Here is a 72,089-nt window from a genome sequence, read left to right as displayed (position 1 = left end):
TAGAAGTCGAATCAATCGTCAAACCTTACTAGCCAGATAATTGTCACAGAATTAAGGTTTTTGACCCAACTATAATGGATATGGTGTAATCTCTGTCACCAATATCCAAAGAGAGCAAACCCAAGACACTTCGTCCTTTTTGACCTTTTCTCTCTTTCTCTTTATTCAAATATGTTTACAAGTTGCCAAATTCCTTATACTAGATTTAAAAAAAAAATGTTATTATCCAATTAAAAAATTGGCTATTTTTATATAACCTCCATTATGTCTGTGGTTGAGAATGTCAAAACGGCCCTTTAAGGATAATTTAAGGATAAAAACTCCATGAAAAAAAAAGCCACATACGGATTACTTTATAAACATCACAACATGCCATAGATATCGATATTCTTAGTGGCATTGAGTAAAAACAACACAACGTTTCAAAATCATTCTTTTAACAAAACTGGGAAAATATAATCTTTTTGTAAAATATTATATAATTTCCGTAAGGAAGGTCTAATTCTTACAATCTAAAATTAATAAGAAAGCTGAAAGTACATAGATCTAAACACAATAATGACCAATAGAAATTATATTCATAGTTTAAAAAAAAAGGCAAATAATGGGTATTTATCGACATTAATCATTTTAGTTTACCCTATATTTAACTTTAGTTGCACCCAACTTTAGTTTCACTTTTGCGCCATAATTATTAACATGAGGTTATCCAAAAACATTGCAACCACAATCACGGTCAGAGGAGTCACCGTTACACCTTGTAGTAGTAGTAACTTTCCAATCGCACGAAAAACATTCCCTTGTCCTTGTCCGTACTGTAGCTGAAAACGAACACACAGCTGCATAGCATAACCCCCACTGTGACCAAGTTCCCCATGCTGTAAAAAGACAGATAAATAAAGGTGTGAATGTACCAGTGAAAGTGCATTGACCTCACCCGCATGTTATTGTATATTTTATTCACATCTCTGAAAAAAGTAGTGGCTGGCAATATAATTAATGTTTTTTTTTTTTAACATGGCATTGTGGTTCATCTCAAAAGACCATATATGGCGGTGGTGATGAAGGATTAGAGACTCAGATGAAAGTTAAGATTTGACTCAATATTTTCGTTCCCGGCTCAGGTTTCTGGTGTATTATTCAGTCTCGGCCTTCTAAAGATTTGCACTTAAACTCGATAAAATTATCTGAAAAAGCGCTCTCAATATCATAGGTTATGAAATAAAATCATCAGAATAAAGACGACATCAATCGGTCAAGAAACGCATTGTTCAGTATAGTCATTTCTTTCTTTGTTACATGCAGTTGTATTGTAACTCTTTATCACAGCTAAATTTGATACAATTGTCATTGGCAAATTATTTCTCAAGTAAGTTTCCAGAGAGTTTACTTTCTGTTAAAAAATATCAAACCCCAGTCTAATGGTGCGTCCCTTTATTATAGATAGTAGAGCAGAAACTGATAAGTCGTGCACTTTTGTTAAAACTGAATAAATTTAGGATGGGAATTTTCTTTTTCATCCCTATTTCAGATTACCATTATAAATCATACCATACCTGGACATCCCTTTGTATTGCATGCCCGGGTGCCACTTTCTGAACCTTCACAACCTTTAGACGAGTTACCACATGAAATACATGTTCTGGTGCGAGATTGTTCACCACAGCATGATGCAGAACAAGAACCCCATGATCCCCATGATGTCCACGCTGTAAGGAAATATAAACTATTAAAAGACAACAAAAACAAAAACAATAACAACAACAAAACAATATCGATCATCCTCATAATATTCCATTTGTTTTGTCATATCTACCTGGACATCCACGGCATATTACAAGTTTGTGTGTAATTTCCTGAACCCGGACAATCATTTGATGAGTCATTACAGTTGCACTGTTACCTATTTCTTACATACAGGGTGTCCCAAAAAAGAGGCCCCACATTGCGCCCTCTTTTTCTCCTATTTTTGAAACGTTGATCAAATATATTGTGGTATGTAAAAATACCCTAAATCGTTAGCTTTAATAAACCAAAACAATTCTTTCAATCGGCTCACAAATTTTGAAGATATGCCCTCTTTAAGAAATGTACCTGTTTTTCACTCTGTCCACGGATGAGGTTTGGCTACATCAAAGATTTAAACGAAACACACGGTTAATGACATGGATAGATAATAGCATTAGTCTTGGGAAATCATTCACTATAAGCGAGGATCACCAGCTAGCTTCAAACATCTTCGCAACCCAGTATTACTGCTGCATTCGCAAGTATCCAGCGCACAAGGCCTTAAGGATGGTACGCAACGCAATTAATGCAATGAGAACTAGGGCTGAAACCTGTATTCGTCACGGAGGCAACCAGGTAGAGGGTAGATCACCACAGTAAACTCACTTCAAAAGAACCAAAGACAAACTAAACAGCCTTTTTCAGGGCTACTTTTTATTCCAAAAAGAGAAATGACTTATGTTGTCAATAAAAATAAAGCAAGAAACGAGAAAAACAAGTAATTGCAAGTATAGCAAAAGAAGTCCCATCCCACATCAATTTCGCCCAAATTAATGACACTTAACAAAATCCATAACCCATAAGCCCACCGGTAAAGCCCATTCCTTAAATAAAGTTGTTATTTTATAAAGTTATCATCGAGGAATGTTTTATATTCATGCATGGTATATGCACTTTCCAATCTTTGAAGTAGCCAAACCTCCTCCGTGGACAGAGTGAAAAACGGATACATTTCTTTAAAAGGACATATCTTCAAAGGTTATGAGCCGATTGAAATAATTGTTTTGGTTTATTAAAGCTAACGATTGAAGGTTTCTTTACATACCACAATATATTTGATCAACTTTTCAGAAATAGAAGAAACAGAGGGCGCAATGTGGGCCTCTTTATTTGGGACACCCTGTATATAACAAGTCCCCTCTGATATATTATCATGATTAAAGCTAGATTTGTTCAGTTTTTTTTTAATTCAAAGAACGCTACATTTTTATACGAATCTTTATATTTAAACCCATTTTGGACCATTATAATACCTGGACATCCATGTGTATTGCATGTCTGTGTGCCATTTTCTGCACCTACACACTCAGTTGACGGGTCACCACACGAAAGACATGTTCTGGTGCGAGATTGTTCACCACCACAACATGATGTAGAACAGGTGCTCCAAGCTTCCCATGTTGTCCAAGCTATAAGAATATGAAAATATTTCAGAAGACAGTTCATGTAGCCTATGTCCGAAGTTAACTCGCAAACACGGGTTAAAATTAAGTTTTCAACATTACAGTTTACAATTGCTACCAAAGGTTTAATTTGAAAATTAAGTTTTCGTAATCACCTCGATTTGCGTCCCCAAATAAAAATAAGTAACACTATTGATCATATTCAATTCATATTCTCTCCTGTGTCTACATCTATCATACCTGGACATCCCTGTGTATTGCATATCTGTGTGTCATTTTCTGCACCTACACAGTCAGTTAACGGGTCACCGCATGAAAGGCATGTTCTGGTGCGAGATTGTTCACCACCACAACATGAAGCAGAACAGGTACCCCATGCTCCCCATAATGTCCAAGCTGTATATAAGAATACAAAAATATAAATATTATTATTTTAGAAGAAAGATTTGCTTTTTGAAGTTCATGTATGTCTGAATAAACATGTAAGCACATTTTTGACGGAATTTCTTAATATAATAAATTAAATTACTACCAGAGGATAGAGTAAAGGACCATCGACTATTTTTGATGTCTCGAAAACGGACAAATCTCGAAGAGAAAAAAAGTTGCGTTTAATATTTCTAATACATTCCTTTTTTACCAACATTTTCCACAGAACTACATATGATGGCACAAGAGTATGGACTATTTATCAAGGTCTATCAAGCACGATTTTCTGACAAAGCCTCAGCAGAAAATTGCCTTTATCCGCACCATAATTGGCAGACTCTATCATACCTGGACATCCATTAGCATGATTAGTATTACATGGATGTGTGTCATGTGCTGCACCTACACAATCAGTTGACGAATCATCACTTGAAAGACATGTTCTGGTGCGAATTTGTTCACCGCCACAGCATGATGAAGAGCAGGTGCCCCATGCTCCCCATGATGTCCAATCTGGAAATAGAAATACACTAATAATTTCAGACGACAATGATTTGCTCATAAAAGTGATTGCTTGCACTTTTAGCTCAAGTCAAAAAAAAATTGCAGAGTTTGAAAAAGTATGCAGAAGGAAAGTTAAGTGTAAAAATGGTTTCCTTAAAAATATATACAGTGATACTATACTATTGTTAAGGTGTTGTTTGAAAATACAAATATAACAATGTATCTATTAATGATAAATGTTTAGTGATATTTCAATTTGGTTGCCAAATCCGAAATGGCCTCCATTTAAACAACAACAAGAATAACATATCACAATTTTACAAGTGCCCTATTTGTCGCAGATAAATTATACCTCAAAACATGTTATTATGATTGGAATGGCACCAAATAGTATTATAAACATTATTATTATTATTTCAAAGAACTTATAAAGCGCATTTCCCATGGATCAATGCGCTGTACAAAGAAAATAAAAATACATCAAAAATACACAGTATGGCATTAAGAACAACAATATATCACAGCATGGTAAAATATACTCATAATTACATCAAAATTTGAATAAAACAGATATGCGCAGCAATCTGAACCACAATTAAAATAATTAAAAATACACTTGAACCCAAATAGGGACATTATATCATTATAAAATACATATTATCAAATAGCAATGTTTAAAAACTACACATGGGAGTGAATACCTGCAAACAGGTCTATGAAAATACATAAAAAGACCTAATATTTTGGAAACAGATAGGTTTTTAAAAGTTTCTTAAAGGATTGCACATTAGGAGCCTCGCGCAAATTGGAAGGCAAATTGTTCCATAACCTAGGTCCTTGAACAGAAAAAGATTTATCCCCATAAGATCTTTTAGTTTTGGGGATTGCAAGACGGGTGACATCTTGCATGGACCTAAGCCCACCACGGTTACAACTGTACTTGTGAAGAAGGTCCTGCAAATATTTATTTATTTATTTATTATTCATTTATTTATTATTCATTAGGCATATATTCATCGCAAACCCTGTAATACCAAACTCCCTCTGCATTCGAGGTCTAAAAGAACCAACATGATTGCATTACCTTTATCCAACTCATTAAGCATATCATCTTTTACTCTAAGGAGGGCTGTCTCCGTGCTATGAGATGATTTGTAAGCACTCTGAAAGGTTTCAGTAAGATTGTTTTCATGAAGATGTTTATTAAACCTTGACACAGCTGGATACTCTAATATCTTACCAAGGGTGGGAAGGTTTGATACAGGGCGGTAGTTTTAAGTAAGTCCGGGTTGAGAGTGGGTTTCTTGAGCAACGGGAAGATAACAGCCTCACGGAGAACAGATGGAAAAGACCCAACTCTGAATGAATTGTTGATAATAGACATAATAATCGGTAACAAAATATCAATACACTGTTTTAACAACCATGTGGGGATCGGGTCCAGAGGAGATGTTTTGTTTGGAAGTTTTGAGATAACCCTTTTGACCTCCTCCTCACTAACATCAGTAAACATATCAAGTGTTGGAACATGAACTTGCGTGTCATCACAAACATTGGCACTAACATTAGCAGTACAGTTATCTTTGACATTAATGATGGAAGTTTGCTTATCAAGTTCAGACCTAATATTAGAGACCTTGTCACAGAAATAATCTGAAAATTGCTCACTAAGAGCAGTATGTGTACTACACGCAGGTAGTTTCTGAACAGAAGTATTAAGAAGTGAGTTTAGAGTACTGTACATGGATTTGGCATTGGAATTAGCCAAAGTTTCATTGAAATACTCAGTCTTGCTTTTCAGAACTAATTGATTCACATTTTCATTTTGTGCAAGATAGTTCTCGCGATCTTCAACCGAACGTGTCTTTCTCCATTTGCGTTCGAGCTTTCTACGCTCCCGGTGCGCAACCCTAACATCCTCAGAATACCATTTAGGGTTTCGTATCAGTTTTTGTGATCGCGTCTTCTCTGGGCAATGTTTATCTAATACCTCGCGAACACTCTTGTTGTACAATTCTGCCTGCAAAGTAGGGTCATTAGTAGCAAGAACACACTGCGTAGCTTGACAAAGATCCGAAGCAAACGTCGCCTTGTCCAGATTCTTGAAAGATCTTGTTGTAATAATCCTTCTTTCCGGAGGGGGTTTCAACTTGTTGACTGTGCACTGAACCATGTGATGGTCTGAACCATATCTGAATGGCGACACAACGCAGCTATACAATAGATCATCTTCTGGCCGACAAATAACATGGTCTAAGATATTGCCAGACTTGTGTGTTGCAGAAGTAACAAACTGTTGTAAGTCATGCTCAGCAAGAGATGTGAGATATTGAGAAACGTCAGATTTCCACGGCTTATTTACGTGCACATTCAGATCACCAAGTAGAAGGGGTTTGCCGGGGAGCGTTGAAATAAAACTGAGAAAGTCGTCGAACTCTTCAAGGAATTGAGGAATTGTGAAACCATTCTCCCTGGAAGGCGGAGGACGGTAGATTACGATCAGACGGAATGTCTTTGCTTGATCAGTAACGCAAGCATGTTCAAAATGAGTCACAGTATCAATACCAATTGGAGAAATAGACAACTTCAAATTGGATTTACTAATTATAGCGATACCTCCATGACTATCACCAGGTCTATTGACATTAAGAAATGAGTACCCTGATGGAGTGCATTCGCCAATAATGACGGGGTCTTCCTTCTTAAGCCAGCTTTCTGTGATGACCAAAATATCAATGTCCTTGTCAAGGATATAGTCATAAACAGTGGTAGTCTTGTTACCTATAGACTGAGCATTCCAACAATGTATATCTAAGTTTCTCTTAGAGGTAAATGTGACATGTTTTAGATTATCATGATTCACGCCACACGATGTGTTACATGAAGTACCATTGTTCCTATTAGGTGTTACAAGAGTGCGAATCCTCCTTTCTTTTCCTCCACGACTACCACGCTTGCGCCATTGTTTGCGGCCAGCTTTTTTGTTACTTAATGCATGCATAGACGTAGACGGAGGGCAATAAAGTTCGTGTCCATGACAGGTATCCGAAAGAATATTTAATGTTTTAAGTGTATTTCTTAGTTCAGGCGATATACCACAAGTATGAGATGGTACGCATCCAGTTCTATTGAGGAGAACAGTGTTTATTGACATTTTCACACTTGGTTGATCAGCAGACAGATCACTGACAATACACATATTGACTGCGCTGGTATTGGTGTCGAACCTACGGTCGAACGAATACTGTACGGGGCACAGTATGGAGTCTCTGTGTGCACAACAGTGGCCAACAAATATGGTAGACAGTGGCAAAATAAATATCAAAATATAGCAAATGTACAGTTTGAACAGTCTAACCTTATCAGTCATCATCACTGACAATCAAACATCAATCGTATGTAGAAATTGGAAGTCCATAGTAATTCAAAATGCGATAAAATCAAGCATAAAAACAGAGCGGAAAGCTGGCCGAGCTGGCGCTACCGGTGTTTATAGTGTTATATGGTTGGTTGACATTCTGTTCCCCTTAGAGAAGATCCAATTGACTGCCTTATTCACCTTACGAGTAAAAGCTTCAAATATGTATATCTCGTAACATATGATTGTCAATTTCTGATGTAATTGAAAGACGATTTATACATATACCATGCTTGCATATCAGTTGAATACAAAAGGGGTAAAATATTACATGGTTTATTTTTACTCTCCCTTTCTGAAAATAACTTATTGTGATAAAATTGCGCGAAACGCGCACAAATTTGTAAGTAACTTTTACACTTGGTCATTTGTCTCAGTTGTCTTAATTGCGTCAATGCTACGGCATTTTATGTTTTGCTCCCAAAACCCGTTAGCCCCTACCCCCCCCTTCAAGAGGTCAAAACAATGTTTAGCCTTTCTGTACTTTTCCCACCCTCATATAGGTATTTCTGACATCTCACTAATCTAAATAATCTACATTTTCAAAATAAGACATTGTGTGTATAATGTTCCGCACTCAAATATCCATTAACATACAGAAATCTTCTGAAAAAGGAAAATACATGAATACCCTTCAATGAAAGTGTACTCTTATTTGTGAAAATGTACGCACAATCTTTTGCAACAGTAAGTCATTTTGTCATAAACTCATAGTTTTACCAGTAGTTTATACTAAGTTCACATGAACACTTAACCTGTTTTTTTTGTCAGGACTAATCATATTAAATACAATTTGCAGTAGAACGAGATAAAAAGTTAAAACTAACAATGACTTAAGTATGACTTAAACAGATTAATAAATTATATTCTCATTCATCCAGTTATAATTAAAAACTTTCAGATTACCAGGTTATTAACTAGATTCTTACCACTGCAAGTCAAATTGTAATGATCCCAGATCTTCTGTACATCGTTACCAACCCATGGTTTGTCAACGTACGTGGGCTCAAATATTCGTGCAGGTGTTCGGAGATTCGACCCACCAAACCTGACACTTTTACATCGGCATGGATCTTCAGAAGACAGAACCCATCGCCAAATATCATCTTGGTCTTTTTCATGACCTACTTCACATACGTGTGCTCGAACATGACTCATGTGGTCTGAAACTAACGGAGAGAAAAATGACATGTCTAGTAATCTATAACGGTAAAACAATAGTGATTTCTAGTGCTAGCACAGGTAAAAACCCACAAGCCTCAGCTTTCCACTGCAATATCTTTAGCTATTTTGACCCACGCTCATCGGTAGAGTACCAGATAACACTACCAATATCTTATGCACAACAGCGCGCCGCATGCCAAAGTAACCGAGCTTGAACCATAACTTCATTGTGGCTCAAGACAAACGAAATTATTCGGGAACTACAGGGATTTGCAGCTTAGAAGCCTAAACGAAACACTTGAGTTATAAGAAAAGATATAAATTTTTACCTGATGCAAATATCTGTATTTTTATGAGATAGGGATAAAGCTGTCAATCGGATCATCCGTGTAATGTTGATTATTAGCTTAGTAAGTAAACCCAGTAAGAATAATCAAAATTACAAAACATTTCTATGCATAACTTTACATACATTTGGTTGGTTTGAAAAATTTTAAATTTTGAATAGAGGAATCTTTTTGCTACCCACCCAATGTTCTTCTTTTTGAAAATCATTTTTTTTGGTTACAAATTATGATGATGCCAATATCATGCCCACTTACATTCTACCTCAGACTTATGCTTTCTCTATTTAAAAAATCAGATGACCCAGGCAAAAAATGTAGGCATGAGTCATGCCCATGAAAATGCCAAGATCTTGCCAATGAACATGCCAAGAACACGCCCTATTTTCGCTAGCAACGGGTATGAATGTTCGTAAATTTGGGACTTTTTGATGGGTTGTTCATGCTCACACATGAATATTCATGCCCTTGAATGCTTTTTTATGTCTTTTATGTTTAGTCAGAGCCTTTACATGTTCAGGGCATGTGCATGGGTAACTCATGGCATGAATTGCGGTCAATGTCAAAATTTCTCTACTTCCATGCCCATAAATTCCTTATTCATGGGTAATTCATTGCATGAATCTCGGTCAATGTCATATTTTATCTACTTCCATGCCTATAATTCTTTACTTAAGGGCGTCAATTACAATTTTAATGGGTTCGAAATTAACCACCCATGAATCCTTGATAGAGGATTTTCATGTCATATACAAAACAAAAGAATCAGAATGTATTTCCATGTTCATGGAATGAACTTGCCATAGCAACCGGTGGCGAATTTTGGGAATATCCATGATTTTTTTTGCCTGATACACCAAATGTTTACTAGCCTGTTGATTATACCTCAGAGAGGGTAGGTCATGGTTTTAAGAAAACAATTTAGCGATGAGAACCTAACATATAATTGCTCAAATAAGACCTCACTGTTGTTTATTCTTTGTATGGTGGATGTTTAAAACCACTTACATCTTTCTCATTTTCTGCGTATTATATATCGTCGGCCGCATCACATATGACGTATTCGACATTTTAAACATTTTTGAGAAAATTGGTATGTTAGTTTGTTATGTTCTACTCTATATTAAAAAACCTTGAAATGTCTGCATCACATAACTACGTATTTGCCGATCACCTATACTGCGCAACCGCAGTATATCGTATCTGCAATTTGAAGAATTTGCCGTTTCACATACTGACGTATTTGCGCGACTCTGTCAATGCACGGCAAAATTGCTGTTTTGTCCTTTTCACATACTGACGTATTTGCGCGACGTATTTGTCATTTGAACGGCGAAATTGACATTAGTCCTTTTCACATAGTGACGCATTTTATTTAATATTGATTGTTTGCAGAATAAGTTATGCTCTGATAGTGATAAATGAATTATATTGAAAATATGGTATATTTGTATTACTATTAAACTGGTTTTAATCGGCAATAATATCTTAATCAAGATTATGCAACAAATGAAAATCGCTAGATTTTCAAGTTCGATTTTCTCGAAATGCGTATTTTGCAAATACGTTAGTATGTGATACGGCCGACGATATGTGACCTAATCAAGTAAAATGATGGCAACGATATTCACATTATAGTTGAAACATGGGTGATTTATGCAATAAAGATCAAAGGGATTTGAAAAGTAGAAAAATAATTATAATAAAGAAATCCGTAAAAGAAATACTCGGTATGAGGGACGTTTCATTAATTTAATGCGTCTGCTTAAAACGTTTAAAATTGCTTCAAATAGAGTTATAAGTACTGTCTATATGTTGTTTCTTTTCTTCTTATGGATATTATATGAATGATTAAATAGAAATATATTGTATGATCGGTTTTATTATTGCTTCAATTAAATGTTGCCATTTCGGTTGCCATTACCAACGGCTCTCTTTTGTTATAATTCTTGAAAGATCCTAGCGACGAGCAGAGTAATTATTTACAGTTCTATGCAAACATAAGAAAATACAATAAAATGCAGAAAGTGAATCTCAATTAGAAAACTAATTAAAAAATATCCCTTACATTTCAACCACGTGAGAACTAAAAATACAAAATGCATGAAAAATACAATAAAATAAAAGCAATAGCGCATTTCACAAACCCAAGATAGAAAAACACAATTTTGAAGAACATCATTATTTTGTAAAAAGTTTGAATTTCAAACGCTGTTTTACAAGTGATCTGGCACATGGTTCTGGTGGAGCAATCACAATATGAGGGGCAAGGAAATAAATAAAATTTGGACGACTGGTAAAGTCTGGAATTTGGTCTTGTCTTTTGGACAAATAAATGAATGGGTTAAATCAATGAAACACAAAGTAAAAATAAAGCAAAGTCGACGGTCACCAAGGGTGGTCGATCATATTGATTTTTTTTTGCAAAATGCTAGAAAAGCCAGGCCATTTTGGCTTGTCATCCTAGGAGTAAAAAAATGGACTTTTTCAAAAAAATTTTGCGTAAAATAATGCTATCTCCGTTACATCAGAAGATAGAAACACGACTGGGTCTCAAAATAATATTTTGGCCCTCTAGGTCGTTAGACGGGCACTTTTTTTTTCAATATGTGGCAATGCAGACCACGACCAAGCTACAACTTTTCCCACAGAAATCATTATTTCGGTCCATTTCAGCATTGCAATTGCATATTTTTGCGCGCACATGGTCCGGCAAAGTCATTTTGGTAGCGGGTCAGCTGGACGGTTTTTGTAATTGTGCCTAGTTTGGGAAATTGTGTCCACTGATAACTACACAATAAAACAGCGCGGGTTAGCGCCCCAACACCGATATAGACAGGTTACTTTCAGGAGCGGCCTGTCCTGCGAACTAGCTGGTTTTTACTCAGTGATGGAATAAACTTTAAAACGCACTGAAAACGGAAAAATAATGTCACAAATCATGTAATATTAATAAATAGCAAAAAAATAAAACCTGACTGCTAAGTTCTCAGAAAATGCAGCTGCATTTTGAACATTTTCCTTCCTTGAAATATCACCAACAATATTAAATCAGTAACGTGCGCAGGTTTTCGAAAGTGCGGTGCGACGGGTCTCGATTCCTCCAGAATGACATTGTTAGCTGAAGTTCCACCGACTGACTGTCAAAAATGGGAGGTTGTGTAACTTTAACCGACTAGGTGCGTTTCCCCTCAACTTTTCACCAATTTGGGGAAAAACGGCCAAATATTGAAAACAAACATTAACCTTTTTGAAATAAAAAAATAAAACGCTCGGTGTTCGGGCATTGCCTAGGACAGTGATTTGGGATAGGTCGTGTCTTCCCTTTCCAGTAATTGTACTTCTAAATTGATTCTATAACTAGACATGTCCACTAAAAATTGAAGAACTTTTAAATTTATTCAGACCTAACTTCATGACCTTATTGGCTGGGACTTAATGAAAGAAACATTTTGGCTTTTATATAATCTTAATCGGACATTCCATTCCAGAGATATGGCCTTTCGAGTGTCACGGTTTTATATAGAACTGTTAGAACTGCTAGAACATGCTATTATTCCAATAAAAATTCCTTTAAAATGAATAGGGGGGGGGGGCAATGTAAAATTGTCAAGAGAAATGAAAGAATGAGTAACCCTTCACAATTAAAAACAGGGAAAATATGACACAATATCGATTTCCAATGGGGATAATAACACAAAGTGTAACTTTAAGGTACTTTTTCTTAATGTATTTATTAACTAGAGTTATCTGGAACATTATATTTGCTTATAACAACATGAAATAAGATCATGCTGAAAATTTAAGCGATTTTATTGACATACAACAAAAAATATAACACCTCAAAACACATGGTTTGTTTGGTGGAACCTTATGCATGATCCTAGATGCCTGCCATGCAAAATATCTCCAAAAAGGAGTTGAAGAATAAGTGCATTATTTTAAATGAATAGTGGTAGTCTTAAACATTGTTCAATCTTTTAAGGTCAGCTCATTTTATCTTCAAAGATGATTATACTACACTGAGCAATAGACTGTATGTGCATGGAAGCCATGATGGGTAGCAAATCTGAAATGGACATGCATAATTTGAGATGGGATTTAGTAGGCTTAAACATTCTTCAATTTCTTAACATCTGCGCATTTTGCCTTCAAAAATAGTTAAAAATGTATTAGTATGTAAGTTTGCTTGTTTGAATCAATCCCCATTCGGAGATAATTGCATTTCAACACCTGCCGCACAGAATACTGTCACTTCAACCTGTTGTTGTTCTCATGGGTGATGTTGTCTTTAAAAAAAGTTAATCCATTGATCAATGAAGGTCATCTCTATTTACTGAACAATCAGGAAAGAGTATGGCTAGTGTTTTCTGGTGGAATAAGAAATTTCTTGAAACACCCTGTTTTAGGCATAAATTTTACCACAACATGTAACTGTGCGCCATTTATCAGCTATGGGACTTTAGTGCATGGGGGTGTGTTTGCATAGACAATACATGGGTGATTGCTCACACACAATGAGTGGGAAACTGTTCTAGCAGCAAATGTGTTGACAGTGGACATCCCTACTATTACACTTTTTAAACACGGGTTTGGAGCTAAGCTCTTAATGATTATTTGTACTTGAGACTGTATTTGTTTATGTCTGTGTGTGTTACGTGTTGTATTTTCCAATTTTTATAATAGTAAATAGCCGCATTGTCCTGAAAATATTGTGTTTAGATGCTATTTCGTATAATGTACAATGTATAGTTACGGCAACAACTGCAATTCTAACGGTTGAATGTTGGCAACCCAGTTGCCAGATATTTGATCGTAAAACATATGGCTTTCTATTATTTTATACCGGATTATGTGCATTTCTACCATACCTTTATATATCAAGGGCTTAGAGCCATAACTAAATATTTATGTCCATTTGTTTTCTCAATTACATGTTACTCATCTCGGTAACAAATGGACGGTTAATTCTGCCCTCCATAAGAAAATGTAAGTGACTTTTGGTATATATGCATGGTCACTTGCGTTTAACTAACTGTTCAAGTACCCATGCATATACCCCAAAGTCACTTGCATTTATTATAGAGGGCATAATTTACCGTACATTTGTTGCCGAAATGAGTAACATGTAATTGAGAAAACAAATGGACATAGTTAGTTCTGGCACTAAACCCTCGATATAGTATACCGTATAATTATACTTGTAAAATCGTCCTTTTACAGTAGATTATATTACTCTTATGACACATTATTCAAAATCGCACACTGTGATTTGTTAAAAGACGTCACGTGAGAGCCCATTATTCTGCAATAATGAGTCAAGCGCCGTAACACATTCTACGCACAGCATTACGTTTGGTTACGCGGGCAATATTTCCGCGATACGCGCTGTCACTTACGCATACTCGCTCCACCTTGAAATAAACAACTTATTTGTGCCAAAAATGACATTTTCTCTTTAAATCGCACTATTTCTGGTAATATAATTCGCCTCACCCATTATTTACGTTTTTACTGCATCGGACACATTATTTGGGTGTGCTGCACTCTTTATTTCTTAAATGCTGCCAGGTATTCTACAGTAAAAATTACGGTCAATTTTTTACAGTGCATGTTTTTGTAGGCTATGCTTACTTACCTGTCAGAATACACAGCAGTTGAATCATCAGTAAGGTGGTATGCCGGTTGAACACCAACATGATGAACGAGCTGAAAGGACAAGAATCAGTGAGGATGTGTTATTACTTCTCTATGAAACGGTTTGCTTGTACGCAAATAAGGGTTCGCATATTCGAAAAATAAGAAGGGTTTGCTAGTCAGGGTTAGGGTCAGGGTACTTGCGAAATGCCGGACTAGTGATCCTTAGGACTATAGTGACTAGTGATACTTATTACTATAGCGACCCTCATGACTATAGTGACCCTTTCGCCTATAGCAACCATTGGGACTATAGTGACCGTTAGGGCTATAGTGACCCTTAGGACTATAGCGACCCTTGGGACTATAATGACCTATATGACTATAGCGACCCTTAGGACTATAATAATGACCCATAGGACTATAGCGACCCTTGGGACTATATCGACCCTTAGGACTATAGCGACTCTAAGGTCTATATTGACCCTTAGGACTATAGTAACCCTTAGGACTATAGTGACCCTTAAGACTATAGCGACCCTCAGGACTATAGTGTCCCTTAGAACTAGAACTACCTTTAGGACTATAGTGACCTTTAGGACTATAGCGACCCTTAGAACTATAACTACCCTTTGGACTATATTGACCCTTGGGACAATAATGACCCTTAGAAGTTACTATAACTACCCTTAGGACTATAGTGACCCTTACGACTATAGTGACTCTTGGGACTATAGTGACTCTTAGGACTCTAGCGACCCTTAGGACTATAGCGACTCTTAGGTCTATATTGACCCTTATGACTAGGACTATAGTAACCATTAGGAATAGAGTGACCCTTAGGACTATAGCGACCCTCAGGACTATAGTGACTCTTATGACTATAGTGACCCTTAGGACTATAGTGTCCCTTAGAACTAGAACTACCCTTAGGACTATAGTGACCCTTAGAAGTTACTATAACTACCCTTAGGACTATAGTGACCCTTACGACTATAGTGACTTTTGGGACTATAGTGATCCTTAGGACTATGGCGACCCTTAGGACTATTGTGACCATTGGAGTCGAGCACTGCTCTGTATGGTCTGCCCACTATGCTCATGTATTCATCATTTATCAAATCATTTTATTATATAGGCCCCTATGAACGTTCATGTAATGGTGAAACTGAAACAATCAAAATAAAAAGAAAACAAGACAAAAAAACAACAACAAGAATAAGGATGGTACTATCCAAAAAAGTTAACTACAAAGGCATCATCACAAAACCCACAATTATAATTCAGAAACAGCAAAAGCATGAGGATGGACCTTTTTTTTATTTGACTAGGCCGAGACTTTGGATTTGATTCCTTGACCCAATGGTTCGTTTGTAGATTGGATTTCGGTTCAAAGAACAAAATAAACTTTTCACGAAATGACGTAAAGCCCCAGACTAGGTTTATTATAGAGGAATTTAAGCAAAAAAGAAGCGCCTTGCTAAAATGGATTGTTTTGGTCATACATGACGGTACGTATCTAACGTCGTTGTTATGATAACATGCGTTAGCCTCTTTTGTTATAAAATTGTGTTATTCTTTGCCAAAAGGTGTATTAAAAATAATACAACTGCCAGAATGGGGTTTAGTCCATTTAAGCCGCAATACAGTTAGCAGCCTGGACAACCGATTCTTTTGTTTAGCAAGGCTCACTCAGTCATTTAATGTGGCAATACAAACGATCGAATTTCGTGTTGAAACGAGCTAAATTTTGAGTTACACCTTTTCAATGTAAAATTAATTATCTCGGCCAAATGAAATGCAATCATTTTCATTTTTTCAGTAAATGTCAGGTCAAATTGTAGTGCTTGATACTTATTTTTTTTTTCAAATCCTAGTGTTAAACTTAGGCGTGAAATTCAGTCATTTCGTGTAAGATTTTCGATTTTGATAGGCTTAAACTCTGCCCGCGAGCCTTTTCTTGGATCAACCTTTTAGCTTTTCAAAGTAATAATTATAGTACGCTAATGAAGGATTTTTCCCAACTTTCTAACGCACATCACCGTGAGCGATATATAATAGTTTTGTCAGAATTTACGTTTTGATTTCACCATTTTTTCACCGGCTGAAATTTTTTCAAAATCAACGCGTGAAATATAAGGCTAATAATACTAGCATTGTGGATCGATATCCCTGGGTTTAATAGGAATACCGGCATGATACAGTGTTGCCAGAACTTCAATATAGCAACGAAATTCCCAGGCCTAATAGCGCTCCTATACTGATCATGTTTATAGCACGATGAGGATATTTCATCATCACGTGAGTGATTCGGACCAATGTGTTGAAATTTGCTTCTCCTCAAAACAACTTTGCCCGAAGGCTTACATGCAATTGGGCAATATTTAAAAAAAAACTTTCTTTTACAAAACATTATATTACGCTGTATGTTTTATGATCACGCAAACTGTTTGGAACACACTTCCAAAGAAATAACCTTCGTAACGCCCCAGACTTTCGTTATTTAAACGCCAGAAATAGATTGTCCTTATAAGAACCATCAGAGATTGTGGCTTATAAGAACCGTTCATTATCATTGTTAACTTAAACAGGTTTTTGATTTTAAACATCTTTATAAACTGATTGTTTTTATGTTTGTTTGTAAATTTCGTGCTTTACGCGCTTTGAGTTCCTCATCAGAGATTGTGCCTTATAAGAACCATTCATTTTCATTGTTAACTTAAACAGGTTTTTGTTTTAAACAAAACCTGTTCAAGCAATTATTTAAAATTGCTTGCCTAAAAACAGAATAACTTGGATGTTAATACTTGACGTAGTGTTTCAATTGTCATGAAGGTGACTGGGTATGGTGCCTTTTGTTTGTGTTTGTTTGAAACTGCTTTTGGAAACCCACCGAAAGTCATAGGCCCTAATGAAGCAGCCAAAACAATACCAGGTTAAACATGGAAGTTTATAAAAACTTATTAAATAACCGTACGGAAAAAAAAACATTTGTGGCAACAATAAGCCTTGCATTGAAAGTCATGGTTAAAGTGTGTTGATTACCACACCAAAGTTTCCCTACATACACCCCCACTACCCACCTTACACACCTCTGCACCCACCCCACCCTATAGGCCTACATGTACATGATATTACATAATAATATATAGCATAGCTATACATTTAGGTATAGCGCTTAATTATGACAAATATGGTTAGGCCTATATATAGGCCTACATGTCAAATTAAAAACAAACCCGAACACTGATGGATCGCTACAGAAACCCGAACACAAGTCTGAAGGGTGTAATGAAAATGGCAACCCGCGATGGGGGGGGGGGGGCGGGGGTAGGTCATACAAAATTCACATGGAGATAGGAGGGACAGAAGATTAAAATCCCCTATAATAACACGCTAATTTTTCTAGGTTTGGACCGTGGATTTTCATGAACCTCAAGCGTGCGTCTCTTAATACGGACTAACCTAGGTAAACAAACACACAGACAGACAAAATGGTTTTCATAATCATGGAATGCATATAAATTGAAATTGCAGGCTATCACGGGAGCAATTTTTAAAATTCACCTCATTTACCAATTGGGGATTTGGGCTACCAAATCGCTAGTCGGGCAATCTTCATGATCTTTGCTTTTCAATGGAAAATTGCCCTGGATGACAACAATTAAAATATCGACTATTTCTGCTGGTTGCGCACGAGATAAAAGCACCGAGTTTGACATTTTCAGAGTATGAAGGGAAAAAGCGTAAAATAAAAACGGAAATTCTGACAAAACTATAATATATAGACCCACACGATGTGCTTTACAGAGGTGGGAAATATCTTTCTTTAGCAAACTATATTAGTTTGAGACGCTAAAAATCAATTCCGTAAAAAGGTCGCAGGCGAACTCAAGGCCTATAAAAATCAAAAATATCACACTAAAAGATACAATTTGATGCTTAATTTTAACACCAGGATTTAAAAAAAAATGTATATCCAAGCACCAAGTTTTTAACTGACATTACTGAAGAAAAAAAATATTGCTTTATATTTGACCGAGAAAATTGATTTCATAGCAAAAAGGTGTATCTCTAAATGGTGCTGATTTTAACAGGTATGGATCGACTTTTAGCGCGACTAAGCATATCTAAAGAATTGGTTGTCCAGGTAGGTGACTGAATAATGAGTTAAAACGAAACCACTTTCCATCTTGATCGCTTTACAACCGTGGAGCTCTATGGGTGATTGAATGCTGTAATTCCGACATTAATTCAAAATTACTCTGTTGGCCGATTCCAATTAAGTGTAAACTGGGACATTATGTAAACGTTACAAATATCATGAATATGCCCAAACTTTTTGACCAAATTCATTTAAAAGGAATTGGGCTTTTAGTAAATAAAAATATAAGCAATTGCATTACTTACTTTTTGTATAATCTACTCCATTTGTCTACTCTCCTCCAGTCCTCCTTCATCCGAATTGAGACAAAACAGGTTTGTTGTGAATTGACAGAAAATGTATGTACGACCTAAACGGCTCTGTTAACAAAATAATCCGTTGCTATGAACACCAACGCATGCGTACAGTATTTTATGATCACAATTTGTACAGTATGTTAAGAGATATGAGAACTTATAACTACGGCTAGTATTAACGGAAAACAGGAGTACACAAAATATGTATTCAACATGTACAAAATGTACAAATGTAAAAATAAACCAACGAATAAAAATGATCAGAATGAAAATGACTCTTTTGTTTCTTGCTTTGTTACAGTTAACTTTTTACACTCTTTATCAACGCTGAGAAATATCATTCTCTTGGGAAGTTGTTATTGTTATTATATCATTTTCAAAATTCTAACCCCTAATAACAACTCTATTAGTAATTCAAATTCGAGTCAGATGAATTGATCATCAATAGTGGTACTTCAATGTTTCCCCCATCGATATGAAGGAAAATCTCAATTCATTCAACCTAGTTCCACCCGTCAGTAGACTGCCTCGCAGCCAGATTTTTTTCTTTTCTTTTTTCCTCTCAATCTCAATCTACATTTGATTTGAACTACGAATGAGAAACAAAATGAAGTTGGCGCTATAACCATCCATATAGCGGCAACTCCCCGTCGATAACCGCGACATTCGAGTGAGAAAACCATTTACTAGTATCGAGTTTCGCGCTAGATGAATCGTTATAGCGCCGTCATCATGTTTTCACTCATTCGCAGATGACGACAAATCTGAGGAGGGCACTATACATGTACATATGCATGTGGCGGGTATGTGCCTGTTATATGCCTTTTGTTAGAAACCAGCTTATACCTAAACCTAAAAAGACCCCCATTTTTAAGTTATAGTGTTTTGCTAAAAATGTCAAATTTGTACAAAACAGACAATTTTATGTGACACACAAATTGTAAAATCGATCCAAGGCAGATCAGTATAGCGTCAGAAAACGAAAGTGTAGCCAGCAGAACAAGATAAAAATATGGTATATATGTATTCTCAGATGAATTCAGATGCTATGTTGCAACGAAAAATGACACCGGATACAAAGGATGAGAGTGCGCAACCAGATGAAACACCAAAGTGTGTTTATGAAAGTGACCCAACACTTCGTGATATGTTAGCAAAAAAAGAAATTTGGTAAGCCAATTGGTGATAGAAATTACTATAAGTACATGTATGACACAATGAACCAACCAAGCCAACTAGACAAGCCAATACCAACAAAGGAAGAAAGGTCAGACACAGGAAGAAAGTGTACACCGTGCACAGTAGAGACAGAAACAGAAATATGAAGTAAACCCAGATGACAGTGTTTCCAACGTTTCATTAAAGTCATCTTCATCCACATCATCTGTGCAGAAAGCAAAGGTGAAAGAAATTGAGTTAGCAGCAAAAATGGCAAATATTAGAATAAGTAATGAAATCAAAGAAAGTAAGCGTCAACTACAGTGAAGACTTCAAGAGGCTTTGATGCAACAGGAACTCAAAGCCGCAGCTTGAAGAACAAGGGAAATAGAGGCTGCAAAGAAATTGAGGAGGAAGAAGAACGTTTAAGCTGTATAGAACAAGAAATGGCTGTAAAAATTGAATATGAAGCGGCTAAAGCAGCTTCGCATGCACTTGGATATCTTGACTGCTCATCTGATGTTGCCAGCATTGAATACAGTAGTTGTATAAAGGTTGATGGCATGAAGATAAATTCACCAACTAGAGATAACAGTAGCGGTGAATCAGCATGAATCGTACATCAGTAGTCATAAAAACTGAAAAATACCGGTAATGGATGCAAGTAGACCAGTAGTATATGGAAACCGGCAGCAGCATGAACCATACATCAGTAGTCATGAGATCAGAAGAGTACCGGTAATGGATGCAAGGAGAGCAGTAGTATATGGAAAAGAGCATCAGCATGAACCCTATTAATTGATCAATGGCCAAGAAACTAGAATGGGCCATGATCATTGCCATCCACAAGAAGATCATGTTACATCCATTTTGTGTAAGTTAGTGAATTTTGTACATCCATATCAAAAGGATGCACTTGTCGGCTGCTACATGTGTCTCATTTCACATAATAACTGGGAATAAATACCAGATTCATTTCAAGTGGAGGTCACTTCAAATCATCCCCAAGTCACATGGCTTAATACAGAGAACATTCCATAATCATGTCACTCATTTGGGATGATTTGAAGTGACCTCCACTGGAGATGAGTCTGGTATTTATTCCTAGCTATTATGTGAAATAAGGCACATGTAGCAGCCGACAAGTGCATCGTTTTGATATGGATGTACACCAATGTCAATCAGCTCTGGCACTTTCGATGGACACGATGTCACAGCATTTCCTGTTTTCCTGAAAACTTTCAAGGTGGTTGTTGAAAGCATTACTTTATACTATTCAAGGCGACTGGAGGCATTAATGAAACACACACAAGGGTGAAACCAAGTAATTAATAAAGGACTGCATATTGATAGACATCCCAAGGGAAGCATATGAAAGGGCAGTAGAGTTACTAAAGGCCAACTATGTTAATACAGTACTGCTAGCCACTGCATATCAGAAGAAAGCTGAAACATGGCCACAAATACGTGCAGGTGACAACGGAGCACTGAAACGGTTTTCTATATTTCTAACAGGATTTATCATAGCAACAGAAGAAGGATCACTAGCACTAGAGTTGCAAGACTCCCAATACCACTTCAACACCAATGGATCAAAGTGGCAGGAAAATGCCGTGACAAGAAAAAACAAGCTCCAGCACTCAGGGACTTTGTTGAATTTGTAAATCAAACGGCAAGGGATGCCAATGACCCCATAATCCTAGAATTGAGTTACCAGAAACGTAAAGGAGAGAAAAATACATACTGTGTACAATTGTACACATGAACTTCTATTGCTCCCTGTAAACCAGGGGAAGCCTATTACTGCAATCAAACACCATTGTGCACAATTGTGTATTCATATGCTATCCTCCAGTGCAGAGCGCCCTCGCCTAACTGAATGTTACCTTTCATAATCTAAGAGGGCATCACCCACTACAGCACGTTGCCAGAAGACAGATACTTTCCCCTTTTTGATTTATATGAAATATCATTGTGGACAAGCTAAATTCTAGTCAGGGGGTTAGTGTAAGACCTGTAGAAAACCTTCAACGGCAAAAGGACGGAAGAGGAGGACTACATCCCCCAACGGCCAATAGACAACTGATGGTAGGAGTTGCGACCACCATCACTATCTAGCAATTGAAAGACAAATTTGATGGCAAAAACTATTAAGACCAGGGTTGAAGTCCCTGCTAATTGTCCTGAAGAAGAAGCCCGAAGAAACAGATGACGTTGCTACCTCAAAGCCGTACGGAAGGGTACCAATTGATGGTAGTGGAAGTGGAGGGAAAACAAGCTTATCAAGCTTTCTGAAATGCAAGAGAGCTGTGAACATTGCTACTATGAATACTAGGACACTACGAAGCCCACATAAACAAATCGAATTATGTGCACTGGCCCAGGACCTACAAAATAGATGTTATTGGCATCCAAGAGCACAGAACAGTCCATGATAACCAACTTCAATACGAAAATCTCATTGAAGGGTACCATCTTATAACTAGCTCTGCTTGGAGAAACAGCATGGGTGCAACGGTCGGTGGAGTTGGAGTTCTACTGAGTAACTTTGCCAGAAAGGTTTTAGTATCTGTATGCTACATATCACCAAGAATACTTAAAGTCACACTTAATGGCAACCCACAGACTACAATCATAGTGACATACTCTCCAACAAATGTCGCTGATGAAGATGATGTTACAGACTTTTACAATCAGCTGACTAAAGCAACCAGTGAAGTACCTGCACACAACTTTCTTGTAGTAATTGGAGATTTCAATGCAATAGTTGGACAGGACATAGCAAAGTTTTCTTATCACGAAAATACAAACAGAAATGGTGAACTTATGCTAGATTATACTCTAGAAAACAACATAATTTATGATTTTAAACTTTTGATCTCAACACAAGATTAGACATACCTCAAATGTTCGGTCGTAACTTCGACCTTCATCGGGAGACTGGCAACTCAAGTTTGGGATCAATGACCTTTCGGACACTTGACTCCAACACTTGGTCGTAGACTCTTGGTAGCTGGTATCGGCCCCCGTTACGGTTAAGTGAAGGTTGGTTGACTCTAATGTAGATGGCCTCCTTGACACCCCTTTCGAAATACTTAGGTTCCCGGTCGAGGATCTTAACTTGCTCCAAGTCGACTTGGTGCCCCGGGGATTCGATGTAAATGGGTTTGGAGACTTCTGACAAGCTGGAACTTGGACGACGGTGCTCCAGGAATCTGGCTTTCAAGGATCGTTCTATTTCGCCAATATATGATTCCGAGCACTGGCCTTTAAGTGTTGTCCCTGACAAGGGATAAAATACATTGGTCCCGCTATGTCCTCTTTTTCAGTCTTGTCTTTTGGTGACACGTAACTGTCTAAGGGTTTGAGTTGGTTTGAAACACACCCTGACACCGTAATTACTGAAAGTTCTTCTGAGGGCCTCAGATAAGGTTGCACTATTTGCCCTTTATATACATTTGTATTGTCCTTGTTATTGTCAGATCTCGCTTTCTTAGGATTGTTTGCACGATCAAAAGCCCATTTGGGATAGTTACACTTCTCCAATGCTTTATTTACGTGTAATTTCTCCTCTTCCTTATCCTCGTGGTCAGTGATGATGCTGTCTGCCCTTTGATGTATGGTCTGGATGACGCCTAATTTATGTTGAACTGGATGATTTGATTCGAAATTGAGATATTGATCTGTGTGCGTTGGTTTGCGATAGATCTTGATCCTCAGGCTACCATCCGCTTGGATAACCGTGTGTGTATCCAGGAACGCGAGCGCTCTATCCTCTTCTCCTTCTGTGGTGAACTTTATGTCCGGGTCAATGGAATTAGTGGATGATTAGTGAACTCCTCCGAGTACTGTTCCTTAAGCTTCGTGTGCGTGTCATCCACGTAACGATACCACCACAACGGGGGTGGGCGCTGATTTCATGGCCTCCTGCTCTAAATGTTCCATGTACAGATTGCAAACACTCGGAGAGACGGGTGAACCCATTGCGGCTCCATGGATTTGCTGGTAGAAAGTTCCATTGTAAACGAAATAAGTACACTTAATACACACTTCAAGAAGGTTGGAAATTTGAATCGCAGACAAGCGGGTTCTCTCGCTAAGTGTGTCGTCAAGTTCCAATCGAGCTAAGATAATCTTTAGCGCTTTGTCAACTGGCACTGATGTAAAATTAGCTGTGACGACGTATGATCTTAATTCCTCATCCTCTACAACTGCCTGTATTCAACACGATTAAAACCACCTTCTTTCTCAAAAGTTCTTATAAGTGTTGGTGTCGGAAAGAAGTTGTTCACACTTACGATGGTAATCCTCTGAGTTCAGAATAACAACAAGTCTACCTTTATCCGCTGGTAGTATTTGAATCGTGGTGTCCTTTTGAAGTTGTTGTAAAGCTTCACGTTCCTCTTTAGACAGATTAGAATCGACTTTATTGCAATTCGGGCGACTAATCAGATTGACAACTTTGGCTCTGAGTTCGCTAGCCTCACCTGCCGGTAGCTTACGGCAAGCTGATTCAGTCGATGTGATAATGTCAACAACCGGTAATTTTGCGGGTGTAACAGCAAAATTAAGTCCTTTCACCAGGACTGACAGTTCCGAGTCGTTGAGCAGTCGATCAGAGTAGTTTTTAACCCACTTGCTTATACATTCCGAAGCGATGTTATTCTCTCCTTTTGGTGTATTTTCCTTCCTATTCCGTTCCGCGAGGTTTCCGAATGTAGCCTTCTGTCGTTGTTTTGACAGCTCGTGTTCCTTCAATTGCGACCGCTCGCACCTTGACGTCACTTCCGCTATGATATTACTAGGCAACACATTCGCGGTATTTATATCATTTTCAATACGATGTTTTTCGCTGTTTAAATCACGATGAAGGTCGAAGTTACGACCGAAAATTTGAGGTATGTCTAATCTTGTGTTGAGATCAAAAGTTTAAAATCATAAATTATGATGTCTACCAACACAGATGAACTTTCATGCTAGTATAGAAAACAACATTGTTGTTACCAATACCACATTTAAGAAGAGGGCAACAAAATTATGGACATGTGAGCTGCCAAGTGGGTATAGAGCACAGATTGACTTATGTACTAGTCAGGAAGAAATGGGGGAATAGCGTGATCAAATGGTCAAAATACTCAAGGCATATATATGGACTACCCATCATAATTGTGAAAGCCATAGAAGACACCTACCAGAACACAAGAGCAGAAGTTGTGACTCCTGATGGAGAAACAGGGGTATTCAACATCCTTGCAGGAGTTCTTTAAGGGGACACTCTTGCTCCTTATCTTTTTATAACTGTGTTAGACTATTGCATGAGATCTGCTATAGATGGTAGAGAAGAGAATCTAGGCTTTACAGTAAATCCCAGACGCAGTAGAAGGGTTGGACCACTATGTGTTACTGACTTGGACTTTGCTGACGATATAGCATTAATATCTGATACTGCCAGTCAAGCTCAGGAGCTACTGGAAATGACGAGAAAGCTGCTTTACGAGTAGGTCTGCACATGAATACCAAAAAGACTAAATGCATGGTATTCAATCAACAGACTGAAGTGGATGTAAGAACTGCAGATGGAACCAGTTTGGAAGTTGTAAAAGACTTCAAATATCTTGGAGCTTGGATCAAAAGCAGCGAGCAGGACATCAAAACAAGGAAAGCACTGGCATGGAGGGCATGTAATAAGCTCACTAAAATCTGGAAATCCCATCTTCCAAGGCAGATTAAAGTCAAGCTATTCCAAGCAACAGTAGAAAGCATCCTGCTCTATGGTTCAGAAACATGGACATTGACAACAAAGATCCGCAAGTTGTTGGATGGCTGTTACACCAGGCTACTTAGATAAGCTCTTGATATAAGCTGGAAGACACATACCACAAATAAAGAACTGTATGGAGAACTCCCAAAGGTAAGTGATAAAATCAGGAAAAGGAGACTACAATTTGCTGGTCACTGTTTAAGAAGTACAGGGCAGGTGGTGTCAGACCTAGTGTTGTGGAGACCCAGTCACGGCAAAAGAAATGTGGGGCGGCCGAGCAGGACCTATGTAGATCTTCTGTGTGAGGACACTGGACAGGAACCAAACGAAATCCGGAGCTGCATGCAGGGCAGACACATCTGGAGAGCCATCGTAGGAGTCCGACAGAAGTCGACCAAGTGTGAGTGTGAGTGAGTGTGTACTCCTTTCGGCCTTTGGCCTTGTCAGATCCACCTTTTGTTGGTTGACAGCGCTTCTGTCATTTGTATGATATATGGCATGCTTAAGGTTTCATTAGCTCTACTACTGCACCGCTCGCACCACCACCACAACCAGAGATATCATCTACTAGTACTACTAAAAATTTGGGCAAATCGTCATACTCACTGAGATCAGAGATATTTTTCAGCAGTTAAGTTCAACAAGCTTTTGTTTTTGTTTAAACTTGGCCACATAATTTTACAGATAATGCGGGATCCGTAATTAGTTACTCTCTGACCGACTGACAAATAAAACACAAATTCCAGTCACGTATGATCCATACTTGTCATTTTAATTCAAATAATGCTAGTTGCTATCAGTAGAGTGACCTGAAAATGATAATCAAAAACCATGCATTGTATAGCCTGTCCTCAATTGTGCTAAAAATTAACTCATAGATATTAAAACATAAGTTTGACGTTCAACCTTCTACAATGTAGCCAATGACAGGTACCTTGGAGTTCGCATTTTAAAACCCTTTACTCTTTTCCAATTACCTCCTATCATATAAGCAGTGCCAGAAGTGCATTTCCTAGACCCAAATTAGTACAAAATGATATGTCACACAAGTTTGTAGCTCAAATGGTTCAAAAGTTGTAAAAAACGATATTTTAAAGATCGCGACCATCGGCCATCTTGGATTTGAAGGTCAAAATGGCCACGGATTCTCAAAACGACCCAAAAATCAATTCCTTAATTTTCCAAATGCATTATGGAAAAGCTTGGAAATGTGCATTAGGCTTCTATTCCCCATTATGTAAAGGATGGTGCAGTAAGAGTAAGTTTTAAGATTTAATGGGTATCGATTTTGGTGGTCAAGTTTGGTGGTTTGGTGGTCATAGCATGCAATTTAAAGGAGGAGTAGCATTGTGAAAGATTTTCACAAAATCATCTCGAATAAACCCCTATATAACACTTGGCCCTTATCTGTGTGTAACTTATATTAAGCTTGGGTCCGTGCTTCTTGTGCCCAAGTTTTGTAATAAAATTGAATCGATTATTGGTCGAGCTATGAGTTTTAAAATATTGTCGAGATGAAGTCGAGTCCAATATGTGACTGGACACTACGAATCAGCCGTAAAGTCGGCCCCTGGTCGTGTTTAGAAAATATATATCACAAGCTTTAAAATAGTATATCATTTGACTTCAAACGATATCCAGAAGCGGGGTTATGGCTTGTTGAACTCTGTTCCTTCAACAAAAGGGTACATTTTTCGGTTCTACATGTGTCTCTTTTTCCACATTGCTTAGTAATAGTCATAATTGGTGGTCATTTCAAATCATCTCCAAGTCAACAAGGTTCAGGAAGGTTCTCTCATTGTTAATTGTTGGTTATATATACGTACCTAGACAAAAAGCAATGCGTTGTAACCCACCACTTGAACAGGATTTAGCCAAAGCAAACAGAGACTAGGGCTACTTAAAGAATCTATAGAAATAGGTAGAAGATTATTATCCTCTTCAGGAATAGGATTATTGATTGGTTTAAACGCTATCAAAATACAATGCGTTGTAACCCACCACTTCAACAGGATTTAGCCAAAGCAAACAAAGACTAGGGCTACTTAAAGAATCTATAGAAATAGGAATAGGATTATTGATTGGTTTAAACGCTATCAAATCAGTGTACGGGCACATATTTCAAAACTCATAGCGAGACCAATACCTGTTCAAAATTATCAACGACGATTCAGAAGGTAACAAGCGTCTGGGTGCATTGATTAAACCCAAACGTTGAATGTTTCCTTCGTTTTTAAAAAATATGGGTCAAAACGGATTAGAATTTGACCTTTTTTTTTAAATTTTGACCAAAATCGTGGATATTTTAAGGTATATTTACAAAACTGGCATGGAAGATCAATTTTGGCGTTTTTCTCAAAACGTGCTCAATCTGCCGTGCTCGTTGGATTCCTTGCATCATTTCATTTTTGAAAATGTGTACTTTTATGTACTTATCATCATTACCTTTAAAGATACAATACAAGATAATGTCTGAAATTTCCCACTTTGAGTGATCCTGCGTGTCACCTTAATGAAAAAGTTATATCCGTGACGGTGTCGCATGATATAAATAATGACTTATAAGCGACACACCATGAGTAATTACCAAATTAAAATATGCTAAATTGAGATCTGAAGTAAAATTAATAATCTGTACACAAACTCTGAAATTGATAATGTGATCGCGCAGCATAAAGACGGTAAGACCCGATCAGTATACCATCAACATGTCTCCTGACAGTATCGTAATATTTTTTATCTATGGTATGTATAAATTATTTTGTGTAATATCAGTATGGCTGGTCATTTACAACTTAAATTGTTGATAGCTACATAAATTTTATTTTATATTATACTAATGGAATTATGTAGTAATTGTGTGTTTCTTTATTATATTATATTATATTATATTATATTATATTATATTATATTATATTATATTATATTATATTATATTGTATTGTATTATATTGTATTATATTATATTATATTGTATTGTATTATATTGTATTGTATTACAGTCATGGACAAAAGTTTGGAATATTTTTATTTTTGTATCAAATGCAGTTTTCAACCATGTTAGGAACAGGTTTATTGTTCTGGAGTAGTGTTCAGTTGAATTTTATTGAAAGATGCAAATGTCCTTTGATGTTTACATCACACAATAAACAAAAAATACCTGAAGAAGCGCATTACAATGGAAGGATCACATAATTGCAACACTTTTTGGCGGTCTTATACACTAGTAAACTTTATTCTTTAAACAAAAAGTTAAACACTCACTGTGACATGTTCCGATAAGTATCTTGCTTGAGAAACCACAACTCAATATTTGGTGTGTCCACCACTTGCCAGCTCAAGGTCATGTACGCGACGTGACATTCCCTCGACCAGGTTTTCCAAGGTTCCTTGTGGAACATCTCGTGAGCAAGCAATGAGGGCGTGTTTAAGTTCCTGAAGGGTGATTGTTTGGTTGGCCATGTTACCTAGCCTGCGGGATATATCTGCCTATAAGGATTCATATCCGGGCTGAAAGCCGACCAGTTCGGGTAATCTACATTCAAAGGAATTCTCTCGCGCGTACGCGTAAGACTCTGTGCGCCGTGGTGTTGTCATTTTGGATCACGAAATAGTTCCCGAAGTCTCTTCTTTCAAACGGAAACATTATCGTATCAAGAACATGCAGGTAATGGTCCTGGTTCATGTGCCCTTCTAGCAGGTAGAGATGCAATTTCGACCTACTGTGAAATGCTCCCTATACTGAGTAGTAGTAAAGTAAGGGTTGAAAAGACTCATTCGCGAATATTCGCGAATGCTCGCACGTTCATGTTGACAGAGCTATGTCTATGAACGGTCCTTCATTGAGCAAAAATTTTTTTTGTGCATTCGCGAATGCCGCACGTCCATGTTGACAGAGCTATGTTTATGAACGGTCCTTCATTGAGCAAAATTTTTTTTACAAAATTCATGAAATTTTTGAGCAAATAAATTGGCTTATGGCCAGCTCAATAGAAAAAAAATGATTAAAAAAATTACGAAGAAGAGGGGTATTCAGTATACTTTACATGTTGGTATAAAAATGGATGTAAAAAAAAAGCAGAAGGACACTATACAACATATAATCCAAGAGGCCCGTGGACAACTTATACGATTACAACCTCTGAAGTTGGTTAAATCTCCAATAAATTTTGAAAAAAAAAAGAAATCTTATGGATCGATCCATAAGATTTTTTTTTTATTGTTTTGCGGGCTGGGAGGCAAAAAAAGCTTTTTGCTTCAACTCCCTGTAATCTGCTCACATGTGCAAGATGAAATTATCGTAAATTAAGACAGCTGTCGTGCCACACACCCCGACCATGCACGCTCCAATGATTGTTTTAAGAGTATGAATGTCTTTTTCAATCCTTAGAATTCTTGTCGTATACCATCTCATGTCGGCTTCCAGCATACTTACTACTTCGGCCAGATCTTTATCCGGGTTTTGCATTTTTTAGATCTTCGTCTGATTTTTTATTTTTATTCGCCATTTCCTTGATTTTCACAAGATGAAATTACCGTGAATTACGATAGCTGTCATGCCACACACCCCGAGCATACACGCTCCAATGATTGTATTAAGAGTACGAATGTCTTTTCAGTTGTCAATTCGATGAGATCGGCACGCGTTCTGTGTTTTATACCAGCCTTGTGACTCCTGTAGTTCTCCATCTCCCGCAGGATATGGTGGAATTCTTCGTTGCTCACCTGACCATCTCGGAGAGCGTTTGAAACAAGATCATTTATAGTATTTAAACTACTTTCGGCAGTCCGTTTGACGCTCTCGTGCTTCTCAACCTTTTTATGGTCGCCTTTCCGAGGGCCACGCAAACTCCGCTGACCAGACCTCCAGCAATTGCGATTCCGCCGAGGGGAATGCTCACGACGACGCCGACCCCCGTAGCCAGAGTTCCGACGGCTACTGTTCCAGATCCGACCGCGACGAGCCCGGAAACTTGCGCAGCGCTGTAGAAGACATTCCATGCGGTTTTGTACTTTCTTCGCAGCTTGTCTCGTTCGTTAAATTCATTTTCCAGAAAATTTCTGATCTCAGAAATCTTGTTCAATCGAAATTGGACTCCCTGCTCACTCTTCGGTTGCTCTTCGATTGCTGGTTGCTGATCTTCAGGAAGATCGGGGTACAGTTTTGGCGCACTAGGCATAGTATTATGCTTCATCTTTTATTATATTAAAACTTCGTCGTTCGTGAAGTTTTGAACATGATTGTCGACGAAGTGTTGGACGATTTCTTGCTTATTTAGATTTCTGTTGTAAAGGCTTAGTATACCAAGCTCGTCTACACTCAATCTCCAAGAAGCAAGATTGCCCAAATCCAAATTGTACGAGCCTTTTTGCTCGGCTTTTATCCAAAAGCAGAGTTTGTTTCTAATGTGTTCGATCGTGAAGTGATTGAGATGTGTAGTATCCACCTGATACGACACGGGGTCTAATAAATTGGTTATTGAGTAAGTAACTCTTCCATTATTCCACCTAATCGTGAAATAGGAATATTTATTTGTGGTAGGATGTAGAAATGTAAAGAGATATTCCATATTTGCGAGCATTCCAGGTTTTGCCGAAAATAAAAGGACCCATGGTGCTTGTAGATTTGGAGTGAAAAAACCCATGAGATCAGCGCTTAGCTGTATAATACCCAAATCTTTATCGGAAAGAGGGTTGGCTACTCTTGATAAAACTCTAGATGTTATTGCAATATCCCTAGTATTTGCGTTGAATGTGTGCATACCATCTTTTGCATCGTTCTTTAGTTCTACCAATTTATTATCATCCAAATCGACATTTTTTTTTGCTCTTACAGAAAAGTACGTTTTGGTTCCGTCTTCTTCGTTGGGTAGGACTATGTACCTACCAACGGCGTGGAGGCTGACCTCGTGCTCGTGCTGCACGAGGCTGTCTACGTACTCTTTTGTCACAGCGTCCTTGCTGTCCGTGGGAGTTCCGAGACCCGTGACTTTATTGTCGCCCATAGCGAGTTTGCCGGTCATCGAGTCGCCATCCTTCGAAACTTTTCTGTCGTTTAACCATGAGGTTAGGCTGGTCACGGACCCCATAGTAACTGCATCTTGTGAATCGGTTGGATTAGCCAAACCCGTTATTTTTTTACCTCCCATGTAAATCCTTCCGGTCATTCTCGTACCAGTTTTTTTGACGTACACGGAAAGATCCAGATCTTCGCCAGCTGTTGGCGTCGATTCCGTTTCGATTGTTGGTCCCCAAATTCAAAATCCAGCGGTTGATCGTGATTATCGAGTTTTCTCGAAGAATTTTTCCACTCTACTTTGAAGTCGAAGTCTAGCTCGTGGATGGTTCCATTTTGCAGTTTTTTGAAACTCGGTTTCTCGTAGTTAGTGACGAAATATTCTCCGAACGCGGCGTTTGAGAGATCTATCCACCCAAGAACTCGACCTTCCTGCAGAACATCGTCATTGTTCTTTACGAGATTACTAGTAGTTGACAGCTGATTCAGGTACACCAGAATTCTTCCAGGTAAAAATTCTATCGCTCGATCTCTTGTGTATTCACCAGCCGCTAGCCACCCTTCGTCGTCCAATCCGAACATTCCTCGAACGCGGTCTGGAAACAAAATCTCATACTGCTCGGGAATTATCATGTCGAGTTTTCCATCGCCTTTGTCGACTTCGAATTCGAGACCGTCAATTTGACGCGTGAATTATTTTACGAGCATGTCAAGATTATACAGCCTTGGGCTTATTTTCACCGCTTCTGAAGGTCCTCCCCCTTCTTGAGCGTACCTCCATTCGAGTTCTTCTTCGACGTTGAACCATCCTACTCGACCCGAGATCCTTTTGATTCCAATTTTCAAGTTTTTGCCGTTATTGTCTATACTTTGCAATAGGCGATACGGTTTTCCTTTGCCGGTGCCGGTAATTGTTATAAAACTCATTTTCTTTATTTTACAATAAATGGATTACAATCAAGATTTTCAACCACGAACGGGGGGAGTATTCGAGCCTACCCATGGATGGAGTCTAGTAAACCAAGAAATCAGGGTCAATAAAAAATCGAGCTTTGTCGCGAGATTTCCGAACGTCTGGAGCGACTACAAACTTCCGAGAATCAAGGACCCAGAGCACTATAAAAATTGGCTCGCGGATCAGATGGTTTTCTGGCAAATGCAGTTAAACTTCGCCGTTTGGGCGGCCACGAGCGGATGCGGAGTATCGAAGGAACATCTTACCCACCAGGATCCTTTTGTCAGATCTATATGGCGTTTTCACGCGTACTACCAGATAAGGCGAATTTTGTCCGAAATGAGCTGCCCCTTACCCGCTGAAGATTCATGGAATCCTCTTCAGAACGGCATAGACAAAAATGCCTACGAAAGAATCTGCGCCGAATTCGGGATCTCCACTAGAGCCAATTGGAGGCAAAAGTTCGACCGTTGGAATTGAATGTGCACGGCAAAATTCACCCGGACGTACCACAAAGATTTTAGATTGAAGACCCCGGACAAGGTCGAAATTGCCGAAAACCCCGATACAAAAGTTTGAGATCTTCATCCTCGGGCACGTCAACTTTTTGGGCAACAGCAGGGACGTTACTTACCCGATCTGGATGGACCAAATGTTCGATAACGATCCCGACATAACCGATGTGTTAATTCGAAGGGGTGATGCCATGGCCGTGATAAGATCTTTTGTTCTGGATCACTCGAACGGATTTACCAGGGCTGGTGTTTCAAGAATTAACGACAGCGTTCGAACTTTGGTTTGGGCTATCCTCGGAGCTCAAGCCCAAGCAAGATCAAGCATTCTTGGGGATGGGAGGGCGTTTGACGCTCAAAAGCAATTTTTGGCGAACGTCGAAGATGCTATCAATTCAGAGGTAGACCTTCCCGATTCGATCGACCGGTACCAGAGAACTCTTCAGTACGCTAGGAGCAAGCTTGACTTTGTCGTTGGACACGGATTGTAAATGCTTCCGAGCAACATGGAGGTCGAACTTGGAACGTTGAACGGCTACAACAATTTTATTCAGATCGCGTCGGACGATCTGTCCCTTGGATATAACTCGGAAGTAAATGACCAACAAAGTGTGATTAAAAGCCAGCAATCCGAGCCGGACGACTTTCAACCCGACCCGCTACAGGAAGAAGAACCACCAGCTAATACAGAGCCGCTTGTTGAGGACGCAGCCAGGGGGTCTGGGGGCGAAGCCCCCCTGACGCATGACGAGAAAAAACTTTCATTGACTTTGGGAGCGGCGTTAATTGGAACAGTCATCGCATATTTTCGTTAATATAAAATGGCTGATGAAAAAAAAATCAAGTGCGCTAAAATGGAGGTGCCTGTAGAAGAGAGAGAAAAAACTGCGGCAGGGGCCCCCTAAGTGAAAGGGGGAGGCTCGTAAAAGAGAGAGAAAAAGCCGCGCACAATGCGGGAGTCGAGCTCGTGTTTACTTTTGTGTGGATGGCTTGTCTCGCGGCAAAACTTTGGTGGTTGAAGTAGGAGCAATTTTTTTAACCGGTTTAAAAAAAAGAAAAAAGAAAGGAAAAATGGAAAAATTAACAGGTTTCGCAAATTTTGAAGTTGAGATAAGAAGTGAGATTCGAAGATGTTCGCCTAATTTTCGTCGACAACTAGGCGTGGTGTATTGGGATGCCACTGATTTTGACAGAGTGATGAAATGTGCCGCTATAACAGGACATGAAGACATCGTGAAACTTTGCAAAGACTGGGGCGCCACTGATTTTGACGAGGCGATGGAATGGGCTGCTCGAGGAGGGCACGAAAACATCGTGAAACTTTGCAAAGACTGGGGCGCCACTAATATTGACAGAGCGATGGAATTGGCTGCTGAAGAAGGACACGAAGACATCATGAAACTTTGCAAAGACTAAGGCGCCACCGATTTTGACAGAGCGATGGAATTGGCTGCCCGCAGAGGGCACGAGAACATCGTGAAACTCTGCATGGACTGGGGCGCCACTGATTTTAACATGGCGATGAGATCTGCCACTGACCATGGGCACAAGAACATCGCGAAACTTTGTAACGACTGGGAGCTGTTGATTTTAGATTTTAGGCAATGGCATCTGCTGCTCGAGCAGGGCGCGAAAACATCGTGAAACTCTGCAAAGTGATTTTGAATAGTAGACCAAATTTTTTTGCACCCGCGGCAGATTGCTGCGGGTTTATTTTTTTGTCGTAAATTTTTTTCGCAGAAGTGTACAAAATTCTGATACAAGCTAAAAAAAAAAAAGAAAAAAGAAAGGAAAAATTGAAAAATTAACAGGTATCGCAAATCTCGAATCCGAGACGACAAGAAATGAACTCCAAAATGTTTCGGCTCATTTTCGTCAACAACTAGGCGTGGAGTATAAAGGATCCGAGGATTTTTTGGAGGCTTGCAGAAATGGAGAATCCCTCGTGGTGTTGAAATGGCTCTTTGACGAGACTAAACTCGACGAAGGAATGCCATGTGCTGCTCTAGTAGGGCACGAAAACACCGTAAAACTCTGCAAAGATTGGGGCGCAACTAATTTTGATTGGGCGATGGTATGGGCTGCTGGAAAAGGGCACGAAAATATCATGAGACTCTGCAAAGACTGGGGCGCAACTGATTTTGATTGGGTGATGACATGGGCCGCTCACAGAGGGCACGAAAACATCGTGAGACTTTGCAAAGACTGGGCGCAACTGTTTGGGAAGCAATAGAACGGGCCGCTGGACACAAAAAACTGGACCCCCTACCATCTTATGTTGACGATGTTAATGGCATGGGCTGTTGGAAAAGGGCACGAAAACATCGTGAGACTCTACAAAAACTGGGGGTCATTAATTTTGAATTTTTGGTAGATTTGGGTTTTTTTATTTTTTTGCACCTGCGGCAGATTGTTGCGTTTTTTGTTTTTTTTTGTCGTAAATTTCCTTCGCAGAAGTGTACAAAATTCCGATACAAGCTAAAGCAAATACCCAAAGATGCTCGGCTAAAAATCCAGCCACGGATCCTGCTGTTTTTAAAACAAAGTTGACAACGCTTGGGTTGGGGGCCGGGGTCTGGTTTTGGCTTTGGTGCAGGAGTGACGGTAGAAACCGTGGAATTGGTCGCCGCAACTATCAATGCGACGATCGTCGATATCGTCATACCGATTGCGGTTATGATCGAAGCGATAGTAACTCCCTCTCGTCGAAACTACGTGCTGATTCGATCGCGCAAACTATCATCGCTTTCAATAAAATTTTCGATAGATTGCCGCAAACGCTCGAGGGAATTTCTGACTTTGGCATCTTGGTCGGCTATGGCCTGGTCAAATGTTTTGATTTCCTCTAGATTTCTCAGCATCTTCTTCGCTTACGGGCAAAAGGGGTTCTCCTTCGTCACCTTCGTAGGCTGGATTAACGAAGCTAACGGAACTGTGACCTTGGGATTTCAGATTTGCTAACTCTTTTGCTTTTTTGTCTCTTCTTTTCAGCAAGTGCTCGTAAACGTCGGACAGTCTCTTAAGACGTCCCTGTGCATCCAAAAAATTCCTGACTTCCTCTTGGTTAGCAACGGGATCACTCGCAAGGTCTACTCCCAGCCCCTCCATGTCATCATTTGCCATTTGAAGCCTTTGCATCACTCGAGCTGCAACTGGTCTCCCTGTTGGAGTTCTTTTCAAAACTTTTCTCACACTCGTCGACGCCTTTTTCGCTTGTTGTTGCGTTTTCTTACTGGCGCTTTTGAAATCCGCAACTCCTAGCGTCTCCCGTAAAAACGAAGAAGCTCCCTGTCCATAGTTTCCTTTAATAGTGTTAAGAGCTAAGAATTTTCGCGGATTTCCTTCTACGGTAAGTCTTGTTTTTTTGCCTTCGTATTTGACAAAAATAGTATCGCGCTCAAAAACCCATGTTGCACCCTTGCGAAACGTATCCCCTTCTCTTTCAACATCATTGAGAGAAAATTTTTCCCCCCGATTTTCAACATACTCTTTCCAGCGTGTAGAAAGTTTTGTGTTAATGTCTCTCACTGTTTCAATGTACTCTGGCGGTTCTGGAATTCCTCTTTCAATAGCATCGCCGCGAAGAGCTTCGAGTCGGCGTCGTAAAATTGTCAGGCTGTCGATGTCATCTTCAGTGAGATTATTTTCCGCCTCTGCCTCTGTCAACCCATCAACTGCCCCAGTTGTTTCACCGACCGTTGACTCATACTGATCTTCGTCACTGCGATCCATCGGTATTTCTTCACCGAGGCCCGCCATTTTTTGCTTTCTTTTTTTTTATTGAAAGAGCGTTGTAAAATAAAAGATGGCAACAAATTTCGGATATAAACTAGACCCACATCGCCAGCTTCGCGAAACGCGAGGCGTCAAAGGAATTCGGAGAACGATGCGAAATACGCACGTTCCCCCAGCGATCGACGAGAACGAACTTCTCACCGTGCGATTCCTGTTATCGTGCCCGGGACCAGCAAGCTCTCTTTCAAGGTGGACCTGTCTTCGACCGGCGGAAACGCGGACGTGAACAGAAAGATCGTAAATAACCTCGGAAGAGCGATCGTGAGCAAGATAGAAGTGAAGCTCGAGGGACAAAGCGTTTTTAGTCTGAACGACGCGGATATCTTCCTGTGCTACCAGGACCTCTGGAAAACTTCCAAGGAGCGGGAGAATGCGGCTTACCAGGGTATCCAGTCGGAGGCCGTGCAAAAAATCAGAATCAACGCGGGGGACAAGGGGGCAAACGCCGCCGACGTCGCGATCGGAACCGCTCTGGGCAATATGTTCTTCATCCCTCTCGACTTCGCAATGCTCTCCTCGCACAACCCCCTTTTTCAGTATGAATTGAAAGACCGACTCTCCTACGAGCTCACTTTCAATCGCTACGGACGGGTTGTCACGAGCACCGACACGGAGGCTTCGTATTCGGTGAGCAACATCCATCTGGAGTTCGAGGTAGTGAGCTCTTCTGAGCTGGCCACAGCGATAAAAACCCAGTACAACGGAAAAAGCAACATCGAGTACGACAGAGTCGTTAGACACAGCAAGGAAAGCCTGAACAAATCGGACACCATTTGGAATATCAACATGGCCCCGCATGCCCTATCCATGAAAGGCGTACTCATTCTTTTTGAGGACCCCGCACTTCATCAAGGAAGCTGAGCTGTCGGACGTGACCCTTCCCGAGTACCTCACCACGAAATACGGGCTCTGGATCGACATGCGCTCGAGCGATGATGATTCCCTTCATGGGTCCGGTAGAAAGGTTGAAGGAGTCAGCCAAAGTATCCAAATCGAGATGGAGAGGGATGCTGAGAATGCCGGCGCGCTGAACGCCTACGTTTTCTACGTCCAAGATGCCCAGCTGAAGTTTGAGAATGGTCGGCTGATGAAGACGTGCTGAGTAAGTGCTTAGAGATCTGAGCATGATGCTCAGAATGATGCTCAGGTCGTTGAGCAAAGGTAGTTTAAAAATAGAACAAATCCTTAGGATTTTTTTATGCTGTTCCAAATATCTGAGCTGCTGCTGAAGAACTATAAATAAATGGAAGAAAAAAACCTCGAAGAGTCAGAAATCGTTGCTGGCGCAGAGCTCACCAAAGAGCCAAAAATCGTTAAGGCTACTCACGCGCAGCCTAAAGAGCCAAATATCGTTGTGGCTCCTCGCGCGCGGGCTAAAGACCCAAAAAAGGTTGCCGCCGGAAAAAAAAAAACTGGCGAAGATAAACGAAGAAAACAGAGCAAAATTAAAAGCCTTTGAAGAAAACAAGCGTCCCTCCCACAACCTGAGAAGACAGGGCAGGCAGCTCCACAAGCGCAGCAATCACAATCTAGCTGGCCAATTATCGTTGTCCGAGGAGGAGGGGCTATTCTTTTGGGGGTCGTAGCGTACTGGGTAAGCACGAAAAATTTGTCATGGGGGTCCACCCCCCAAGTAGCAACGGCAGTGGTCTCCACCCCCAAGCACCAGCGCCACTCACTTCAAAAAAAGAAAAATATTTTGACGAATTCGCATAGTAATAAAATGGCAAACGAAAATCCAAACGTTAACATGCTCGTCAACAGCGCTTATCACGCTCTGACGATAAGCGCACTCATGGCAGTAAACTGTTGGACTGCGAAGAAATTCTTCAAATTCAAACCCGCGAATCTGGGGCAGCTCGACGTGGAGGATATTGGAAAGCTCACACTCTCAGTTGGAGTGGCAACCTACACGAAAGACCTTTTAGTCAAGCAAGGTTTAATCCCTGGGGATATTATCACGGGATGACAAAATTGATTTACAGAAAAGTAAAGTACAAGAAAAATTGCACATATTAAGTCAAAAATGTCAGGTTGTATCGCTCAACATCCAATCTACAAAAATTACGGCGCCAAAAAAAATGGTGAGATTTTGAACTTGCACAAATTTCGAAAATTGAATCCATCGATAAGCAGTGGGGGTTATTTGCGTTTTAGCACTTATCTGAATGGCAAACAAAAAAATTACGATGTACACCGTTTTGTCTACGTTTGCTTCAAAGGAGAAATCCCATCCAATCTAGATGTGGATCACATCGACGGTGATAAAACAAACAATCACATCGACAATCTTCAGCTTCTTACATGTTTAGAAAAAATCAAGAACGGGAAAAAAGCGGCTATCCCAATTGTAGCAATTTGCATAGAAACGAGTGAAAAAAGAAACTTCAGAAGCATGCGCGTCGCAGAAAGAGTTCTAGGAGTTGCCCCTGGAACTATTTCAAGAATTGTCAGAAAAGAAGTAGGCCTAAAATCAACTTACTCAAAAGTAGGTGGCTTTTGGTACAAATTTGAAAAATTAGAGTAAAAATCCCACCTGTTGGTGGGTTTTTTTTGGCGTAAAATAAAAGAAAAAATGGCTTCGATACTTATGATGGCTGGAGGAGCTTTGGTGAATGCTCTCGCATTCAGCGGTTCAAATTATCTTTTTAGCACTCTATCTAGTTCTGCTGAGCGCAAACGTCACGATCTCGCTTTGGAAAAACTTCAACACGATCGTGATTCTTGGAACCAATCTCGTCTTCAGAGAATTGACTATATTAATAATCAGCTAAAACAACAGGGTCACGCGGAAATAAACTTTCGAGGACGTCGACGACGCGATGCGACAATATTACAATCTCACTGGAGCGCTCTTGGACCCTCTACCGCCCGAGCCGCATTTATACAGTTATCTCGACGAGGAGCAGACTGAGTCTATCAAAAATGGCGAACTGGTCTTGGTCGGAGTGGGTATGCTCGCGACTGGAGTACTCGTGTATAACTTTGTGTGAAGCCCAGCAACCCACAACTGGTGCAAAAAAAAATTATAATGATTCTTTTTTTCGAATCACCAGATTTTTTTTTTGCGCCTGGGGTACTCCCACTAATTTTTTTTTGCGGTCGTCGTGGACATGACCTTGCTCCAACATTTAACTCGTCCACAAAATATAATTCTGATTGAATAACACCACAGTCCAAGCATGTAGGTAGGTCATCAACAAGAATGCTCGAGCTACCGCAGTCTTTACAAACTTTTGATGGGCTCGGAGGAGCGTACATAAGCCGGTGGTATTTTTCCGCAATCGCAGAGTCGTACTCAAGTTTGTAGTAGCGTTCTACAATATCGTAGTCGCTCGTGAACCTGTAAGCGATCCTGTAGAATGTTTCCGCGCTTAAAATAAAGTACGCAAGTTTGTACATTTTTTCCAAAGGCTCTCTATCTCTCTTCAACATCGCAAAACAAAGGGTCACGATTTGCAATTTACGACAAAGCGAGCAATCATTTCGACTCCCGCAAACACAACCCTTGCACATAATAGCGGTTTTACGTCAAAAAAAAATACCCTCGGCACTCGAGGGGATTTTTGTTGGTAGTTCTTCAAACAGACGTTGAATTCCATTGCAGGCTGGACTCTTAAACAAGTTCCAAGCTTGACTCTTTTTTTTAGCTCTGTTTTTTCTCTTACAAATATCACAAGCGCACAGTTCCTCAAACAGACGTTGAATTCCATTGTAGGCTTGACTCTTAAGCAAGTATTCAGCTAGGCTCTGGTTTTTTTTTTTTCTGTTTTTTCTCTTCTCGCAAATTTCGCAAGCGCACCTGCGAATATTCGCCTTTTCAGACATCTTCTTCTTCAGACCCAAAGTCAACTCTATATTTTGTTTCCTCCCAGACAATGTCAAATGAATAATATTCACGTTTTAGGTTGATTTTGATGGAACAAGTCCCTTTGGCATCACATAGCAACACAAATGTTGAAATTTTCTTTCTCTTTCCTGAAGTTTTTTTGGTCACCGTAGATGGTGCCCAAACTTCACGACCATCCGCGAGCTCAATGACACACGCTGCCTCGCTGAACTCGGTTTTAATGTACGGTATTTGAAGTCCCTGATTTCAAAAATTTCACCTTGTTCCAAATCTCGCCATTTCAGGATGGTCGACTTTTGCTCCTCGACCAGTTTTTTGAATTGTTCACGAATCATTTTTTCGCTTTTTATTTTTGCTTTCAATTCGCAATTTCATAAACCAAAATTATTTTTTCTGCCTCGCGGGCTAGGTTGTACTTTTCCAACACCTCGGTCATGCGTCTAACTTCCATCCTCATCCTTCTTTCTGGAGAGTCCAAAAGACACGCTGCGCATAGCCAACATGTAACTAACATTGCTGTTTATTAAATAAAACCAACAAGATGTCAATTTATTTTGAGCTAGCTGATGATGAAATATTCAAACAGCTACAGGATGCGTCCAAAGGAGATTTTTTCGCATGGAACGGAACGAGTCTCGAAAACCTGTTTGTTGCCGCGAGCGGGTACAACGGAAGTAAGGTGAGATTACAAGCGCAAACCTTGCTACTGTGCTTTGCCGCGTGGTACAAGGATCGGTACAAAATGAGACTGTGCTTGAGGCCGCCCTGGATTATACCTGAACGGACGGAAGAAATTGAGATTCTCGAAAAGACGGTTGATTTTCTTCAGAAGAACTCGGTCGATCAACGAGATATGAACGCGCTGGAAGAATACGCCAAGAAATTTGGACTACTAAAAAAATTTCGCGAATTGATGTAAAAATAAAGAAAATGGATGACAAACTCTCAAAAATCTATTATAGTCCAAAAGGATACTGGAAAGGCGTCTCAGCAATAGACAAGTTGGCAAAAGAAGCTGGGACAAAAAAAAAAAAGCCGCAGACTTTTTGAAAAAGCAGACTATCTGGCAGATCTACCTTCCACCTCCAAAGTACATCCCCAGGGCAAAATTCAGCGTGAGCACTCCCAACGAGGTTCACCAAGCCGACCTTCTTTGTTTTTCCTCACGACAGGCCTGGTAGAGGACGTAAGCTTTACAAATACGCTTTGACTGTGGTGGATGTTGCAAGCAGGTACAAAGAGGCTAAACCACTGAGCTCGAAGGAGTCTGGAGAAGTTGTCAAAGCTTTTGAAAAAATTTACTCAAGAGGCCTGCTTAAATGGCCAAACCTTTTGGGAAAAGTAAACGAACTCATGAAAAAGCATAACGTAAGCGTGCGAAGAGGAGAAGCTGGACAGCACAGGGCTCAGGCAATCGTAGAAAGATTCAACCGAACTTTAGCCGAGAGGTTGTTCGGGCATCAATACGCGCAAGAAATCTTGATAGAAGCTCGAGGGGAAAAAAGTACAAGGTCTATGGAATGGGTCACAAGATTGCCGGAAGTTGTGAAGGCTATAAACAACGAGGAGACTCGTTTGATAGGAATGAAACCGATTGATGCAATCAAAAAGAAAGAAGTTGTCGCTAAACCTTCACCTACTAAAAACGCGAATGAAAAACGGGTGGCTTCGGGAGTTGATGTGAGGTGTTTATATCAACCTGGAGAGCTAGAGGGTGGTGATCGAAAAAGAGCGACTAATCCGATATGGTCTTTGGATTTGTATCAAATAGGGAGTGTCATCGCAAAACCCGGAGAGCCTATGATGTACTACTTGGAAGATGGTCCAAAAAGAGCTTTCGTTAGAGAAGAGCTGTTGATCGTACCATCCAACACTCAACTGCCTCCGGATGGAGTTCTCCAAAGGTAGTGACCGTACGCCAAAGTGCGAATTCCATCTTCCGAGATTCAACGCTTTGTATCAAGGGGAGAGAGCGAAATCTTCGTCAAATTAATTCCAAATATTTTGTGTTTTTCACTTTTCAAAGCGTTCATACCATGTCGAAAGATCTTTGTATCATTCAAAGATTCGCTGTACAGCTCGTGAGTCAAGTTTTTCTTCACAACACATTTTTTGACGCCCTTTGCTTTTTTTATATTTTTATCGGTAGTCAACATCGAGTACATTTTGGCTCTCAGGCCGACGTACTCATCGATCGGTTTTCCTCCACACTCGTCTTTGAACTTTCCGAGAATTTTTTTATTCTTCGAACAATACATGGGTGAATCTTCCGGAAAGTTGCTCATGTCATAGAGGACAGCATCTTCAACCATATCGCGATACATGTCATCGGTCTCGATGTGAACTAACAGAGATTCGGTGTCGGTGTACAACAACTCGCACTTATCTCCGTATCGCTTCTTCAGATGATTGTAGTAGAAGTCGTACATGTGATGCTTGCTCAGATCAAGAATCGCCATCCCAACATAAATGGGTTTGTTCAACAACACTTTTTTTGTGCTAAGCTCGGGTTGAATATTCTCGCTCTCGAGAATGATGGTTTTGCCATGGCTTTTAGCAGCTTCTTATTTTCATCCGGGCAGCGATATAAACTTACGTTTACGTAATTTCGCACATTTTCCATCGTCTTTCCAAACACAGCGTTGTTCATCAGTTTGAAGAGATCCTTCTCAAACTCGTTCATCGCGTCTTTTCTGAGCTCGACATTCAGATCGATGTATGGCTTCATCCAAGGTGACTGATTGAATTTTATCGCTCTGTGAATTTTCTTTAGTCGCATCCCCAATGAGAGATACAGCTGCAAAATCCTATAATCTAGCACGTATTTCTCTTTGTCAAACAGGTTCGGTACGAGTTTTTCGGTACTCAAGACGCTGTTATTTTCCACAAGATCCTTTGATATTCCGATAACCACTCTTCTTGTACTTTCAAACGCTCCGGCGCCAAGGGGTAGGTATTGTGTGAATCGTGTAATTCCTTTGGGTACTCCAAGTCAACTTCCAAAAAGTACCCCGTTTCAGAATCGTTGGGGTGCTTTTGGATTTTTGTAAAAAGCCCCTCTAGATCCTCCTCCCATTTGAATCCTCCGGTCGGTAGGTGTTGGCTCATCGCCAAACCATACAGGTTTATATTTTAGCGTTATATATTAGCGTCAAAATATCCTATATAGCTCTTGTCCTTATCGGGATCGTAATCTTCTACCATCGGGTTGTTCGCTTTGGCATATCTGCCGGATACCATAGAAACACCTCTGCGCTTGCCCTTCTCACAAAAAGTGTACATATCGTAATCCGTCAACAATTCGAGCTTTACACCAGTCTTTTTTTGCATCGCATCCCACCCCAGACTGGGACCGCTAATATAGTGCGTTGGATCTAGCTTGTAATATTTGAGAGACATAGCTCTAAAGTTTTCAAAGATATCCGCGAGTAGAGTGACATCGGTTTTGAGGTAAACATCGTGATAATCGCCTATGTTTTTACAACCAAAAGTTTTCCAGACTTTTTGAGCATGTGCGTAATTCTCATCGAAAATGTGATCATCCATCAGCGAGCTGTAAAATGCAACCTTAGGTGGTAGTTGTGTTTCTTCGAAGCGCTCACAGCTGTCCATGTATTCGTACGGATACACACCCTTTCTGAGTAGCATATCACGCTTCTGCGTATTTGGCTCATGTTTTGACGTAATTTTGAACGAGTTGGGGTTGGTGGAGTCGACCAATTTTGCTAGAGAACAGAGCAAAAATTCGTTGCTATCTATGAATTTTAGATTACCCACCGAGAATGTTTTATATTTTTCCATGTTATTCGCGATACACTTGATCCTTCCTTTTTTCTCGCCCATCGCTTGCATGATCAAATGACCATCGTATCCTTTGAGATTATGAAAAACCACGGGAATCGTGGGGCGGAAGCGAAAATTAAGGTTGCTCGAGTTATGAGCCGCTCCTCGAAAGGCTCCGGTGATGTGACAATGATCCCTCACTTTGTCTATTTTACCTTCTTTAGTCAGTGACTTATTGCAAATGTGACAAAAAGTAGCCTTATCAAACAGACACAAATCTTGACTCGTCATTTTCATTGGTTTTATATTTTTTAGGACTTCGGTTATTTTGGCTTCTTCCTCTTTCACGCACTTGAGAAATTTCTTGTCAGCGTCTTGCCCCCTGTAGCTGATTCTTTTTTCGGTATGACTATCACTTCACGACAATGTACGAAAAACTACATACCTCGTGCAGGTGTATTTTTTGCGTATTCTTCACTTCCTGTTCTTCCACCTTGGTGATCAAAGACTCAAAATCGGCGTAAATGATGTAGGGTGCTTTTAATTGATTTCTAAAATTCCTAAATTTCACAATCATTTTACTCTCCATCCTAAAAATCTCATCCTTCGACAGCCACTCTTCTTTTTTATTGCTATCCTTCCACTCGACCAGATACATTTGCTTCCCTTCTTCCCATTTTTCATCTACAATGTTTCTTATGGGAAAGTTTGGCATTTCAACTTTAGCGTCCGTTTCTCCGGGGCCTTCGCATTCTGGGTAATGTTCTTGTAAAAGTTCTTGCTTAGAAAACCCATGGAGGCATTTGTCACAAAAGTACGTTCTTCTTTTGTTATTATTCGTATCGCTGAGACATCGATCGAAATTCCTGATCAAAGTGTAGTGAGAATTATCTCCTTCCTCTAGGAGCAAAAGGTTGATTCTGGGAATTTCAGTTGGTTGTTTGTTCAGATGTATTCGAGCAGGAGTACTACCCTCTAGAGTAAAGACATTGAATGCCACGTCGTTTAGCTTTTCCACTCTCTTCAGTTTTTCAACCGGAATAGGAGTGTTTGGTTCGAATCCTTTAAGATTTAGCCCTTCATACTTTGAATAGTTCCATGTCCTTTCTGGGGTTTTTTTACAGGGTATTTCCACGCACGATAACACCAATCTAGACAGTTATTGTCCTTGTTTTTTACGTTGACGATCGCCTTTTTGTCTTTCAACCACTTTGGTAATTCGATGTACGAACCACCGGGTCTTTGGATCGGATTGTACTCCCATATTTCAAGGTGCAATGCTTCTATACGTTTAACTCACCACCCAGATCCGCGCTTGAGAAACTCTTCGATTTTGTTCGAGATAATAGAAAATTGTTCGCTGAGATCAAAATCCTCCTCGCTCAATATTAGTCGCCGTCTGTGATTAAAATAAAACTGCCCGGTTTCTATTTCATCACCATTCTTTCTTGCCATCAAAATTTGAATGCACAACAGAAAATTAAAGCCCTTCATCTTTTTTATCGGTTCTTTGAGTTTAGCAATAATTTTCTCTTTTACTCCGCTCAAAAACTTGTTGGGGTCCTTTTCAAGAATGTGATCTTTAGGTACGTTAATTTTAAAATTTTCTATGCATCTTCCTGTTGTGCACGCGACTCGCTCAAATTCAAGCGCCCTTCTTCTTCTTTCCAATGAGAGTCTAGGAGCTGGTATAGGTCTTTGGGTTTGAGTGTGGGGAGTTGGTATTGGACTTTGCCGGGGAGCTGGTATTGGTTTTTTAGCTCTGGGAGCTGGTGTTGGACTTTTGGTTCGGGGGGCTGGTATTGGTCTTGGTCTTTGAGTTCGGGGGGCTGGTATTGGTATTTGGGTTCGGGGAGCTGGTATTGGTCTTTGGGTTCGGGGGGCTGGTGTTGGTATTTGGGTTCGGGGAGCTGGTATTGGTCTTTGAGTTCGGGGAGCTGGTATTGACCTTTGAGATCGAGGAGCTGGTATTGGTCTTTGAGATTGGAGGTGTTGAGGTATCAGTAGATTGCCTGTTTCTCGCAACAAATTCGTCAAATCCTCTTTATTCAAACGGTAATAACCCCTCAGGCCAGCATCTTTGGCTATGGATCGTAATTCTTTTACGGTCGGCATACTTTTATTATATATTTCAATTTTTTTAAATCAATTTTTTTTTCTATTGAGCTGGCCATAAGCCAATTTATTTGCTCAAAAATGTCATGAATTTTGTAAAAAAAGTTTTGCTCAATGAAGGACCGTTCATAAACATAGCTCTGTCAACATGGACGTGCGGCATTCGCGAATGCACAATTTTTTTTTGCTCAATGAAGGACCGTTCATAGACACAGCTCTGTCAACATGAACGTGCGCGCATTCGCGAATATTCGCTAATATTCGCGAATGAGTCTTTTCAACCCTTACTTTACTACTACTTACTGTGATTCCACCACCATCTCCCCGGACTCTAGGCAGGATACAATCCCCAAGCAGGGCTTGACCAACCTGTCTTCGGACCTTGAATCGGCCATCTTGTCTGTAAAGGCGGAATCAGGCCCCATCACTGAAGATCACATTACGCCAGTGGCCTACTGTCAAATTACTATGTCTCTGGGTCAAGCGCGCATACCGTTGTCTTGGCAGAAGTATCGGCTTTCTTATCGGTCATCTTGCGCGAAGACCTGCACTAACCAGTCTATTGTTCATAAGTTTCCCGTAACTGCCGCGTTTATGAATCTCAGCCATTCTGTTCGTAGCCGAGATGCAGGCTTCAAGCGACCATTGCGGCAAAGCCACAGAAGAGATTGGTCTTCCCTGTCGGTTGTCTTTCGGGGCCAACCTGACCTTGGTCTAGGTGTAGTAGTTCCGGTCTCTCGACATCTCTTCAAATTTTAGGAACAGCACCTTATGGAATTTCTAAAGCGGCACCAATATCCTTCTGTTTGTAGCCGCGATTACGTAAGTCAATAACGCTGGCGTACAAATCTGCGTTCAACTCTCACCCAATGATCAGAAATATCGTATACAACAGACAGATGTAACAAAGTAAAGCTGGTTTCTTCACACGGTAATGCAAAAGCCAATGTAACCTTATGAAATATATCGCTCAAAAAACTGCAAAAAGGATGCCCAGTGGTTCGTTGGTCAAGCATGAGAAGCCATTCCCTCATTTCAAATATATAGTTTTGGTTTATCTTTTGTTCAGAAACCAAAAATCAAGGGATTAAAAAGTAGAGCTGATCTGATCTGCAATCATAACACTATTATGCTGGGAGGACACAGTATAGGGTATATAACCAGAAGTATACAATAGCCTATTGTGCTAACATAATTATTATCGTGATTGATATCGGAAATCTATCCCGCGGACGACAGTTGATGCTCTCTGTCGGAGGTAGGTGGCATATTACACTCACGAGTTCTAGGCCTAGAAATCATATACATGCGCGTATACTGAAGGATGGGGTGGGGTGGGGAATTTGTTTGTTTGTATGAAACATAAACGATGCATGGAGATGATTTGATTATGAATTAGTTTATTATCCCCAGGAAGCACAACCCATACCTCTTTAAGAGGGGCTCCCCTCCCTATATAACCACCTCTTTCCTAAATTACCCCTTTCCCCTCCTCCTCCCCTACATTCGATATCTTCATCTCGAGCTCTCCTCCCCTTCTCTTTCACTTCCAATGCTCTCTCATATGTTTCTCTCTCTCCCGGCCTATATCCCCCTTGCCCTCCCACCTCCCCCCCCCACACACACACCCCAATCTTCTCCCCTCTATCTTCTACTTTTTGCAGTAAAAATTGCTTCAGTAAAAGTCATTAGGTTATTAGAGGTCATATAATGGCCTTCCATCGATTCTGGTACATGGGATTAAGGACATGAATCGATTTTGTTTATAGCACCTATACAATTACAGTAGTGGCCCCTTTTGTAATGTCGAATGCAAATATTTCGATGGTCTATATATTTTCACAGTTATCTCAGCTTAGGCTATTTCGTAGTCTCAAGCCAATGCTTTCAAACTAAATCAATGCTTTCAAATGTAGACTGTTTTGTTCGACTTCTCTGCTCGTGAATATTGCACTGCGAAATTTAAACATTTCTTTTGTATACTTAGATCAGGTAACTCGAAAATCCTGCAATTTTATTCGTCACACCACTTATAAGAAACTGAAACCAAAACCGAAACTACCTGTCACAAATGTTTAGTTTTAAACAAAAGGTAGAAACAAAGAGTTCGATATCTTGTGATTCAAGTGGTTAGGCAGGACAATAGGAAACCACGTGACCAAAACCAAAACCAAAACTAAAACTATATATTTGAAATGAGGCATTGTCCTACATTACGTATTGTGTGATATGGATGGTACCTAAGAGCTTGCCAGACACCCGTGATCCATTTTGCATGGCTGACGGCTTATTGATGGTAAGAAAACTGCACTTAAAAACAGGGTTTTGCAAAGAATAAAAATATGCCAAACTTTCGTCCATGACTTTATATTTGTTTATATTATATTATATTATATTATATTATATTATATTATATTATATTATATTATATTATATTATATTACATTATATTATATTATATTGTATTATATTATATTATATTATATTATATTATATTAATATTGACTGCTATGAGGAGCATGGATGAAAATATAGGCCCAAGGTGATCACCGCGGGCCTATAAAGCAGTCAATGACGACCACGGAACAGAATAAACCAGTGGTTCCGAAGGCTTGTGGATGCAAGCCGCTGGCTACCACTGCTCTGAATAATATAGGCTAGTCGTGAGACGTAGGTTGAAGCTTTCTTATACTACAGTTAATATTTGTTTTATATACCTCATATATAATTTAGATTCCAGTCACAATAAAAACTTCTGCAGCAATGTATGGAGTTCCGAATTCGGCAGGTTTGTAGCGCCGGTCAAATCCATGTCGATCACTTTCAAGTTATCATCAAAGATTTTAAGAGCGTATTTGATCTGATATTTGGTATTTTTGCTGCCCGCGCCATCATGCAACCCGACATCGTCAAGCAGTTGGAACCTATTTTTTTTCGGATTCGGCCATTATCGTAACGTTTCTTCTTGTATTTACTCCTATTTACTGTCCGTGTTTTTGTACCAATGTAATGTTTACAAGATACATATTTGGTCACGGGCATATGCACCAATACGAGCCTCGCGTTAATCGATCCATGTTCCACGTATAAGTGACGTATATTTTATTGCGTAATGATTGGAGAAATAGGTAACTCTCAAAATAGGGACTCAAATTTTCTGATTTTTCTTACAACTACAGGGTGTCCCAATAAAAACAGAACCACCATTGCGCCCTCCTTTTCTCCTATTTCTGAAAGTTGATCAAATGTAGTTTGGTATGTAAAGAAACCCTAACTCGTTTAATAGCTTTAATAAACCAAAACAATTATTTCAATCGGCTCACACATTTTTAAGATATGACCTCTTTAAGAAATGTACCAGTTTTTCACTCTGTCCGCGGATGAGGTTTGGCTACATCACAACGAAAAACACCGTTAATGATATATAATAGCATTAGGCTTTGGAACGCATTCACTCTGAGCGAGGATCACCAGCTAGCCTCCAGCATCTTCTCAACCGTATTACTGCTGCATTCGCAAGTATACGGCGCACAAGGAGGGTACGTAATGCAATTTATGCAATGAGGACCAGGTCTGAAACCTGTATTCGTCAAGGAGGCAACCAGATAGAGGGCAAAGCAACATAGCAAGCTCACTTAAGAGCCAAGGACATACCAAACAGCCCTTTTCAAGCTACCTTTTATCCCAAAAAGAGAAAATGACATGTTGTAAATAAAAAGAAAACAAGAAACAACAAAGTAAGAAAGTAAGAAACATAATAAAACAAAAAGGCATAAATAACCAAGACAAACTAAGTTTAATTGCAAGAGAAGTCCCATCCCACATCCATTTTGACGACAAGTTCATGACACCAATCCATAGCCCACAGGCCAACCGGTAAAGCCCCTTCATTGAGGAATGTTTGATATTCATGTATGGTACGTGTACTCCTTTTCAATCTTTGAAGTATCGAAACCTCCTCAGAGTGAAAAACGGGTACATTTCTTTAAAAGAGCATATCTTCAAATTGTGTGAGCCAAACAATTATCTTTTTAAGGTAATTTGATCAATAAGTTAAGGGATCGGATATTAACGTTTATCGCGTGTGCACAGTATTTTTGCGGGAGCTGTGAGTAGGCCTACACCAGACCTATCGAAATGCATTCTGAATTCTGAATTCTGATGGCCCTCACACCACGACACCCCTTGATCCTCCCTGACAATCTTGACCCACCATGACACCCACTTACTCTCAATGACACTTCTTGACCAACTATGACACCCCATGACACAGTCCTACCCGACACCCCGACACTTAATTAATTTTAAGCAGCATGTTAACCTTGGTTGTTAGTTGATATTCACGTCTGTTTGAAGACACTAGGTCTATTCATATAAAATCGAGCTTAGCACAAGTTGAATTTAGCTAAAGCAACCACAAGTCCCGAACATGGATTTAAAAATCGACGTAATGATAATACAATGTGTTGGATTAATGGGCAATAAGAAGATATACTTTACATAATAGGTACGTTTTTACTCAAAATAACATTCCTGAGATGCTAAAACATGCCAAATGATTTTAGAGGTACTTGTCTTGTCTAGAAGTCTTGTTGGAACCGTTGATCGTGGCGATAGTTTTGAGACAGAATATACCCCAACAATGTTGCTTTTTTTACCCAATGGGGCTTGAAGTGCATATTTTAGCCTGTCCTGCAGTTTTAACTTTAATGCAGAGGTGGTTATGGGTTATTATTTAGTCTATCATTTCATCTAAAATACCCAGGTTCGGTCGTTTTCTATCTCTGCTTTTTTTTCATAGGCCTATAAAAATACAATTTACGTATTAATGTATAGGCTTACAAGATCATAGAGTGTCAGTTATATTTACAACTTGTATCTTCATCGATCCAGAACAAAAGGAATATAGAAATCATTTACAATAGAGTACAATGTTGCCAACACTGCGATTAAAGTGCCAAATTGTGCTACCCAGCAAACACAAAACGTTTTCGACATCAGTCGCAAAAGGTTATAAAAGGTTGTCAGAAAACGTTTAAATGTCGGGTTATATAAAGGGTATATTAATAGAATAAAACGTTTTCATAACCTTAAAAAACATTTTTTGATAATCTACTGCTCAGCAAACAAAAATGTTTTATAAAGGGTATAAAAACGTTTTAATAACATTCCAAAAACATTCTTGAAAACTTGATACAAACATTCTAAACAGAATGTTATTTTGGGGTTGAAAAATATTTTGCGAAAAATTTTTCCCCAAAATATTTTCAATAACGTTTTAAAAACGTTTTCATGACCTTTATATAACCCGACATTTAAATGTTATTAAAAGGTTTTGAAAAATTTTAAGAACATTTCTGTGTTTGCTGGGTTCAAATATGTTAACATAATGTTATTTAAGTATTGACACAATATTTGGCAAAAATGTTTGATAAAATAGTTTACAATAACATTTTTTGAAAACACTTAAAAATATTGTTGTAGTGTGTTTTCATACAAAACATTTTAAAACGTTATCATGACCTTTAAATAACCCGACATTTTAACGTTATTAAAACGTTTTTACCTAAACCAAAAGCCAAACTATAACTTATTTAAAACGTTTTTAAAACGTTTTTGTGTTTGCTGGGTAGTTCAGTTTTTAACATAAGATCGTTTACCACGGCTTCACAGACTCTTCATATGAATATTTAACTTTAACAACTGCAACTATTTACCTTTAACTTTGTTTCAGCTTGTTTTGATACTAGCTTTGTTTCAGCTTGTCTTGATACTACAAAACACAACAGATACGGAAAAACCGCGATGCTATTTCAAAATCAATCTGTGTTTTGTTTTACAGTTTTGTTTACTTATTAGAGACATTTGCAAACGTAGACATCTATTCAAAACCACTCTCCTGTATCGAAGCGAGGTCACGTATTTAGCCAGTTTTGAAGATTTTCTACGTTTGAAATGAACGTAGATACATGGTCATGATGCAGTACGACAGCAACTTCGTGACCTCTTTTGTTCGACAGAAAATTTATACGGGTTGGTGAACACGGGTTACGTAACACAATGTTGAAATTTTAGCCGGCAAACGCTTTTTATCAAAATAGCTCCAGAAATGGAAGACACGGGTCGTATATTGCATCATTCATGTACCCTGACCACAGATAAGACATCAAACATTTGTGTAAAGCAACAAATAACGTGTAAAAGTTGAATTAAACGGAAAAAAGAAGCTTGAACATGTCCAAAGTAGCTTGGAAAATGAGAAAAATTGCATGTCACGAACACAAAAATGTTCATATCATCAAGCAAGAAAAAACGCCGGAATCAAAAATCGTGAATTTTGGTTGGGGTATATTCGTAGTCGTATATTGAACATGTTGAAATGTTTATCTTTGTGCGTGACTACTGTCACGCCATATATTGTACGGCCGATGTTTTTCCTGCAAAGAAACTTTCATTGTCAATTGTCCATTGTTGGTTATTTAACTTGAAAATAATACTCCCAACGTTCAAACAATTTTAAAAGTCAACATAAAGGTTTGTGTTACATTATTTGGACGGTGTTAATTCATTCCAGAAATAGAATACACGAGTGAGGCACTAAGTATGGTATGGCTTAGTGGTAAATACATGTATTTGGAAGTTCGATCTTGGCTCGAACCCCGCAAGCACCTCTCTTTGATTTTTGATTTGATTTTAACTCATATTTTTAAATCCTGGTTTTCATATTTTTATTAAAGCCATAATATACGATTTCGGGCAAATTTGAAGTTTTGTCATTTCAAAAATTATAACAATATTTATAATATTAGTAAATAACTGTCAGGAAGGTTTTCACGTTACATTTGAAGCAGAAGTAGCGAGATAAAAAGGAAAGAAAACACTTAATATCTTGACCGCTTAACTGTGGTGTTCTATGGGGGATTGGTCTAGACAACGAACTTGGCTGATTCCAATTATATTAAGTGTAATCCGAGGTGTAAGTTGAACATTGTGTAAAAATTACAAATATGCCAAAATATTAGGCTTGAAATTCGTGCATCTCATGATTTGATATGTAGGCCTATGCATAAAAGCTCATAAAATATGTTGCCGATATGGGAGGGTCCAGTCCAATTAAAAAATCGTGAAAATCTGTGTTGACGTTTAATTCCTTTATTTGATAGGCCTAGGCCTATTATATTCTTGAACTTTTAAAAATTACTTAAGTTTGACATGCTTTATTTGATTATATCATATTGAAAGCTACTGAACTTAAATGCATTTTTTAAAAAGATATGAACTCGAATGTAGGATTAGGCTTAAACATGAACAAGAAATAAATCATGAAAAAAGTGGGCCTTCAAGCCGACATTCATTAGGCCTATATTATTAAAGACAAAAGGGAGAGGAAAAAAGAAACGAAAAACGAACTGAAAAATTCCACATCATCGATAAGATAACATGGGAATCGAACTCTCAACCTTCGGCACTACACACCTTCGCTCTGTCCACTAAGCCATCGCAACTTGTTCGGGCAAAGGGTATTCTTTTGCTATCTTATTTCTCGTTCAACGTGTTCAAGGATCTCACTCAACAACAATCTTTTCAAAACTGCTTGTACTTCAGTTAAATGAGATGATACTACCTTCTTTGACGACTACAATATTTTGTTACACAATAGAGTATTATAAAATATATAACAATAGACGTTTTTAATTGCTATATTAATCAATATAACATGTATAATAGACAGCGCCGGCTGTGATCCATTTCGTGAAGCATCGTGACACTTGCAACGTGCGCTTCCGGCACGAGGACTCAAAGAACGCAACTTTTCAACCTACGACTAGGTTGTTCCACCGCTCATTTTCGCTGAAATTTTAATGCAAGCTGTGGTTAATTAATGTTTATCACAACAGAAAAGCATTAGACCGGCGTTTCCTCAAAGCTGCAGATTTAACCATTTTAGTGATCGTGACATGCATTTTCTCTCATTTTTTAGGCTACTTCGCGCACCAAAAGCATTCATTTTTTCCACAATAATTCAACTTTTACACGTTATTCTTTGCCTTAATACTCATGTTTCATATCTTATCTATGGGCTCAATATGGAAATGAAGGGAGAAACGACTCGTGTATTCCATTTTTTGATGTTTTCTAAAAAACCGTATTTGCCACCTGATTTTCAACATTGCGTTACGTAACAGCAGAGGTCACGCCGGTAACAAACACCGGAAGTGAGCTAAGTTGCTGTCGTACTGGATGCAGTCATGTCTACAGTAGAATTCACCACGACCTTTGCAGGACTTAAACCCCATTAAAAGCTATTAAACCAAGATAACACTCATTGAAAACAGCTCAACTGATTAAATCATATCTTCTCTGGTTAAATACACACAACATATGTTTCTGCTTTACATGTATAATGGAGCAATGAGCTGGTATTATAGTTTCAGTTGGGTGAACGATTATAAAGAGAACGCTAGAGAACACTTCTGTGTGGGCTTTTGTTTACGAAATGAGACAAAACTCTGCTTATTGTTAACCAGCGTTCTTGAAAATGAGAAGCATGGTGGTTTGCAGATTTAACACGGTTTGGAAATAATTTCTTCATATTTTTTGGTGTTATCTGTCGTTTACATATCCTTCCTAAAACACCAAAGTACGAATATTTCCAAACATCTAAATTAGCTAAAAATTTAGGACATGTTACAAAACTATATTTTCTAGAATTTTAGAAGAGTACTTTTAATATTGGCCGGTTATTTTTCACACAGCGACGTTAACTAGTCAATGTACTATTACCTATAACATACACTAAAGATTTCACACCACCAAATAGTATATATGGTTGTGCGCCCTTGAATTTCACTTCTCAGAAAAACCCATTGATTCTGAATATAAGCATTAAAATGAGCAGAAATTTGCATAATTTTAGCCAAATTTGGATTGGTCATGATTAGTAATATTAATTCCTGCAAGTGTACCACAGATGGGAGAGATCGAATAACTTTTAATGATTTTAAGCAGCCTTTTCTTTACAGAAACACCGGCATGGTTTTGCCTGAAAAAAGGAAATTCCCAGACATCGTAGACTTTGAGGGCCAGTCGTAAAAAATAATGACGGTCAACCTATATTTTTTCTCAGCCAGAGGGATCAGGCAAGGGCTGATTTCAACCATCATAGCTGTCGCTTAAAACTGAGTCGCTCCTGTGAAGAAAAAATGACGTTTTCTTAAGGCAAATTTAGCACATATCTCTATGGGACTCTGATTTGGTGGTGTGAGATCTAAAACAACAAAGTACGAATATTTCCAAACATCTAAATTAGTTAAACATTTAGGACATGTTACAAAACTATATTTTCTAGAATTTTAGAAGAGTACTTTAATATTGGCCGGTTATTTTTCACACAGCGACGTTAACTAGGCAAATCCCCATACTTCTAACATACGCTATTTGTAGAGGTCACGCGTCAATGGTAAGAGCACTGTGTATTGTGTATAGGAAAACGGACAGTAACTGCAGTATGTTGAAAATGCACAAAATTTGTCCATTTTACATTATGTTAAAGACAGTCAAGAATAATGAACATACGAAGGAAAGTCTAATTATTATTATGATCCCTTTTGTTTGTAACAAATCATTATAATAAAGCTACAGCGATGTGTTAAAAGTTGACTACATTTAAACGTGGTATCCATACGCAGAGATTGTCCATTGAAATGTGTGTGAGTGTTTCCCTACGAATGTTATAATCACAATATCATGCGTTTTTTGTACAGGTCAGGGGTGGGGCAATAATTATGTGTATCCTCGGGGTGGTGAATTATTATAGGGGAACATATTATTTGTTGGCAGGTCAAAAAAGGGGGAGGGCAAATATTATTTGGCAGAGCCCCTAAATATTTTTCTTTCCCCTTCCCCCAACCAAAATTACAATTCACTCCCCCATACTCCCGGAAAAAATCCTGGTGCCGACACTATTTTAAAAGAACCCCGATTAAGATTACGGTACTGTTTTTTTATGGTAATCTAATCTTCCATTTTCTTAAATTATCTTGGTGTTCTGTGCGAAAATCTTGAATCTTGAATAAAAGGGGGAAATTCAACTTCTATACCCCGGGCACAGTGACATCGCCCCGATATCTTCATAGTAGAAATCGCCATGGTAGGTTGAATCCACAGCCACGAAAGGTCATTTTATTCGGACCTTATGAGATGCATATTTTTAGCGAAGTGACCTGACTAAGGCTACTGACAAAAGACGGGGTAATTGATTTTTCGCTCTGTGAGCAAGCTTGTATACGACATTGCGGTCAATGGTTATACTCTCTCCACTTGAGTGATCGTGAGTGCCGCTATAGCCTACTGCGCGCTGTAGTCCATATACAGGACCAACGCAATATAAAATTGATAGTTTTGGTGAAATTTTGAGTTCAAAGCGCACGGCCAATTTTCAAAGCGCACGCTAACGACTATAATATCTGTTCAACACGTATTTTCAAGTGTATGAGACCACATCTGGTTTCTTGAGAAAAATTCATTTACGGGAGATATTCATCATTTTCGAACCCAGTATCCGAAGATTTTCGTCTGATATCAAAATCGTGCATAGCAATTCACGTGTATCGATCCCGTGTATTCGTTTTAATGTCTCTGCTGCACCAAATAATTATTAGCCAGGCGATGTCGGTGTGCCGGGGACTATTAGGCCTACAATGATGGCAAGCTCCCTATACACTGCCTCATTTCAAATATATAGTTTTAGTTTTGGTTTTGGTTTTGGTCACGTGGTTTCCTATTGTCCTGCCTAACCACTTGAATCACAATATATCGAACTCTTTGTTTCTACCTTTTGTTTAAAACTAAACATTTGTGACAGGTAGTTTCGGTTTTGGTTTCAGTTTCTTATAAGTGGTGTGACGAGTTACCTGATCTAAGTATACAAAAGAAATGTTTAAATTTCGCAGTGCAATATTCACGAGCAGAGAAGTCAAACAAAACAGTCTACATTTGAAAGCATTGATTTAGTTTGAAAGCATTGGCTTGAGACTACGAAATAGCCTAAGCTGATTTCACTGTGAAAATATATAGACCATCGAAATATTTGCATTCGACATTACAAAAGGGCCACTACTGTAATTGTATAGGTGCTATAAACAAAATCGATTCATGTCCTTAATCCCATGTACCAGAATCGATGGAAGGCCATTATATGACCTCTAATAACCTAATGACTTTTGCTGAAGCAATTTTTACTGCAAAAAGTAGAAGATAGAGGGGAGAAGATTGGTGTGTGTGTGTGTGTGTGGGGGGGGGTTGGAGGGCAAGGGGGATATGGGCCGGGAGAGAGAAACATATGAGAGAGAGCATTGGAAGTGAAAGAGAAGGGGAGGAGAGCTCGAGATGAAGATATCGAATGTAGGGGAGGAGGAGGGGAAAGTGGTAATTTAGGAAAGAGGTGGTTATATAGGAGGGAGCCCCTCTTAAAGAGGTATGGGTTGTGCTTCCGGGGATAATAAACTAATTCATAATCAAATCATCTCCATGCATCGTTTATGTTTCATACAAACAAACAAATTCCCCACCCCACCCCATCCTTCAGTATACGCGCATGTATATGATTTCTAGGCCTAGAGCTCGTGAGTGTAATATGCCACCTACCTTCGACAGAGAGCATCAACTGTCGTCCGCGGGATAGATTTCCGATATCAATCATGATAATAATTATGTTAGCACAATAGGCTATTGTATACTTCTGGTTATATACCCTATACTGTGTCCTCCCAGCATAATAGTTTTATGATTGCAGATCAGATCAGCTCTACTTTTTAATCCCTTGATTTTTGGTTTCGGAACAAAAGAGAAACCAAAACTATATATTTGAAATGAGGGATTGCTCGGACCAGAGAAGATGTAAAGAAAGGAGTTAGATCCAGCTATCCTCAAACAAAATATGTGTGTTGCCGCTCATTCAAAAGCAATCACGCTATTTAGGTTTAACAATAAAATACAACAAAAGGGTTCGAACCAATGACGGGTGTGATAGACAAGTTGCTGCTTACTAGTTTTAGGGAAAGGTCAGTGTCTGTATACCATCAATACCATGCATACCATGCATGCAGATCCTAACATCCAGTTTATTTCAAATAAAATATGACCGAAGTTCCATGGCAAATAATAATTTTGCACGCTTGGTTACGCTTTCAACCTCTACGATTTATGATACAGCCTATTTTCAATTATCAAAATATCTTTATTAGGTTTGCAGGAAAATACATAAAACAATAAAATTTATTAAAGGGATGATCAAAAATCATCCCTTTTCTAACAAAATCCTAAAACACTCTCCTAAATAATTAATATATGTTCCAAAATGGGCGGATTTTTTTGGAATCTTTACAAAACTACACTTCTTTCTTATAGTATGCACGTGTGGCATCCCTTCAGAGCAACATCAGGTACTTAACAAACACGTGTTATACTTTCAAGGGATTCTCTATAGAAACATTGGATATGGTTTCAATTCTGTAGTGAAAATTAATCAACCGTAGTCGGCAACACACATCACATCAAAGGCTACTTTCAAGTAGATGTGTAACTACTTGAGAATAAAGGACTATGAATAGGTCCGACAGGATTACCTCCGGGACAAATGAAAATTTTCTGATATACAACCGTTTTTGAAAGTTTCCAAACTTTTTTTGAGGAGTTTATATACCAATTTTCTCAGAAAAGTCAAAAATTCAAGATAGACCAGTATGTGATGCACCCGACGATATTATACTAGATTTCGCGGTTCTCAGGTTCGGGTTGGGCGGTTCTCGTGATAGGCCTATCTGTAATTACCCAACACCCGTTACCCATAATAATTGTCCGGACCTTCCAATCTACAACGGTATACGTCTCTCAATGATTAAGACAAAACTTAATCAACTCTGTTTTGTAGCTGTGACGTTTACCTCGGTACCCATAATCTGAAAACCCATCGTTCGCCTATTCCAAGCCCTGTCCTGCTACCACATTGGAGGACCCAAAAATACCCCGAAATTCTAGTAGTGTCTGGATGTAGACCGTTTATTCAATCGGGAGAAATGTGAACGCAAACGGGTTATATAGGCCTTAACATAACTGATGGTTTTTATGTTAATCATGTTTTGGGCTTGAAAATAGGCCTATTGGTCCGATGAGATGCACCTGTTAATCACACTGTAATGCTTTCCGATGCGCGATGCGGTACTCTGCGCACACCCAGTTGATACTCCGCGATAGCATACCGCGAGCAGGCGATATCGCACCGCGCATATGCGATATCGCACAGCGCGAAAGCAATGCGCGAACGCGATAGCGCGCGGACGGACGGATGGACACTCTGTGATAAGTATTAAGATTATATTAAGATTATATTATATTATATTATATTATATTATATTATATCATATCATATCATATCATATTATATTATATTATATTATATTATATTATATTATATTTTCTATTACCTCCACGACCCATTATTCAAAATCGCGCACTGTGATTTGTTGAAACGCGTCACGTGAGAGCCCATTATTCTGCAATAATGGGTCGAGCGCCGTAACACATTCTACGCACAGCATCACGCTTGGTTACGCGTGCAATATTTCCGCGATACGCGTTGTCACTTACGCGTACGCGCTCCACCTTAAATAAACAACTTAAAATATTTGTGCCAAAAATGATATTTTTCTCTTTAAATCGCACTATTTTATGGTAATAGAATAGAAATAAAGGGTGCAGCATTATCCTTCACACGCAAATAATGTGTCCTCAGCAGTAAAAACGTTTAAATAATGGGTTCGGCTGCGCCTCACCCATTATTTACGTTTTTACTGCCTCGGACACATTATTTGGGTGTAAAGGATAAAGCATTACCCTTTATTTCTTAAATATTATATTATATTTAAATTATATTTATAATATTAATGATTTTAAGTAGTAATTTTGTTTCTTAGCATGGTTAAGCTGCATTCTTCACCAGCACCATTGCAGTGGTAAATTATGCATTCTTGTACCCCAACCTGATCCCGAAGCACCTTGTAAATGTACTCGATTCCTCTACCAAGACCACCAATGGAAATGGAAATGCATATCGGCGAACCAAGATGTTTTCTATATTGATAACCTACAAACTTTGATCGACGAAAATGATTTGAACAGTTTGAACAGTTTGGAAAGAAGAATGGGATGCCAAAATACGAATGGTAAGCATGGTGATTTATATGATTTATATACGATTTTCAGTTTTAGTGTAGTATCCAAGATTTCTTCTTTACTGTAATCGTGGTAATGCTGAACTTTTAGCAGGCGTGACCTTTGAAGAGTGCAATTCTTAACCGACGATCATTATCATTCTCTGCGCAAACAGTAGGGGGTGAGGAGGTTGCCCCGTCGGAAAAATGGAGACCAAAAAATTAAAATGTATTTTACTTCAGACATTTGGGATGCCCTTTCCCTTCTTGAAGGTGCTATATATTTATGTATTGTATGTATATGGGCTTTTCAAATATTCCCCTGTCTGAAACAAAGGTGGTAAACAGTAACAGGTGCTTTGTACAGTAACAGGTGCTTTGTACAGTAACAGGTGTTGTTATCATTTTTAAGGATGCACTATCCTCTCAGTAATGTTCATAGCTACATTGGGCTATTCGCCGTAGCAAAGTGATGTAATAATCGGATTAAATGCCATGTAGCAATAGATGAATACAAGTATGAATATATCGCCCTGCACTATAACGTTCACGAGGTACCTATGCATTGAACCACAGATGTTAAAGAACAGAGATAAAGACCTGGATCGTAATTCTATAAAATCAGGCACAGCGCCATCATCCCTATATCTTCGTGTCAGAAATTGCCATGATAGTAGTACTCTAGGCTCTAGGGGGGTTTCGTGTACATGATTCTTTTAGAAATTTACTATATATTTTCATGTTATATAATTATACCAAGACAGTCAGAAAAAGTTTGGGAAGGAAATTCAGACAAAGTATGATTAAACATGGCGTCCAAAATGGCCGCCAAATAGGAATTTTCCATTAAAACACACTATATCAACATACAAATGATTTAGTGACGGTATTATGGCCTCAGCATTTGACCAAGGGGCCACCAATGATCCTGTCGAAAAAATTTCACGAATACGTCTGGCCTGTAATTCCAACAGGAGTGACCAACTTTACTTTATATTTGCGTCCACAACAAGACGCACTTGTGGCCCTCTCCTCAACTGATGAAGATTTGTCATAAATGTATTAAATTAGTAAGTAATTAATGGTGCACAAAAAGTATCAGTACACTTTTATTTAGTACACATAGAAGTAGAATCTTAAAAGATTCAATGCCATGGTATCATGATTAAATGGTGTGGTAAAATTAGACCGATTTTCCTTCAAGAAGTTATAAATACAAGGAGGAAAATTGTTTTTGCCACAATTTTTCATTTGCTCCCCCTATTCCGTTTAAAGGCATTTTTGTTAATGTTCTGTTTTCTCTTTTCCTGTTGTTACTGCCGATTTATGGATTATAGTAGAACCTGATGGTAAGCGCATATATCTAAACTTTGCAAGATTGTAGCTCATCATCATCACCATTATTATCTAAATTATTCATCATCATCATCCATGGTTGTTTCATGTGATCATTTATTAGATTTTTTAACAAAACATTATATTATAATGTTTCATTCTAGACCTGGACAATACTAACAACTGTAGGGCATACATATATTTTCAGCTCTTTTTAAAACAGGTCTTCTTTCTTTTTCAACTTTTTTTTTCTGTTTTTTTTTTGTGTGTGGTATTTTTATTCTATAAATTGTATATTTGTTTGCAAATTGAGGGCGCTATTTACTTGTATTTTACATTTAATTTAGCCAAATAATATAAGTCATTCCTAACATTTCATAATAAAAAGTTTTTTTTTAAATGTCGTTGCCATTTGTTACTCTTTTCTAATGTTTTAATGGCATTATACCAGTGTCTACCCCTTTAAAGATGACAACACGATTTATGATCAATAGCGCCATCAGTGTTCACCTTTTCTTAAAAATGACGTACAGTATAGGTGCCAGCCCCCTGAAATTTCCGTGTCGTTGGACAGATGTTTTAAATGGACGAATCAGAAATCAAAATGTTCAGAAGATTCTGGGGATTCTTTTCTGCCATGTGGCAAAATCTGTAACCCGATCGTTCTATTCCATTTCCATGGCAACGGTCACGCTATTTAAGGATTTTTATTATTTTTACCTAAAAATGGCATATTTTAACTAGCTATTTCTTGAAAACGAAATAGAGTAGAAACTTCATATTTGGTGTGCAGAACACATGTCACAAGGATATTTAGAATATGTAAACATATCATCGCTTAATTCAATAACTTTAATTTATGGGTAAAAATGCCACTTGTTTGTGATTTTTGTTCAGTTTTGACCAAAAAATGTAACTTTTACATGGGAATTTTAAAAAAATGACATGACACGGGGTTTCAGATTTGGCAACATGACAGAAAAGATTCTCTAGACTCTTCTGAACATTTTGATATATAATTTGTCCATTTGAAACATCTGTCCTAAGAAATCGTTAAATAGAGCACTTTTATCTATGTAGCCTCCCTACTGGTAGTTTTACATGCTATTAAACACAAACAACCGTGCATTATTTGCGGCGGTAGTGGGGGAGGACGGGGACACGATCCCCTAAATTTTCGGTCTAAAAGAGACGAGAAAAAATGAAGCACTAATTACCTTTTTTGCACGAAAAAAACCAACAAATATGGTGAAATTGCACAATTGTGCACGCTTCGCGCGCACTGGCCCATCAACTAGCAAGAACTTTTTAAAATATATAAATCCAGCTATATGAGCATTTCATGTGGTGTACCTCAGGGGTCGATTTTAGGCTCATTACTATTCATACTGTATGTTAATGATATTATAAATACTACCTTTGTTCTAGAATTTGTTTTGTTTGCACACGACACTGCTATTACATATTCACACCCAGATATTATATCTAAATTTGATCTCATTAACAAGGAACTAGAAGAGGTCAATAATTGGTTTAAAGCAAATAAACTGTCTGTAAATGCAAGCAAGACAAATTATATGCTACTTGGTACAAGTCGTAAAACATGTATTTGCAATGATAGTGTTAACATTGTATTGGATAATACGAATTTGGAAAGAGTTAAAAATACAAAATTTCTTGGAGTAACAATTGACGAGAACCTGACATGGAAAAATCATATCGATAACATTGCAAAAAACATGTCTAAGGGTATAGGAATCATTAACAAAATTAAACATTTCGTACCTGAGCATATTCTATATTCATTATATTGTACACAGATACTTCCTTATGTTGATTACGGTATTATATCATGGGGCAGCACTTGTAAAACATACTTAGATAAACTTTTCAAGCTGCAAAAGAGGGCACTTCGAATTGTATCAAATAGTCATTACCTAAGTCATTCAGCTCCTCTCTTTCAGAACTATAAAGTACTTAATGTCTACGATACCTATGATCTTGAATTAAGTACTTTTATGTATAAACATTTTAAAAATCAACTTCCAGAAGCATTTCAAAAGTATCTTGTAAGGCAGAGTACTCTGCACAAGTACCACACGAGAAACAATGAAGATTACCAGGTTCCTAAATCTAAAACGAATTTCGCTCATAAAACCTTAAAAACAGCGGGCCCAATTAAGTGAAATTCACTTGAGAAACATATAAAGACTATAAAGACGATCAAGCATTTCCAAACCAAAGTGAAAGATAATATTATTCTTAATTACATTTAGTATTTTATCACATTTTCTTGCACGGCTTAAAGTAATTTAATTGTGTATCGTATTATCTGTAATATAGTTAATGTAGTATTGCATTTATCTCGGTAATTTCTTGCATACTCTTGATCACAAAACAGGCTCTTATAATTTTTGTTAGGGTAAATGGGGGCGGGGTGTTTTGCGGTATATTTTGTTGTTGTTGTTATTTTGAAACTTTTTTGTTGTTGTTAGGACATGGGGTTCTTAATACAGGCCATCCGGCCTTCCGAGAACCTCCTCGTTCAATGTATGTGTTTAATTGTTGTGCTGTTATATTTTATATCTGAATGAAATAAAGATGAATGAATGAATGAATGAATAGTCTGAAATTGTTTTTTGCCCGCGCTTCGTGCAAAAAAGACCGCAGTAAAACCGGAGCCAAATATGCTCGTCCCCGACCACTTAATGCTTTCGTCGCCACTGATCATATCATCTGACTTATCAAATTTACCATGTCGTCGTGTTTTACTTTACATTATACAGGTTAGTGATGTCGCCAGCAACAAGAGCATGAGTGCAGATGGGAGGGATTCTGAAATTTTATATTGTGCTATTTCCAGCTACATGTTTTCGATTTTCCGATATTTAGCCACGCTGCGGCATTTTTAACGCATAATTGGAAACTTCGTAAAAAACAGGAGAGTATTTACGCATGAAGATCGGAGCAAGATGAACTTTTTACCCCTGTTTACCCCCTTAAACAAGAAATATCTTTCAACGACAAAGCCTGAGGAGTAGCAAATGTGGGTATATTGCTGCTGAGGCCGGGTCCGTTCGTGGTCGATGTTCTATGTGCAACTAAATAGTCACGTGACTATCCGGAGACTTTATACCCATCTTTTGTACCTCATCCTCTGGATTAAGGTCATATAATATAATTGCATAATGAACTGTGCTCTGTAGCGAATGGAATAGTTTGCTAATGAATAAATGTAGTAGGTTATAATTCCCAAATAATTGGCAGCAGGGGGCGGAGTTAAATTGAATGTGTACAATTGGGCTCATTATCTGTATTCGTAGCAAGAAGGGGCTAATATCAGGTGTCAATTTGTTTATAGAACGCCTTCGGCGAAAAACTCCATAACGATATGTCGTCGATAGTATAAAATATACTGCCGGGAGAGATTCTGCTTAGAACTATGGACCCGTGGTGATGTTAATACTAGGCCTAATATTCTCCTGATCATGGGCGCGCGCACCCCGGGAAACAGTATGCTACTATATATATATTGATCTTGAACCCGCCCCCCCCTCAGATAGGGAGGTTTGTTAGCAGCTAGGGGGGCAAGGCTGCACTGGTACCATAGATAGCTGACATAACGGGATACATCAAAATGCAAGATAGCAATTGAAAAAGGTTACCGAACTTTACACAGGGCCTAATTTCAAACTTCTTCAACTTGTGTTAAAATCCATACCAATGTATTCCTCTAGTCACATATAATCAGAAAGTGTATAGTTTACGTTCTTGAGTTATTACGGAAAAGGTCAAAGGTCACTTTTTGGCTCTGTTGCGGTCGAAAACATCCTTGATCCGATTATGACAAAAATGTATCAAAAGTTTTGTTTTGATGCAACAATTTAAAGAAAGATAGTATTGCACACTGTAGGATGTTTCGTTACGTAATGCCTGAAAAGAGGTCAAGATCAAATATTATAGTCCTTGATCTATATTTGCTTTATCACCTAGGTAACGAAACATCCAAGATCATGCAATCCTATTTTTATTTGAATTGTTGTGTCAAAACGAACATTTTGACACCGCTTTCATCAAAATTGGAGCTCTTTGATGTTTTTGACCACCCCGCCAAAAAAGTGACCTTTGACCTTTTCCTCAATTAGGGGGATGTGATTTTCTTCGGAAAGGGGGTCATGAATATACTAGGGGTCATATAATTTTTATACCAAAATTAGGAGGTTATATATTTTTAACACCCAAAATAGGGGGTAATAGAATTATTAAGGGCTGATGACTCAAACTTTCCGCGCCCTGCACGTGCATTCTTTAACTTACTAATCAAAATGTGCGAACAATGTTTAGTTATAATGCAACATTTTTGCTCGCTCCGCGCGCCTTCTTTACACTTACGATCAAAATTTTAACGCGCTCTGCACACTTTTTTCACTCTTCAGTTTTGACGCGATCGCGCTCCGGGCCCTAGTTTCGGCAATGGATCATTTCTCTCGATTCTGTGTTCGCAGATCCATCAAATTCCAATTACGAAATCTCTGGCGTATTCGTCAATTCATTGACCAGGACACTTGCTACCTTGCAGTTCTTGCGCTCATTTCATCTCATCTAGACTATTGCAACGGACTCTTAACTTCACTGGTTTTTGTAGTTGGTCGTAGAACGGATGCTTCCAATCTCCTTGCACTGGCTTCCAGTTCGCCAACGAGTACTATTTAAAAATCCTTCTGTGCGTCTATAAGTACATGCAACAACTAAGTCCCAACTACATCTCAGACTACTTTACCGTTTATGTTCCTCCTCGTACTTTGCGATCGTCTTCTGACAGTAACCGGCTCGCTATTCCCAGACGCAGCACATAATGACTGGCGAAAACAGATTCCACATTGCAGCCGCTACGGCATGGAATCCACTACCCGTGGACATAAAATCTGCTGCGACCACATCCGCGTTCAAGTCTATGCTAAAGACTCATTTGTTTTCTTGAAGTGTTCTCTTGTTATTTTACTTTTTGTGTATATTTTTTAAAGCGCCATGGTATCTTTGTGAATGGCGCCATAAATGCCTGTAAATGTAATGTAAATGTAATGTAGGCGGAAGGGGCGGTCATAAAAAATTTCGACCCAAGATGGGGGGGGGGGGGTCGTAAGAATTTAGCCGCGATAGGGGTCATAAAAATTTAACTCCGGTCACCGACATATTCATGACCCCCTCCGAAGAAAATGGCATCCCCCTTAGGCCTACGGTAGGCCTACACCCTAGATAGGTTAAACTAGACATTTTCTGAATCATTATGACTAGAGAAATACATTGGAATGGTTTTAACACAATTTGAGCAATTTTGAAATTTGACCCCGCTGTGTAAAGTTCGATGACCTTTTCACGCAAAATGCTACTCCGGTTCAATTGCTATCGGGCATTTTTGTGTAGCCCATGATGTCAACGTGTTGCTTATTTCGGGTGGTTTTCCCGAACCATGACAGCTTTACATATCCTCCTGTCCTGCATCGCCATTCCCAGGTGAGATGCTTCCAGTCCAATGTCCTGCTTGAGTACATCTACATATGAATACATGAATACAAAACCCACCCAAGTCCATGGGAAGTGATTTTGAGAGAAAAACTTGTGTATCATTTTAATTCCTTAAGGTAGATTTACCTGATCAATATGGTAAGTTTTACATGCAAATGAGTGGATTAAACTGTATAAAGTATGACGATTAGCATTTCAGGGACTTTGCAGGGTTCATTTTAAATTTTGGACTTGGGTGGTTTTTTTTATCATATACAAAGACAACAACGTTGGAATGAGATTACCACTAGTAAGATAATACAAAATAAAGCACACAGATATGTATGATGGTGATAAGCATTCTGCCATGTAATATAAACCACACACGTTCCTTTATTAAACCCATTTTTTTTCCAAAAGTCACTCTCCAGCAATGAATGTGTTGCAAGTGGACTTGTATACATACTGGATTTCAATCAATGTGTTACAAGACTCAAATCGTGGAATTGGGTGGTTCTTTCATACATGCTATTTCTCACATGCTCAATAGACACAGTTGATGAATTTGAGGTTTTCTTTCAAACATATGACAGGCCTATGTATAGCAACAATTTCTCATGCTTAACTCAATTTGGCCAACGTATGGACTTGGGTGGGTTTTGTATTCATATATTCATATGTAAAGGGTGGTCTACCAGGAGCTACCAGGGTTTCTTATTCCATGTTTGGGTGTCCACATTATGAGAATGGTGACAGGTTTGCACTTACTTCGCACTTGAAGTAGTGTCCAGCGAAGCGTGTTCGCCATTCCCTGATCTTCTCTGAGAGTCGTGGAAGGTCTCCATACAGCTCTCTGTTGATTAATGTGCTGCTTCCAGTGGATGTTGTACACCGCCCTAAGCATTTGTGTGTAACAGCCGTGCAGCTCTTTAGATAGTTTGGGAGTTATGTCAAATGTTGATGTCAACTACCTATGGTAAAAGTGCAGCACCACCACCTCCCCCATGGTACCTCCCAGCCACCTGGGCTCATCCACTATTACAGAACCGGCATATCAAATTGTAAGCGCTCTTTAGCAACTTTTGGGTATAACTTTTAACCTGTTCAATGGAATCACTTTAAGGCTTTAAATATGTGTTAACGACATTGCTATTTATAGTGTGTAGGCCTTCCATGTTACCGGCATTACTATCAGCTACTATATATAATGCGTAGGCATTGCCATGTCCCAGGGGAGAGGGGAATAGTGATGATATAATGTAATGGTATTAAACATGGACAATAGTTACGGGTTTACTTCAACATATTTTAAAACATCATTTAAAAAAACAATCTAAACTAGATGCCACAGTAATGTGTTTTACCAAACACAAATATCTATGCCCGTGACCACTCCTAATCCCATTCCCCTATTCACAAACGAAAACTTGGTGAGCACCATGTGAAAACACTTGATTTAAGCTTTCATTTGATATGCATGTAATGTTCATAACACAGGACTGGCCCACACTCTCTCTAATACCCTACCAAGCCTTCACTCTCTTTTATACCCCCATCAGACCATCACTCTCTCTAAAACACCACCACACTGGACCACACACTCTCTCTTATACCACATGAGACCCTCATTCTCTCTTATACTCCACCAGACCACCACTCTCTCTGAAACACCACAAGACTGGACCCCACTCTCTCTAATACCCCACCAAGCCTTCACTCTCTCTTATACTCCATCAGACACTCACTCGCTCGAAAACATCACCAGATTGAGCCATACTCTCTCTAATACCCCACCAAGCCTTCACTCTCTCTTTTATACTCCACTATGCACACACTCTCTCTAAAACACCACCAGACTGGACCACACTCTCTCTAATACCCCACCAGACCCTCACTCTCTCTCTTATACTCCACCAGACACTCATCCGCTCTAAAACACCACCAGACTGGCACACACTCTCTCTAATACCCTACCAACTGAGTCTTCACTCTCTCTTATACCCCATCAGACCCTCACTCTCTCTAAAACACCACCAGACTGGACCACACTCTCTCTAATATCCCACCCCTTAGCCAACCACACCCCTTGTCTCATCATGACAACATTTTGAGGTAGTCCAAAATCAAAAATCAAAATGCCTACACATTCCCTTTTAAGGGAGTTTTTGTCAAGTGATCAGTTTCCTTGACGTACGATTCAGACCGTTATCACTGCAAACACATGTAGCAAACAAAATACTATCTATTGCGCTACACTGTGTTAATATGCCGTACCTATTTTGCTTTTTAAAGCCTTTGAACTTTGACCTCTGGGAATGAGGCCTCCACAGAATACATATAGGTTCGTGGGTCATCATTGTACCAAGTATAAACCCTGAGGGCGCTGTAGTACCAATTATGGGCCCCGAGGCTACTTCAGGTCTTGAGCTAGAGGAGGGCAAAGGACTGGTCTTAAGGAGAAGAAGAAGACGAAGACGAAGGAGAAGACTAAAAACAACAAATACAATATCTATGCCCCGTTGCACGAGCATAGATAATTCTTAAATTATGGCATATGTGATTATAAGTAAATTCTTATGAAATGTATGAGACTTGAACGTTTTCGGGGGGTATCTTACTATTGTTATTGTACCATTATTCATGAGCTTTAAAGTGGGTGTTTATTACAAGTACAAAAACAAATGTCATGAATACAGAATAATAACAAAAAATAAGCAAGTGAAAGTGGTGCGGTTCGAACCACGAGTCTTCTGTTTCACAGTCTGAAGTACTATCCGTTACGCCACGTTGTCATGTTGCAATAATTGCAGGATTCCGTGATGGGTGCGCATTGCATTCGCGTCAAACGGTTTACGTTTGCTAAAATCAGTCAAATGTAAATAATGTTAGAGCTAGTAAAATTATGTGTAGTTTTTCACAAGCTTTCAAATAAAATACTTTACAAATAAAAGTAGACATCAAATCGGCCCAAATTAAGAATTTTGTCAACGATTTACCATGTCTCACTTTACTAGCGTGGCGCTTTATTGAAAATGCAAAGTTTACAAATAAAAGGATCAAGATATCTCTTCAAGAGCGTACTCATGCAGTTTTTTGTTTGTTTGTTTAGTTTAGTTTTAGTTTTAGTGTTAGTTTTAGTTTTAGTTTTAGTTTTAGTTTTAGTTTTAGTTTTAGTTTTAGTTTTAGTTTTAGTCTTAGTTTTAGTTTTTGTGTTTGTTTTTTTGTTTTATGTTGTTTTGTGTTGTTGTTTTTTTGTCATAAAAAGGTGAATCGACGTCAAATTTCTTAACTTTGCCCGATTTGGTTTTATGAGAATAAAAGAAATAAAAATCTTCGAAGAAAGAATAGATTCATGTGAAAAGAAAAAAGAAAATAAAGAAAGAAAGAAAGAAAGAAAGAAAATAAGAAAAAGAAAGAAAGAAAGAAAGAAAGAAAGAAAGAAAGAAAGAAAGAAAGAAAGAAAGAAAGAAAGAAAGAAAGAAAGAAAGAAAAAAAATGAAAAAAAGCAAAAAGGAAGAAAGATTTCACGCATTCTTTTTTCTTGCTTTCTTGTTCTTTTTACTTTTTTTCTTTTATTTCTTCTCATCATCTTTAATTCTTTTCTTTATTTATCCTTTTTTTCTTTTAACATTGAATTTGATTAGTTCATGCAAGTTGTTTGTATCATTTGATGTTATTAAAATACAAGAACATTAACAAATGGATTGGAGTTGAATGTTTTCTTTTTTTTTTTCTTCTTGTCATTTTGGGATTTGAAAATTGTCTCATTTCTATGAATAACTTTCTCATCCAAAATTTAAATTCTCATACCTTTTGCCAATTCTAATCGCTTTGAAAGTATTCTCATTTCAAATTTCTACTAGTGATTATTATTATTAATACTAAGTGAGTCACAACATGAAAGACAACTGTTCTGGTGCGAGATTGTTCACCATGATGTCGAACA

General features: G+C 38.7%; 1 long non-coding RNA gene across 1 annotated transcript; it reads left to right on the top strand.

The window, feature by feature from the left end:
• The first annotated feature begins 28,725 nt into the window (after positions 1-28,725).
• LOC140168899 (uncharacterized) lies at positions 28,726-65,470 on the top strand. The gene is made up of 3 exons (XR_011861271.1): positions 28,726-28,812; positions 61,067-61,315; positions 65,425-65,470. It is a non-coding gene; the product is annotated as an uncharacterized lncRNA (long non-coding RNA).
• The last annotated feature ends 6,619 nt before the right edge of the window (positions 65,471-72,089 follow it).

This window comes from Amphiura filiformis, chromosome 14 (assembly GCF_039555335.1).
Source record: "Amphiura filiformis chromosome 14, Afil_fr2py, whole genome shotgun sequence".
NCBI classification, from domain to species: domain Eukaryota; kingdom Metazoa; phylum Echinodermata; class Ophiuroidea; order Amphilepidida; family Amphiuridae; genus Amphiura; species Amphiura filiformis.
Note: the sequence above shows the minus strand (reverse complement) of the source record. Positions and strands in the feature narration are given on the sequence as shown.